Source organism: Hibiscus syriacus, unplaced genomic scaffold (genome assembly GCF_006381635.1).
Source record: "Hibiscus syriacus cultivar Baekdansim isolate YM2019G1 unplaced genomic scaffold, ASM638163v2 tig00113726_pilon, whole genome shotgun sequence".
NCBI lineage: Eukaryota > Viridiplantae > Streptophyta > Magnoliopsida > Malvales > Malvaceae > Hibiscus > Hibiscus syriacus.
Window position 1 is genome coordinate 3,509,078 of NW_024063472.1, and position 72,089 is coordinate 3,581,166.

General features: G+C 34.6%; 2 protein-coding genes, 1 long non-coding RNA gene and 1 other non-coding gene across 4 annotated transcripts; 2 read left to right on the plus strand and 2 right to left on the minus strand.

Annotated features, from left to right (window-relative positions):
• Window positions 1–8,825: 8,825 nt before the first annotated feature.
• LOC120187868 (oxygen-evolving enhancer protein 2, chloroplastic-like) lies at window positions 8,826–10,578 on the minus strand. The gene is made up of 4 exons (XM_039191472.1): window positions 10,267–10,578; window positions 9,952–10,184; window positions 9,300–9,350; window positions 8,826–9,196 (listed from the first exon to the last, which is right to left on the minus strand). The coding sequence occupies exons 1-4, from the start codon at window positions 10,514–10,516 to the stop codon at window positions 8,936–8,938; spliced, it is 795 nt and encodes a 264-aa protein (XP_039047403.1). The 5' UTR covers window positions 10,517–10,578; the 3' UTR covers window positions 8,826–8,935.
• Window positions 10,579–25,167: 14,589 nt separating this feature from the next.
• LOC120187884 (N-acetyl-D-glucosamine kinase-like) lies at window positions 25,168–41,061 on the plus strand. The gene is made up of 7 exons (XM_039191483.1): window positions 25,168–25,410; window positions 25,808–25,955; window positions 26,442–26,633; window positions 37,415–37,543; window positions 38,728–38,897; window positions 39,698–39,828; window positions 40,663–41,061. The coding sequence occupies exons 1-7, from the start codon at window positions 25,176–25,178 to the stop codon at window positions 40,741–40,743; spliced, it is 1,086 nt and encodes a 361-aa protein (XP_039047414.1). The 5' UTR covers window positions 25,168–25,175; the 3' UTR covers window positions 40,744–41,061.
• Window positions 41,062–47,120: 6,059 nt separating this feature from the next.
• Window positions 47,121–48,234, minus strand: LOC120187898. The gene is made up of 3 exons (XR_005522348.1): window positions 48,006–48,234; window positions 47,779–47,905; window positions 47,121–47,308 (listed from the first exon to the last, which is right to left on the minus strand). It is a non-coding gene; the product is annotated as an uncharacterized LOC120187898 (long non-coding RNA).
• Window positions 48,235–60,849: 12,615 nt separating this feature from the next.
• On the plus strand, window positions 60,850–61,019 carry LOC120187928. Its single transcript, XR_005522360.1, has one exon. It is a non-coding gene; the product is annotated as a U1 spliceosomal RNA (small nuclear RNA).
• The last annotated feature ends 11,070 nt before the right edge of the window (window positions 61,020–72,089 follow it).

Sequence of the window (72,089 nt, forward strand, 5' to 3'; positions counted from 1 at the left end):
TATTTTTGTCTTTATCGATGACATCTTGGTATATTCTAAGTATGGAACTAAGCATGAGGAACATTTGAGGATTGTGTTGTAAACTCTAAGGAAGAATCAGTTGTATGCAAAGTTCAGCAAGTGTGAGTTATGGCTTTCAGAAGTTACATTCTTGGTCATACAGTCTCTTCGAAGGGTATTAAGGTAGATCCAAAGAAGATTGAGACTATCATGGGTTGGAAGCAATCGAAAAACATACTTGAGGTTCAGAATTTTTTTGGGTATATCAGGTTATTATTAGAGGTTTGTGGAAGGTTTCTCTATCATCGTTGCCCCTTAACAAAGCTTCTAAAAAAGAATATACGTTTTGAATGGACTGAGGCCCAAGAGGCCATCTTTGAGAAGCTAAAAACCATGTTGACAAAAGCTCCAGTTTTGATTAAGCTTGAACCTGGTAAGACATATACTGTGTATAGTGAAGCGTCTCATACCAGATTAGGATTTTCACTTATATAGGATGGGAAGGTAGTGGCTTATGCATATTGACTATTGAAAACTCAAGAGTGTAACTACCGTACCAATGATCTCGAGTTGGCAGTTGTGATCTTTTCCCTTAAGATTTGGCAATACTATCTCTACGATGAAAAGTGTTATATTTATATTATCACAATAGTTTGAATACCACTTAACTTGTAAGGAGCTTAACTTGAGACAAAGCCGAGAGTTGGAATTGCATGAGGATTACGATTGTGAAATTGAGTATCACCCAGGCAAGGCAAATGTAGTTGTCGATGCATTGAGTCATAATGCTATTATGGATTTGATGTCATTATTAGCTTGAATGAGTTTGTATGAGGATGGTAGCCTCTTGGTTAAGTTATTTTTAGTTCCTACTCTTATTTCCAAGATTCATGCTAAACAATGTAATGATCCATTTTTGATTCATCGGATTATAGAGGTTGAGAGTGGTGTATCTCAGGGTTTTAAAATTGATTGGAATGATGTTATGTGCTTTAGAGGTCGGTACTATATTTTTGAGAAATTCTAGATTGAAACAAGTTATTCTTTAGGAGGTTCATAATAGTTCGTACTCCATGCATCCTAGTGAAGACAAGATGTATAGGAATCTTCGAGAGAGGTATTTGTGGAAATGGATTAAGCGAGATGTCATCGGTTATGTGTCTCGGTGTTTGACCTGTCAGAAAGTGAAGGCAGAGCATCAGCGTCCATAAGGGATTTTATAGCATATTGAGATTCTGCAGCGGAAATGGGAGCGTGTGACTATAGACTTTGTTTTGGGCCTCCCTCTAACTTCTTCGAAGAATGACTCTATCTAGGTCATTATTGATCGGCTTACCAAATATGCTCATTTCATTCTGATTCAGGTTGATTACTATCTAACTAAGTTGGCATGACTTTGTATTGCTAAAATTGTCTGTTTTCATGGGATACCGTTGTCTATCATTTCAGATCATGATCTGAGGTTTACCTAAAAGTTCTGGAAGTCTCTACATAGTGCTCTTGGTACTCGATTGAATTTTAATATTTCCTATCATCCATAGACTGATGGTCAATCTGAGAGGGTGATTCAAATTCTTGAGAACATGTTGAGAGGGTGTGTTTTTTGTTACAGGGGTAGGTGGGAGGAGTTCTTATCGTTGGTGGAGTTTGCTTACAATAATAGTTTTCAGGACAGTATCAAGATGGCTTTGTATGGGCGTAAGTGTTAGACACTGATTGGTTAGACTAAACTTATTGAACATAGGTTAATCTGTCCAAATTTGGTTTTAGAGGCGGAGTAGATTGTCCTATAATGATCTGAAACATCGGGATATTGAGTATGATGTGGGTAATAAGGTATTCTTGAAAGTGCCTCTGTGGAGGAAGGTACTTCGTTTCGGTCGAAAAGGCAAGTTGAGTCCTCATTTTGTTGGGCCTTATCGGATTATTCATTGTGTTGGACCAGTTGTCTATCAGCTTGAGTTACCACCTGAGCTTGCTCGGATTCATGATGTTTTTCATGTTTCTATGTTGAGACATTACAGAGCTGACCTATCTTATTTGTTGGATGTAGATAGGGTGGTGATCTAAACTAATTTGAGATTCGTAAAATAGCCGATTGAAATTCTTGAGAGGGATGATAAAGTTCTTCGGAGAAGGACCGTTAAGATGGTCAAATTCTTGTGGCGTAACTGAGGTTATGATGAGTCCACGTGGGAGACTAAGGAGGCTATGAAGGCTCACTATCTGTATCTTTTTTCTCTAGGTAAATTTTGAGGCCAAAGTTTTCTTAAAGGTTGAGGGAAATTTTCCAAATTAAAACCCCATAATTTGAAAAAATTTAACCTAAATTCCTAATTCGAGATTAGTGACCAAATTGTAAATTTGGAAAGATTAAAACCATTTTCGTGAACCCTAAAAAGTTCAATGGCCAACACTGCTATCGACCTAATTTTATTTTGAAACAAATTCTCCCCCCGCCCCCTGACTATTTTATTGTGCGGCTCCCCTCATTTTATTTTCAAAACCCTAGCAGGCAACCGTCGTTCCTCTTCAAGCGACCACTATTCTCACCGTCCAATCGATAAGGTAAGGTCGCCGATCAATGTCGAGTGCTCTCGTCGTTGTTGTCGCCATTTCAGGGATGGGATTGCTAGAAACCCATGAGCTTTTGACTCACAAATCCATCCCTACCACCGCCGTGCTCGGTTATTCACGACCGTGGTAAGGTCGGGCCTCCTCCGAAGAAGGACAAGCTGGCCTGGATCGTGGTTGGCAGTGTCAGTTGGCCGTGAGAAGCTTCTGTCGCCTCTACTCCTAACTATGAGTGTTACCGCCGGCCGTTTAAGGCTATTGCAAGGCTGACCGTAGCATTCCTGACCAATTGGGACTGTTTCCAGTGTGTTTTCATTGTCGACAGTCCCACTTTTCTGAAATGGAAGCATCCACATTCGAATGAAACTCTGCTGTCAGTTGTCCGATTCTAACCGGAAAATGTTTCCGTCACTGTAAAATTATTTTCTAAATTCTAAAATTTGATATTGGAATTTGAAATCAGACATCGTGATTTTTGCAGGAAGTTCTGAATCGGGACCGAGTTACCGCCTCCGCCACCGATACCCAAGAACTTTGAACCGATTCATATTATTCGTGTTGAATGTCAGTGATAGCTGTTAATTTAGTCGTTTGAATTTTTCATATTAATCAGATTATTTATTTATTAAATTATTTCGTAGGTTCTGATTTAGGTTGATCCATTACTTGAGCTGACTATGGTAGAGATCATTACCATTATTAGCTATCTACGAGGTGTGTCTCTAATCTATGCTACATTTATATTGTTTAGATTGATTTATTGTTTAGATTGATTGTTTGTTTGATTGATTGGAAATTTATTTGTGAGCATGTCTAATTGTGCTCTCTAATCTATGCTACATTTATATTGTTTAGATTGATTTATTGTTTAGATTGATTGTTTGTTTGATTGATTGGAAATTTATTTGTGAGCATGTCTAATTGTGGAAACGACTGGGTAACTGTATTCGAAAAAAAATGTTATGTGATATATGTCGATCTGTCGAAATTGAAATATATGTTATGCATATTAAATATGTGGTTGAGTTGAATTATCGGAATCAAAATTGGAATACATGCATCAGAATATTCGTTATGAAAAATTGTTATTCGAATCGAATTAGACATAAGATATTATGTCATTTTACATGTCATATTGGGACGGATTTTGATGGGGGAAGTTCAGTGCATTCATTCAAATGGGAGAATGTCTCTTTTTAGATTCTGTGGCCTCTGGCTTTGTGGCGAATCCCACTTCATATAGTGTGGTTTTATTATAGATAGTGTGATTTTGTGAAACCTGATCTTCGGATGTTGTGAAAAGAGTATGGGTGGGTGCATGAGCATTTGCATAACATTTAAATAGTTGGTTATCATTGTTTGATTCAAAATATGTTTAATATTGTTTGATTCGGATGGTGTTATGACTTGAGTTGTTTGCACCAGGGATTTAAATAGCGTTTGCGGTCGCGTCGCGTTTATCGCGTTTGCGGACATAACAGATGTCATCGGGGTCACTGCGGGTGCTATGGTCGTGAATTATTTTAAATTTCGCACAACTTATCATAAAACATAATAATTATAATTATAAGGAGTCATTTTTAATGATTTTTAGAATGTTTTCTAAGCTAAAATAACATATATATAATATAGTTTAACCATATAGAAGACTTTAAAATTCCGGTAATAGGATAAGGTAATTAATTCATGATAACATTGTGACACATTATTATTTAAATTACTAAAATTAGGATTAAATTAAACAAAAATTAAATTTTACATTCTAAACTATAGATTAAATTATAAATTTTAAAAAGTGGAAGGATGACAAATTAATATATTCCTTTAAAGATATATTTTATAACTTAAAAAAATAGGCCCAAAATGTTTTGTTTTAATCCTAATAAACCCTAAAATATTTTAATCATAAACTCTATCCCCTCCTCCGAACGTTCTCTCCTTTCTTCCTCATTTCTTCCTACTCTCTTCTCTCAACACTCAATATGCATGAATCAAAAACAGGTAAAAAACTCCAAAAACATATTCTAGCCTAAATCCAGAGCGTGAATTGTTTTCTCTTTTTTTTCAACAATCTTAAGCTCTCACGAAGATTCCTTTATCCGATTACAGTGAATTCTACTCCGCCGAGACCCACAAAACAGGTTCGTTCTTCCTTTTTACTTTTACTTTTCCTTTTTCTTTTTCCTTTTGAATCTCAATATGCATGTATAAAAAACGTGAATTTGAAAAGAAAAAAAAAAGAGGCTTGGTGATGATGAACAAAAAAAATCATATTTCCTTAAGTTTTTTTTTAGTAACGGTTGGAATAACGGTGATTGCGTCCTGTTATCGGCGCAATCGTCCATTTCCTGTTAAATTGCGGGCGCAATTGACCGCGATCGGTGTGAATCCGTGACCCGCCATAAAAATCATGAATAGAGGTTTCGGACGTTGGCGCAACCGCAATATCGCGTCCACTATAGCATTTTCGGAATGCTATTTGATACCCTGGTTTGCACCTAAGAGGTACACTAAGCTTATTAGCTTACACCTCTTTAGTTTCTCTCTTTCAGATACTCGGTTAGGAGAATCAGTACTTAGAGTTACGATATTACTCAAATTTTATTATATTTAGTATGACATTTTTACTTGGATTTTTTATTGCACATTTTATTAATATTTATTTTGGATAATATTTGTTATGTTTGATCATTTTGGGACATTGAACACAAATTTTGTTTTGGACTTTAATATTTGAATTTTGAATTTGATAAACATTTAATTTATATTTTTAGTTATTGTTGATTTATTTTGATTACTTAAAGTATTTGAAATCAATAAATACGAGGGTAAATTTTCAATGTATTTAAAGTAATGTTTAGGTATGATTTTGGGGAAATTAGTTAATGTGCCTTCTGGATCCGACCTATTTCATCTAAGTCGGGTAAAGGAGATTACAAGTACAGACAAAGTTTAAAGGAGTGATCAAAGAGCCTCATTTATGTGTTTTTGTGATATTGAACACAAATTTTGTTTTGGACTTTAATATTTGAATTTTGAATTTGATAAACATTTAATTTATATTTTAGTTATTGTTGATTTATTTTGATTACATAAAGAATTTGTAATCAATAAATACGAGAGTAAATTTTCAATGTATTTAAAGTAATTTTTAGGTATGATTTTGGGGAAATTAGTTAATGTGCCTTCTGGATCCGACCTATTTCATCTAAGTCGGGTAAAGGTGATTACAGATACGAACAAAGTTTGAAGGAGTGATCAAAGAGCCTCATTTATGTGTTTTTGTGCAAGATAATACACTTTTATTCCTTGTAGGGGTCATATATGTCATAAAATGTGTAATATTATAAATTAAATATGTATTTTAATATGTGCTATGATGTAATACATGAATTTGATTCTTTTTTAGATGAATTTGACGCTAAAATACTTATTATTGATGCTAAAGGATGCATGGATGAAGTTTATGGCCTTAGGAATGGTATTGGGGGCCAAAAAAGGGTGTTTAAAGTTAATGTGAATTTTTAGATCAAAATGGTCCTTTTGTATTTTGGTATTAATATTGTTTTTGTAGTATTGATACCCATTAAACATGGATAGAAATCTGGACAAAAACAACTTTGAGTATTGTTATTGTTCTTCACAATATTGATGCTGCTTATAGGCAACCAATACAAAGGGAATGATATTGATGCCAAGGGAAATATTCAAACATTGAGGTTGAATTTGGTATCGATACTCTAGGTGAGTAGTGATACCCAATAGGGTGGTATCGATACCAATGTGATAGTACGGATAACCAATTATTTTGATAAAACTTCGTAGTTGAAATGGTATTTGTACTTGGAGAAAATCTTGATACCTAAAAAATGAATATCAATACTCGTATAAAGGGTACCGATATCGACAAAAATTATTGAAATATTGAGTCTATTTTTAATATCGATGCCTTCATAGGATATCGTACTTTAAGATGAGTTTCGACTGGTTTTAAAAGATTATTTAACTACTTGAATGCTTAAGTTCAAATACTTTTTTGGGTTGAGTAAAGATGTGACTAAGCAACACGTGATTTCATATTTTGACAAATGAGAATCGAATTAAGTATGTGAACATACATGATTATAGCGACTCGTATGGAAGCGCAAAAGAAAGAATGAACTTCGTAAATAACTACCTCAACTATACATACGACTTATGTGACAACAAAATTATATGGCCATTAATGGTACCAAACAATCAATACATCCTATGGGGCAATCACTCATCATACGACCAATGTGACAATCGCTCGATATACGACTTAAAGGGCATTCATGCTTCTGGTATACTTCATATCTTGATTTAGTTAATCGTTCAAAGTGAAAGCCAGGGTTTGAAATAGATATCCCTTTTTATAAATGAAATACATGTTTAGTTGCTTGATATTTATGGTTATATAATTTATTTGAATAATTGTGTATTATTGAGCTCGGATAGTTCGTTATTCGATTGTGTATTATTTTTAGGATTATTGAGAATAAATCAAAGTAAAACCGTCATCAAGGAAATTCAGAATTCACATATTTAGAGTACAATATTAATTTCTTGTATAAGACATATGGATCTAATCGTATTCAATCTTGAGTCCAAATATTTTTAAATTATTGGATCATTTGTGTAACTCGTATATATTCAGAGCTCCATCTTTTGCTACAAATATTTTGTCACACTGTGTTTATGAATTGTGATATGTTTATATTTGTGTTTATATAGTGACGGATTCATAAATATTTTTTTAGGGTGGACACGTATGTATTAATAACAGAAAATTTTATGTGGGATAGACACAAATAATATTTCAGAGTTAGCGTCTTCAATAAATGAAGAATAACATAAATAAATTCAGATTCTAGATGGACACGTGCCCACCTTGAATTATACATACATCTGTCACTATGTTTATGGGCTTTCAAAAAAAATTAATGTCTTATTGGATCACTCAAAAGTCTAAATGTAATATCGTAAATCTATCGTTCTTTCGGATGTTATTTAAGATGTTATAGTAAGATGTAGCTCTAACAATGCAATCAAAAAGTGGGAAAGAAAGAAATACAAACTCAATCACACATTGATAAGTTCTAATAGAGAGCTTCATAGCTAACATAATAATAATTATGATTAGTATGAATATGCTATGAATATATGTAACTGACATCATACAACAGTATGAACGTTTTATTAAAGATTAGAGTGTACCTCTTGATCGCAGGATTGAAATCCCTCAACCATGCAAAATTAGTTAAATAAGTCATAAATCTGTAACCAAAGCACCAATAGGAGTGTAGTTCAATGTTTAATTTGAAGGGTAAACTACAAGAATGATCACTTATCTTTAATATTTGTACATTTTTACTCATCAAATTTAAAAAGTTAAATTTTGATCATTTATGTTATTGTTTTATTAAGTTTTGATCACTGAGACGTTGAATGAAGTTAGTTTAATGACGTGACACGTTAATATAATTTTTTTTTTTTATTTCTATTTCAACCCTAAACTTTTAGATAAAATATTAAAACAAAAGGGTACGACAAAAACACATGTACTTAAAAAAACAATGTTGCCCTCCAACTAAGAAAAAAATTCAATGTGATAATTTAACCAACGTTTTTTGTCATTGACCAATATTAGTATAAGTCATTTGCCATTAGGATGCTCTAAGCCAACCATAAGTTTATGCAAAAACCATCTCCATATTTTTTTCCTTCCTCTTCAACAATTGCCCATACAACTAGAAATTGATTATTTACGTCTCTACCAACAGTCACAAATAATATTATCTTCGTAACATATTTGAGAAAGCATCCACATTAATAGGAATTAAATGAGCCATTGATCAATGACGAAAAATATTGATCAAAATGTCACATTGAAATTTTTTTTTAATTGGATGGTTACATTTAAAAAATAATAATACAAGAGTTAGATTTTTTTTAAAGTACAAGGCTTCGCTATCTTTTACCAAATATTAATTATGAATTTTTTTAAACTCAAAATACTTTAAAGACGAAATTTTAAATTACCCCTCTTTTTAATATATTTTTCTTCATAGCTTTCCCCCACTTGCTTCTTACTGTTCATCTTCATTTTTTCCGCCACTTTATGTGTTCTTATTTTCGTTTCCAGAAATTGGTTTCTAGTTAACATATTTTTTCTAACCTTTGATTTTCTGATCCAAATGATGTACATGATTAAATAAAGAAGAGAAGCGTTGGGGAGTGGATGTTATAGCAGACAAATTAGTCCAAAATCCAACAACATCATAGCTTAAGAAGATTTACATAAAAACCTCTCTCCATTTCTTCTTCCAGAAACTTGGTTTTAAGCAACGCTGAAGGAAGTGGCAGCGCTCTCGACGAACTTTCTAGCTCCCTTAAACCACCTCTTGTCTCCGGCTTGAGCCTTGCAAATGTAAAGCTTACCGTTGTTGACGGTGGCCGTTATCAGTTGGTGCTTCCCACCTTCGTCTCCGTCGGCGGTTCTTGTCAACACCGACAAGAAGTAGTATGGCTTCCCACCCACTGTCGAGGTTGAGCTCTCTAATACGTTTGCAGTCGCAACCGCACCGGAGTCAAAACCACCCTACACGCATATTCAAACTATATATGTAAACATTTGCTTTTAAAGGAAATTAGAGATTTAAAAAAAAAAAAAAAAAGACATGAAGCCTATGATATCTAACCACCTCAGCATCGGTTTTACCGAAGTATGCTTGTTTTCCAAGCAGATAGTCCACCTGCAGAGATCAAAAGATTTAGTTGATAAATTTCTTCTCCTATTATATTTAAATAACGGTTCATTATTGAAATAACATTCTTTATACAATGATAAAAATATAATTTTAAATTGTTATTTCATAACTGTAACTAATAATAATAATATCCGTTATTATTACAATTACGATAAATAAAATACAATAAAAAAATGTAACTACAAATTAAATTTCTGATATATTCAACTACTGAATTGATTGATCATGACTACAAAGGAGACAAGACAGATTTTAAGGTAATCGAGTTTGAATAGATCAAAATTAGGTTAACACTGGAATTAAATAATCTCGACTCGAGTTATTGATGAGTCGAAATGAACTATTTGATACCTTACTCAAAAGCTCACGAACACCTTAAAAAATTATATATTGTTTTTTAAATTAAATTATTTTTAATTTCACGTTTAAATTTTTAAAAAACTTTCGAATCTAGTTCAAATTTAAGTTTTAATTTTTAATTTAAGTCAAACTTGAAATTTTAAAGTCGTGATTTTTTTAATTAAGTATGAATTTAATTTGAACTTTGTAAGTTGAGGACCCTAAGTGTGGGAGCATGGAGTGTTACCGAGCCGAGGAAATCCTCAGGGGAACGGTAGTCGGTGATGGACTTCTTGTCGGTGGGAGTGACCATGACGGTCAAATTGCTGGTTGTGTCGAAGTTGTCCTCGTATCTCAGCACTTGCCCTGGGTACTCCACCTCTTTGCTCGGGTTCCATTTCGATGGTATCGACAGCTTGAATCCATCCCCATTGTACGCCGTGAAATCCGTGTTCGTTTTCGGCTTCCCAAACACATTTGCTGCACATTTTAACTCGTTTTCATTTCCCATAGCTTCATCACTTTGAATATCAGTAACTACGACACAGAGAAAGGGCGTTACCGGCTTCACCGTAGGCAGCATCGGCAGGGGAAACCTTGGAGGAGACAGCGGCGGCACCGATGAGGACGGTGAGAGCCAACCTACGGGAGACAACGCTTCCATCATCGTCTTGTCCGGCGGCCTGTTTCTGAGCCCTGCACACTAGCTGATTGTTAGGCTTCGGAAGTAGGTGGAGCGACGGCGATAATGAGGATGATCTGCCGGCGGTGGTGAGTGCATGGTGGTGCCAGAAGCTTGTGGCGGAGGCCATGGTAATGCTAATGCTGTTTTTTCCTTTACTTGTATAGATGGAAGAGATAATGAGTGGGGAGGAATAGGATTAGGATGTTTTTGCTATGTGAAGGAAATTGGGTTTGTGTTTGGATATTGGATTAGATGTTGGATGTTGGGATAAGGGCGTTGAGGTTATTATTTGTGCCACCTGGATTTTATTAATCCTTCCTATGTCCACGTCGGATTTCATTTCGAATGCCAATAGGAATGCAATGTCAATGACCACAAAATAGGATAAATTACACATTTAATACCTAAACTATCAATTTTGATTTGTTTTACCATTTAAGCTTTCATTTTTTAAGGCAATAATACCTAATGTTTAGTTTTTATTTTATTTTCAGTACCCCACTGACAAAACTAACACTTAAAATATCAGTTTTGATTCATTTTAGTAGTTTAACTTTTAATTTTTTCAAAACTTAACGTTAAGTTTTTAGCGGGTTCTAAAATGAATCAAAAACTAAACTTTAAGTATGATTTTGAAAAAATTGAAAGTTTAGATAGTAAAACAGATCAAAATTGATAATTTAGATACTAAACTTATAATTTACCCAAAAAAATAAAATGAAAAATTAATATCAATATGAATTGGTACAATGGAATGACTTTTTTATTCTAACTTTATGAATCTAGTTATTTTAATCTTTAAGTTTGAATTACATTCATTTTAGCCCTTAAATTTTTATTTTGTGTTAAATTTACTCAAACGTGTCATACCAATAACGTTATTTTTTATTGAAATGTTTTGCATATGATCAGAAAGAAAAGGGAAAAAATAATTGGTGACAACTTAAAGGTGTCATTATTGTTTAGTTGCATTTTGATTAATTTGACAAAAACTAAAAAATCAAGAGTCCAAATGAAAGTAATAAAAAAATAAAAAATAAAATGCTAGAACTTATAAACTTAGAGGGAACAAATTTTATTATACCATTTTGATAAATTTATAAATGATTTTGATGTAACAATCGCTTTGGATCAATTTTATAAAAAAAAAATAACACGAACAAAGTGACTTCCATATTAAAGTAGTTATTGTTATTTTTTGAGGATTTGAATTCGAGTAGTATGAATATTAAGGGTGTGAGCATTCAACGTCAAATGATTTAGAGTTATCTTTGAGCATATATAGTCTTATTTTTAATCCATATTAATCAATAAAAATTTTATAAAAAGAGTTAACTACATGATAGATCATTTATATTTATGTTTTATTTATTACTTTCGTTTTTAATTAATTAAGATGTAGTCACCACGAGTTAATTTTCATTAACAGTTAACAGATTAGGTGAAGCGACAATTAAATATTTTGGTATAATCATACATTTGATCTCTGTTATTTACATATTCTCTCAATTTAGTCATACTTTTATAAATTAAAATAAATTAAATATATTTATTTTTCATCAATTAGAGAGTGACACATGTCATCCTCTAGTTGAAAAAAACAAAGTAAATATAGGCCAAAGGGATTCAAACCTAAGTCATTTCGTAAACTAAGCATGTATTCAACCATTGAGCCAAAACCGATGCTTAGTCTAAACAAACAATATAATGTATATATTTCATATTTTAGTGTATAAATACTTATTAAATATATTTTATTATTAACTTAATTTAAAAAATATTTTAACTTTAATTTTAAAAAATATATTTTATGTTAAAATTAAGATAAAAATAAAATATATTTAATAATTTAAAGTAATTATATAATATATCTAATAAATTAAGATAAAATATATACTTTGAAAAGTTAAAATAATGATAAAATATTTTTAAAAAATTACATTGAAATAAAATATATGTTTTTATATTAAATTAAAAATAAATATTTTAAATTAAGTTAATAATAAAATATATTTAATAAGTTAATATAATAAAATATATTTAATAAGTTAATATAACAAAATATTTCTTAAAGTTGTTATATATATATATAATATTATAAATTTAAATTAACTATTTATACACTAAGATATAAAATATATGCATCATATTGTCTATTTTAACCAACCATTAGTTTTGACTCAGTAGTTAATTCCATGCTCGATTTTTCAAGAGACCTAGTTTGAATCCTTTTAGCCCCTACTTTACTTTGTTTTCTTTCAACAATGGGGTGACAAAATTCTGATTAGTGAAAAATAAATATATTAAATTAAAATAAAGTTAGTTCGACGATCGAATGGTGACACATGACACAACATGTGCACTAGTGACACGTGACATCATTCAATTGGAGGACTAAATTTATTTTATGTAACCCTTTAGACCCAACTTAGGAGTTACAACTGAATCAAGGTGACCAAGTTGATCACATAAATGATTCACGAATGAAATTTGTTTAATAATCATTTTAAAAGACATTTACCAAATACGATATCAGAAATAACTCATGCCACATTTAAAGAGGTTGAAAATAAATATTAAATCTCATATACAATCGAGACCAAACTTCTGATTGCCAAACTAGTCCTATAATTGGATAATCTGAAAAAGAAAGACAGAAACGGAGTGACCTACAAAGCTCAATGTGTCCTTTAAAGTAAAACAAGTATCAATGACATATCATAAACAAATAAACATATTATAAAGATGCAATTTGAATTCAGATAACAGTAAATCAATTTACCATTATAGGAAGGTTATAACAGAAAACTCATACTATTTTACCTTACATCGCGTATAACATGATGGTGGCTTTCCTTCTAAAGAGGATCCTAGTTAGAGATATAAATCAAAATTGGGATATAGCCCTTTGACGAGGATCCCAAACAAAAACATGACGAATACATAATCTCATGTAAAGTCAGGACGAGGATATAATCCATGCAGAATCAGGATGAGAATATAATCCCATGCAGAACCAGGATGAGGATATAGTCCCATGCAGAATCAGGACGGGATATAATCCCATGCAAAATTAGGACGGAATATAATCCAATGCAGAATTAGAACGATAATATAATATAATACAGAATCAGGACGAGATTATAACCTCCGTAGAGGATCCCATGCAGATGACAAAAATATATCAATCCATTAATAAAAATGATGCAATACCAATAATAAATCAGACATCTCCGACCAACATAATCAGAATACGAAAATGCATACATATAACATCATACAGTGTAAAAGTTATAAAATTATTAAATACATCATATGAGTCAAGAGGACACATCTATACCAACTAACATATATTGACTAATCTTTACTTTTTCTACGAACAATAGTAATAGGTCATGCATAACATAAACATAATGATAATATATTATTGTAAAAGAATTGAAATAATACTTAATTAAATGGAACCAATTAGTAATTCAGTTAATAACACTCACTCGTATCTCAAATCGAACGTACGGAGTCAAGCTGAGCTGATCAAAGGTGATTCAGACTTACTGAGGAACGGTGCGGGACACATGTGACCACTTCAGAATATAATATCAGAGAGTAAGATCATAAATTTCAGAATTTACTTAATATAACTATGTTGTAAAGTATACAATAACAAATCTTTCGGGTTAGAATTTGACAAGACAGACTCAGAACGTTAAAAATGGCAGGATAAAGGTTTACAAAAAAGTCAATGGGTCAAAGTCAGGGTCAATGGTCAAAAGTCAAATTCAAAGTCAACAGTCAACATGTATGGTCAAGTTCAACAAGTAAGGTCAATGATCAATCGGTCAACTGGTTTGGTTAGCGATTTATTCAGACTGATTTAGAATCGATTTTGGATCGATTCAGGGTCATACTGGTTCAATCAGAACAGGTCACTTTCTGAACCGATAAAACAAAGCCCACTTGTGCACGACGACACGTGGGCCTCCTCTATTGGTCGAAAATCATCAAAAAAATTCCTAAAAATATTTTAAGGCACAAGGAGTCACTTACAAACGCCGATTTATCAAAAAGATAGACGAAGATTAGGTTTTAACGATGAATATTCAAAACTTCATCGGTTGCAAACTATAACCCCCTTTATCCGACCTAGCTAAAAAAGTTGAATCCAGAAGGGCCATTAACAAAACTTCCCCAAAACCTTTCCCAAACAATATTTTAAATACTTTAAAATTTACCCTCACATTTTCTGATTTCGAATACTTAAAGTAACTGAATTAAATAAAAAATAATTAAACATAAATCAAACGTTTATAAAATTCAAGTCCTAAAAATATTATTATCCAAATAAAATAATAAACAGAAAGTCCGAATAAATGTCATACTATAAAAATAATAAATACAAAATATTGTTGAACTGCAAGTATCAATTTTCCTAGCTAACTAAGGGGGAGTAAACTACACGGCTTAGTGTGTCTCTAAAGTGCAACAAACACAAGTCACAGTATAATATGAAACAAACAATAATATTTATACGTCAAATCATCAATGGTAATCAAAATGTAAATGATATGCAAATGCTCATGCACCCGCTCATACTCCTATCACACCCTGAAGAGTGGATTCCCTAGAACAGACTAATTCCAACCCATACACCGTATGAGTGAGGTTCTTCACCACTGAATCCGAAAGTAACGTTCACCACATCAAGTGAATGCACTGAACTTTCCCTATCAAAATTTGTCCCAATATAATATGCAAATGACACATTATCCGATATCTGATTCGATCCAATCCGAATAACATATACTTGAATATAATATATCTGAATTCTGATATGATTTGAATGTAATAACTACATATAAAAATAATTTGAATGCGTAACATAAACTGAATCCGATAAATAATAAATGCACATAACAACATTTCCAAATAGTGTCATATTCAATAATATCACAAAACCATCATGTTTACTTCCAATCAACCATTTTATTAGAATTATAAATAATACAACAATTTTACAAAACAATCATATTTCAAATCAATTTTTCAGTCAAACAAATAATCAATCATCATAAAATAATATGGCACTAGTCAGAGACACACTTCAACAAAATAACTAACAGGTCGTAGCACCTATCACGATTAATTTGAGCAATGATTCGACCCGAATCAGTTCCTATGGGTTAATTAACCAACAACTTACTAATCTAATTTAAAAAATCAAATCAAATCTACGTAAAGTATTAACTAATACTCACAGTCGATTCTCGTACTTCGAGTCGGTTCAAAATTAGCTGGTAAAGGCGAAGTGTGGGTAGTTCGATTCTTGGCTCGGTTTTCATGCAAAATAATTACGAAATCCATTTCAAAATCCCAATTCAACAATTCCGATTAATGAAATAATAACAACAACGCTTAATATAATTTTCCGTTCGATACGAGGGCACCGGACAACGGGGTTTTGGTTTGAACAAAGAAACTGTCGGTTCAACTACATCCACAGGAGGCAGGTAATGACACCACGGTAACACCGGCAGAAAACCTACGGTGATCGCAAAAAGGGTGCATCAACGTTAACGGCAGAACCGCCAACCAAAGGTGCAGCTCGATCCAACCCAAGCCAAATCGAGCCTCCATGCGAGGCCCCGATCACAACAAGGCCACAAACAGTTCGCAACGACGGAAGAAGGGGAGATGGGTTTCGATTTTCCCTTACAAAGCCTTAAATGGCGTCACTACGAAGCAATGGGAAGAAGAGTAAATAGCTGCAGTAGAACGTTTAACGATGACTTACCTCGGCAAGGGAACGACGACAACGGCGTGAAATGAGAGCAGCGATTGGAGTACGAAACAAAGCAAAAAAAAAAATAGAGGAAAAGAGAAAACAAAAGCGGCGATTGGAGAATTATGTTATAAAGGGAAAAGGGCTATCTCTTCATAAGTAATTGTATTTCGTAGGGTTTCCGAGATGGCCCAAAACTTTAATTTTTGTAAAAATGTCATTGTAGTTTCTGTAAATTCCAATTTAATCCCTTAACTTGGGATTTAGGATTTTTAATTTGTGGCTAATTTGGGGTGTTAAACAAATGATGAAGAAGAACGATAAGTGAAGGAAACCAGACGAACATGGTCGACGAGATAAACATAATAGTGTCGGAGGTGTTGAACAACACATCACGGTTAGCAACGAATCGAAGAAAAACCAAAAATAGGTAGAGAGGGAAAATGTTCTTGGTTTTTGGCATGAACAAGGAAAAAAGTGGGAAAGAAAGGAGATGATTTTTAAATCAACTTAAACTTTTGGTTAAATTATGCAACTAGTCCCTTAACTTTTGGAAACTTGCAAAAGTTATGAAAATATATATTTAATTTAATTAACCCTAAAAATTTAGGGTGTAAAATTTTAATTTATTAAAAGTATGACTAAATTGAGAGAATATGTAAATAATATGAACCAAATGTGTCATCATACCAAAATATTTAACTGTCACGTCACTCAATCTATTAAGTGTTAACGATAGTTATCTTATGGTGACCACATCTTAATTAAATAAAAATGAAAGTGATCATATCTTAATTAAATAAAAATGAAAATGACCATATCTTAATTAAATAAAAATGGAAGTGACCGTATATTATATATTTTTTGAAACCAATGAGGAAAAAACACTCCTCCCGGACTCTTACTGCATATTGTCTAGAGGATACTCTCAGCTTTGCACCGGCCGCTGATATGGTTGTCCCTATGCTCTATTGCCCTGATTTAGTACTACCACCTCCCACTGGCCCCCGACCTTTATGCATAAACGGTGTTGATCTCTAGGTCAATGCTAGAGTCGCTCCCTGAACCTCTTGCCAATCTCTAACAAAGAGGTCTAGGGAGCTACAATTGAAACAACCTCTAGATCCCTGTTGATATATCCCTAGGTGTCTCTTACTACATTGAGAAAAAATAGGATGAGTGAAGACCCTTTTTGAATTACTGGAACTAGCTCCGGATACTAAGGTCAGGGGTCTCTTCCTAGACTCGGATCTACCTCCACAATCTGAACTTTGCCCAGCTCTCCTCGACTATGCTACTAGATGTCTCCATGAACCTTGACTATCTTTGGCCTTCTTGGTCGGGGTCTACGATGGTATGGTAGGCTCGACGACTCCTTTAGTCTGTCTCATTGTCTCACTGGGTTGTTTGGCCCTCCTACTAAGGACCTTCTCGATCGCCTTCGCTTGGCGGGAAACTCAACAAAGACTCTAGGAGGGTTGATTGCAATATGTGAAAGAATATCAAGGTGCAGGCCCTCTCTAAACCTACAACAGCGGTGCTCCTTTATAGAGACCAACTCTGGAACATACTCACTCAAATTGAGGAACTCTCTTTCATACTCCATCAATGTGTGATCCCCCTAGGCTAGGTGTCTGAAATATTCTCTCAGATCATCGGTGTGAACCTCTTCGATATATTTCTATATGAACTCAGATAAGAACATTTCCTATGACTGCCTCTCTGGCTTCAATGCCAACTTTATCGTCTCCCATCAGTCAATGGTGTCACCCTTAAGTAAGGAGGTGATAACCTCAAGCTTACCCTCAGGGGTAAGGTACAGTTGTTGGAGAGTATGGAGTGTATCCTTAAGCCACTGATATATTATTATGGTATTGTTATCCCCTAAACCATGAAAGTCAGTGGTCTTGTATATACGAAGCCTCTCTACTAGGGACTTATGGGGTACTATTGTAGGTTGAGATGGTGGTGAAGGTGGGGGAGGTGGTATAGCTGAGGCGTTGAGAATGACTCTAACTATCTGTCTAAACACTGAGATCATCTCCATAAAGAAGGTTGACTCCTCAACCCTGCGTCTATGGGTACCTCATGCTGGTATGTATCCAGGACGAACTCATTACCGATGTCGGCTGCTAGGGATGCATGACTCTCGTCCCTATCGTCCTGACTGTATGTTGGATCGTCTGCCATAGATTTTCTATGAAATTAAAAAGTAAGGGAGGTTGTTATCGTCATTCTAGTGTTTATAGTACTCTTGACTATTTAGAGGCATGTACATGTATAGACACTGATTGACTCTAACCCGTGGGTCTTAAGAATGACTAAACCTGACGCTCTGATACCACTAAATATAAAACCTTAATCCAATCCGATCCAAAATTGATGGATTACGATGTCACATGGGACCACCGAAGTGGCTAACCCAAAATATTTCTTTTAAAACGACTGTAAAACATTATAAAATAACCATTCAAGTGATATAAAATAATAGCATAATAAATATGAGTTTTACAATGCTGAGTATCTCTTAAATCATCCAAAATAAATACACCGAGTTCAAATAAAAATAGACTTACGATTGAATACCAAAAAGTGGTCTACAATAGTACACGCCCTCTAATATAAATCAAGATGTACTCTAAAGTCTCTAGTGAGCTGGAATATCTGGTAATGATAACACTCCACGAACAGTCTCCTAAAAACCTACGCACAGAACACATTCGAACGCTGAGCTTACGAGCTCAATGCTACACTAATAATTGTATTATACTACATGTATTCACTACATGACCATGCTAGTGGCATAGGTATGAAGACATAGAATATTGAAATGTCATGTTGAGATAAGCATCATTAGGGGTGTTCAAATCTGGGTACCCGAAGTATCGGGTACCCGATTATTCTGTTAGTATATTTTTTAAACTATGACCCTGCCCTTTAAGTCTAGGTACCCAATAATTGAGTACCCTTAAAATCGAGTACCCGTATTTTCGGGTCATGGGTACTCGATTTATATATATATATATATATATATATATATATATATATATATATTAAAAAAATCACATAAGAAATACATAAAATTTAAAAGTTTATAATAAACAATCCATATACAATAATTAATGATTTGAAATTAGTTTTAAGGATAAATATTTGGATATATATATATATATAAAGTTTATTTCTAAAAAATATTAAAATTATTAATATCGATTGTGATTTTTTCCTTTGATTCTCATATTGACAAATTATTTTTTTTAAATGAAACTTAAATGTACATAATACAAACCTAAGAAAAATTTAGGGATTTTAATTTGGTTTTAAAGTAAAAATATTAAGGAGCTAAAATAAAAATATAATTTAAACTAATATATATATATATATATATTAAAACTATCGGTCAGGTTGGTACCCAATTATTAAAATTTTGGCCCAGACTCGGTCCAACTACCCGGGAAAAATCACAGGTCGAGTACCCAACCAGTTTGGGTAATATTTTTAAAAACAATAACTCGATTTTTTTAAGTTCGTGTCAGCGGGTCAACTGGCAGGTTCAACCGAGCCGAGTAGTTTTGAACACCCCAAGGCATCATGGTGTGGCTGACGCTTCTTCATCTCGGAGCTCACACACCCCTCTAGCCTTCCTATATAGCCTTGAGTATCTGGGGTGAGATCCAGAACTACATAAAAAATGTACACCATGTCAACTTACTCTGTTAAGTCTTGGGTCTTCTGCACCCAACTGGTAACTAAAATGCCTTGGCAGTGATTGAGATATGCAATTGTGCGATCACTATTTGCTAAGTAACTAGGGTGTCCTGATTGTGTCCCGAGCATCAACAAGACTAGTTTTATGTCATCCTAACTGTTATTGTTTCTAGCTAAGTAATTCATATGTCCTAATAGTGTCTCGAGAATCAAACAAGGCTAGTTTTATGTCATCCTAACCATTCGAGTAATATTTTTTTTAAAAATTACCAGATTTTTTTAAGTTCGGGTCGACGGGTCAACATGCATGGTTAACCGGGTCAAGTATTTTTTAACACCCCTAGACATCATGGTGTGTCTAAGGGCTCTTTATCTCGGATCTCACACACCTCTCTAGCCTTCCTATATACCCTTGGGTATCTGGGGTGAGATCCATAATTGCATAAAAAAATGTACATCCTACCAATTTACTCCGTTGAGTCTTGGGGCATCTGCACCCAGCTGGCAACTAAAATGCCTTGGCAGTGACTAAGATATCGTGCTATCACTATTTGCTAAGTAACTCGGGTGTCTTGATTGTGTCCCAATCATCAAATAAAACTAGTTTTATGTCATCGTAACTGTTTGTTTCTAGTTGTTCTAAGTTTACTAATGTTCTCACTTGCAGTTTTATTTCATGGTTTTCTGATATTATTGGGTCCCTCAAATCTATCCCTTAAAAACTCTTGGGTTTCTTACCCAAAACTGCTCGTGGGTACCAATACTAAGCCCTTCAGTATCAATATTGGCCTCTAGGTATCGATACTAACCTCTGGGTATCAATAATATTGACTTATTAAAGGCTGATAGAAAAAGGGTGGGTATCGTTACTCTAGTTTGAGTATCAATACTCTTGGTCTAAGGTATCGATATTAAATTTATCTTCGATGATTTGAAAAATTCTAAGTATCAATATCCCTGTTGGGGAGTATCGATACTCTAATCTTGGAATCGATACCAAAAATGACTTCTAAAATGTATTGAGTGAACTTTGATCGATACCACCTTACGAGTATTGATACCTCACCTACAGTATCGGTAGACAAAACAGGGCAACTATTTCCGACTGTTGGAAGGCCACCGGAATAGAGTTCAGCAAAAATGAATGGTATTTCTTCACCCCCACGAGATCGAAAGTATCTAAACGGAGTTCATCTGAACAGGGCATCTATTTCCGGCTATTGGAAGGCCACCGGAACTGATAAAGCTATTCACAGTGAATATAAATACGCCGGAGTGAAGAAGCTCTCGTCTTCTACAATGGCAGACCACGAATCGAATGCACAAATCAACGATGATAGCAATTGTTGAAATTCCCTAAAACATGCTCGCTTTCTTAGTTACCGGAAATGGATTACATGGGTCCAATTTCCCATCTTCTGACCAAAAATACTTACGGTTCAATCTTTGATTTTACTAACCCTATTGCTAATACCGGGATTGAAGAAGATGATAAGCTTCAGATTGGAGAATCACCTTATAATTATTACAATACTGATTCTGGGAAATTTCAAGTGAACCATTTTGGGTTTGGGGAATAAACATACGGAGAAAATCATTTGGAAAAAAAAAGGGGAATTTGATATTTATTCCTGAATTATTTTGGATTTACAAATATACCCATGATTAGTAATTTATCACTGAAACAAAAGTGATCATTTGTGTAGTTTATCCTCAAATGGGTTAACTGTAGCCTTAGTCCCTAAAGTCTCTAAAGTTTTCGTAATTAAAAATAGTTAAGTGATAAATGATGTAATTTATCCAATTTATAATAGCAGGAATTAACAGAACCGTTGGTCAATGACAGAAAAAATTGGTCAAAGAGCCAGATTGGGTTATTTTTTTCGAGTTGGAGGGCCACATTGATCCAAAAAATAAGACGAGCTACATTGGGGTTTTTTGAAAAGTTCAGGGACCTCACGTGCCTTTTTACCAATAAATAATAAAATTTTAGGAATTTATTCCCATCATTGTGTTTAATAAATATTTTAACATAATCCATTAATTCTCAAACGTGAAAGACTCACAGTTTGTTAATCAAAACGGTCAATGAACTTCAAGGACTATGATGAATATCCTAAATAACTTCGAGTACTAAACTAAGGCGGAAAAATTATAGGGATGTAAATACATATTAAATCTACTAAAAGGATAAAAATAACCCTTAAACCTATTTACTTTTATATTCATTACTAACGTTATATTTTACAACAATGTATTTCATGGCAATAATATTTTTACTAGCAAAAGCATCGAAAATTTACTAGCAACGACACAATAATATCTTCTAAGAGCGTATCAAGAATAAATCACGAGCTTTCCAAATCCCAAAATTCATCCTTCAACAACTTCAATCTCATTTAAATAAGACAGGCGTAATGTCATGACTTTACTAGTAATGTCGTCATTGGTTTTATTTTGGATTGTATATAAAGACATAAATATTAGTGGAAATAGATTTTGTCTCTATACCAAGTATTTTAGATCAATCTTTCAATGGTACAAAACCTTCTGACCAGTCATGCCAAAAGCTAGTATTCAGATCATTCACAACTTTTTATTCACAATAGGCTTAATATAAAAATAAGGGTAAAGTACAGTAATGGTCACTGAACATTTCTGAAGCTTGTATTTTGGTCCCCCAACTTTTAAAACTTGCAATACAGTCCCCCAATATTTATTCCATTTGCAATATGGTCCCATCGTTAAACCACCATTTGAAATTAGGTAAATTATATAAATGATCACTTAACTTTTTAGGTACTTGAATTTAGGTCTCTCAACTTTTAAAACTTACAAAACAGTCCTCAATTTTATTCTAAACCCAAATTCTAAAGTAATTCAATTTCATTCTAAACCCTAAATTCCAAAATAATTCAATTAAATTCTAAACTCAAAATTCTAAAATACTTCAATTTAAGGTTTAGAATGTAATCGAGTTATTTTAGAATTTGGGGTTTAAAATGAAATTGAGTTGTTACTTCAAGTAAATCTGTAAAAAAAAAGTGTACCATATTTGTCACCCTGCAAAGATTAATAGATTTTAGCCAGTTATCTCATAAACTGCCCTATCAAATATTATATCATAATTGCTTACCAAACATTATTATTGATAATTTTATGTTTAGTTAAGGAGCTCCTGCATGCTTGTATTGATTAGAAAATAATGAGTCCACTCAGTCCTCCAATAGAGTGGCATTGAAGATTCTTCCGTACAAACAAAATATATTATAGTTGTCAGTCCTGTACTGATTATGTGACTCCAAAGCCATAATGAAGAAGCTACAGCAAATGAAATTAACTATCACACCTGGATTGGTGTCCGACCGGTTCAGATAAGACCCAGTTCTTAGCCATGAATCCTTATTAGTAAATGCTAAAGTTTTAAATTGAATTACTTGAATTAACACCTCAATTTCATTTTAAACCTCAAATTCTGAAATAATTCAATTACATTCTAAACCTTAAGTTGAAGTATTTTAGAATTTTGGGTTTAGAATGTAATTGAATTATTTTGGAATTTAGGGTTTAGAATAAAATTGAATTACTTTGGAATTTGGGGTTTAGAATAAAATTGAGGACTATTTTGTAAGTTTTAAAAGTTGAGAGACTTAAATTCAAGTACCTAAAAAGTTCAATGACCATTTATATAATTTACCCTAATTTTCAAATGGTGGTTTAACGACGGGGATCATATTGCAAATGGAATAAATGTTGGGGGACTGTATTACAAGTTTTAAAAGTTGGGGACCTAAATGCAAGCTTAAAAAATGTTCAGTGATCATTACTATACTTTACCTAAAAATAAGTGTCAAAATTGTACTTAAAATTAACTTGTTGTCTAATTTTTTTTGTTAAAAATAATTGTCTAATGTTTTCTCTGTTGCACTTTTAGTTGTCTACCGTTAAAAAAAGTTAAGTGATACGTGTCATGTTCATATATTTAAAAAAAAAACATTTTTTTAAATAATATTTTATTTTAAAAAATAAAAAAAATAAAAACTTACCGCATGTCACTTAAATATTTTTTTAATGGTAGGTAGTTAAAAGTGTAACCGAGAAAACATTAAGCACCTATTTTAACAAAAAAAAATCTTTAGACTCTAAAAAATCAATTTTAAATATAATTTAAACACTTATTTCGATTTTAATAGACCTCATCAAGTAGAAGACACGTTATCTTTTTCCTCTACATTCAAAAAGATTCGTTGTCTCAAATACTTTGAAAAACTTGATACCACAAGACATCATGTTGTGTATTAAGTCTCCAGCTAGCTTTGGCCAACATCACCACATTGAGGACTTATTCTATCCATAAACTTGGAGCAACAGACTTGGTTTCAACTAACAAGGTTCTTATATGTTGAGAAAGGTAACATAGTTGTTTGAATCATGTGCACTGGGATAGCAACGGTATAAGAGTATATTATAATTGAAACAAATGAATGGAAGAGGTGTGAAAGTATAAGTTGACATTTAGCTCACTTGGATAAATATCCTCATTCTAGGAATAAGTTTAGAATTAAGATATACTATTGGGAAAATTTCTCAACTATTTAATAATGAATATTCAAATAATTGTTAAAGTCATTTGGCTCGTCCTTCTTAGGAATATTGATTATTTGGGGATTTAAATCATTGTTCGTTATTGGAATAAATGTTGTCATATAGTGGCAAAATTTTTCTCTAAAACCGCTATTTCATAATCGTGATATCTACAAATATTGTAATAACATTTACTATTGCCGTAATAGGATAAACACAATGTAACAAAAAATATGATCCTAATGGAAATTTAAATTCTTGGTTGTACTGTCCTTAGACGTAGAGGTTTGGGAGAAAGGTTATATCAAGCTTGGTGTTTAGGGATGAGGAAGGTGGTTCCTGAACATGACAGAATAGAAGCAGTGGAATTGTTGGGCAACACTCTGCTATTGTGCGTTGGATCCGGAGCAATGGGACGTGAGGATTCTACTTGTGTAGCGAGAGGGAAATGGAATGATTTGTGTAGCATTTGGACATCCTATTGGTCTTTTATGGTTTATTCAAAAACTCGAGCTGAGGTTGTATGATGATGTATGTGATGTTACTTGAGCTAGACAGGTGGAGCCAAAGCAGACGTGAAAATGGAATCCGAACATCCACATTGTAGCGCTTGGCGCATTGGCCGTCCGAATCATTTTTATTCATTTATTATATCGAATATTGACCCATTCGATATAGAAAACATCTGATATAAGTATTTCTGCAATAATAATAAATGGTGAAATCATCAATTTCTGAAATGAAGCGATACCGGAATGGTGAAATCTGGGATTTCGAGCACGAGGTGGCGGTGGCCGCCAACCGCCCTGTTATTTTAGGACTGGACGGTGGAACCACTTCCACTGTCTGCATTTGTATGCCAATTATGCCTTTCTCCGAAGCCCTTCCCGACCCTCTTCCCGTTCTCGCTCGTGCCGTTGCCGGCTGCTCCAATCATAACAGCGTTGGCGGTATTTCCTTCATTTTCTCTCCCTCTTTTTAACGGTTGTTTTCTAAGCTTAGGGTTTTAATTCTTCATTTTTTTTGTCTCGGAAATTTAAAAGCAAATAATGCAGGGTTCTCCTTTTTTGCAACACTTATTTTGATTATTTGATATATTGTATCTGTATATTCATCCTCAACGAAATGTGCTAGGAACTTCTAAAGAACTGAAGAATCAAAAAGCAAATAGCGAAAGGGGGGATTAGATAGAGCATGAATTGGATTATGATATTTGATTGTAATTACCCCATTTATCTATGAGATATGTGGGATGAGATCAAAGCAGCACTTCACTATATTTGGCGGCCACAAAACGGACATGCAGTTAGTTGATGCCAATGCTTTGGTTGTCATTTTTTTTTACAGAAACTGCTGCCCGGGAAACATTAGAGCAAGTTATGGCTGATGCTCTTTCAAAATCTGGTTCTAATAGATCTGCTGTTCGAGCTGTTTGTTTAGCGGTATCTGGTGTTAACCATCCTACAGACCAGCAAAGAATATTAACCTGGCTTAGGTTTGTTCTCTATTTGAACATCATGCAGTTTGAATATAGCAGAAGATTTTGAGATTGGCATTTTTATGAAGCTCAATATAATTAAAAAGATGCCAGAATTAATGTGAAAACTGTCATGTGATCATGTCTAACTTGGAACATGTAAAAAGAACTGTCTTTTTTATTCTGGGGAAAGACAATATGCATTTAAATTGAAGTGGAAATTCTGATTAAATCAATAGAAATTTCCGGAAAATTCATGTGATTCATTTTTATGTTCAATATCTTAGATGTTTGTTGAAATGAAGCTTCACGCTTAATGAGTTATGATTACTTTATGTGTGAACATTTCGTAAATGCTTCATCTGTATGATGTCCACCCAAAATATTCAAATGTTGGTATGATAATCATATAACCCTTTTGCTTCTCTTTTTATCTGAAGTTTGTTCTACATCTGAATATGTAAATAACACTGTTATGAATTCACGATTTGATGACTTGTTTAGAGACATATTCCCCAGCCAAGTAAAGCTCTATGTACGAAATGATGCTGTGGCAGCTTTGGCTTGTGGGACAATGGGTAAGCTCCATGGTTGTGTATTAATTGCTGGTACTGGAACCATTGCCTATGGGTTCACAGAAGATGGCAGAGAAGCTAGAGCGGCTGGTGCGGGACCTGTCCTAGGTGATTGGGGAAGGTACAATATCGTGACTTCCTTAAAAAAAGTAAAAAATTAGCCTCATTTTTTTGTTGTTTAGTTTCCTCTACTATTCAATTCAAGACATTTGGGGTTCTACATTATGAGATTGTTAGATTTTTCTTTTTATTTACTTCTTTAAAAGTTTTTTAATGATGTTTGGTTGACACAGAGCTTAATGGTTAAGGTCTTTTGGGGAACTTAAATTTGTTGCTTAAAGTTTTGAGTCTAAAATTAATTTATTTTCTCTGTATTCAGGAGTTGAATACAAAATTTCAAACAAGTTCAAGTTCATTATTTATATCATTATATGGCTTACAATTTGGATTTGAATTGGAACTGTCACATTAACTTTACTGAAATCGATTTTATGATTCTAAATCTTTTAGCAAAAGGAAACTCGCTCCTATAAAAAATATTATTCTCTTTCATTTCCTATAAAAACTGAGTTTTAGAGAAACTAAACTGACTTTAGAATTTTATTCTCTTTCTCTACTTTTACAAAGTGACGACTATTCTTACTTATAGGACTCTGCAACAGATAACTCTAACAGATTATTTCAAATTTAAAATTTAAAAAAACTAAAACTAACAGCATACTATTTAAGGATCTTTAACCGATAGAATCTATAACTACCACTCCCCTCAAGCTGGGGAGTATAGATTGTAGAGCCCCAGCTTGGATGTAAGCTCATTAAAGGTGGTTCTTGGAAGTGTCTTGGTGAGTATATCAGCTACCAGTTGGTGAGTAGAAACGTAGTTAAGTTTAACAGTTCCATTTGTAACCTTCTTTGAAATGAAATGACAATCTATCTCCACATGCTTCGTCCTATCATGATGCATCAGATTCTTTGATGTACTGATTGTTGATTGATTATCACAATTTAGGTCAAAACTGGCGCCATGATTCAACCCCAATTCTGCTAACAATCGTTGTATCCAAATTCCTTCACAAAGCCCTTGTGCCAAGGCTCGAAACTCAGCTTCTGCACTGCTCCTTGAGATCACATTTTGTTTTTTACCCCTCCATGTCACTAAATTGCCCCGAACACGAGCACAATTTCCCAGTTGTTGACCTCTTGGATGTAAGTTCACCAACCTAGCTTGCATCTGTGAAGACTAGGATTTAAATAGCGTTCGCGGTCACCTTTTAGGTGTAGAAAACAGACTGTGTAGAAAACAGACATGTCTGTTATTTTTATTCTTATGTACATTCAGTAGAACATATTACATATTTATATACAAATTATGCCTCTAAACTAGGAAACTCTAAGAAAGGAAACTAATCCTAGGAGATGTAATCCCTTGAAATAAGGGATTGAAAAACAGAAAATAATTATAGAATCTCTTAACTTAAGAGATTGACAACTCATTTCTATAATTCCTACACTCCCCCTCAATCTGGTGTATATATGTTGTATATACCCAGTTTGAATGACATCTCATCAAAAGTCACTCGTAGAAGGGCTTTGGTGAAGATATCTGCCAGCTGTTTCTTCGTCGGAATGTACTGCAGTTTTGCAACTCCATTGTTGACCTTCTCGTAAATAAAATGTCTGTCTATCTCAATGTGTTTCGTTCTATCATGTTGCACTGGGTTTTTTGCTATACTCATAGCTGATTGACTGTCACTAAAAATCTCAAAATTCTTTTTGTCATCTAAGTCCAGTTCTGTGAGCAGTCTTTTAATCCACATTCCTTCACATATTCCGAGAGCCATTGCTCTAAGCTCTGACTCAGCACTACTTCGAGAGACAACAGCTTGTTTCTTACTTCTCCAAGTCACCAAATTACCCCAAACGTAGGTACAGTAGCCACTAACTGACCTTTTATCAGTTAATTCACCTCCCCAGCTTGCATCCGTATAAACCTTCACTGTTCTGTCTTGATTTTTTCTAAATATAAGTCCAGCTCCTGGGGTAAATTTCAAGAACCTTAAAATTCTGTTAACAGCTTCCAAATGTTCTTCTCGAGGATCACTCATATGTTGGCTGACAATGCTCACTGAATATGCAATATCAGGCCTGGTCAGTGAAAGGTAGATTAACTTCCCAACTAACCTTTGGTAGGTTTCCTTGTTTACTGGATTTCCAGTCCTTTCCTTGCAAAATTTCAAGCCTGGCTCCATTGGAGTTTCAACTGGTTTGCAGTCGAGCATCCCAGTTTCTGCAAGAAGATCCAAAACATACTTACGTTGGTTTATGACCAGCCCTTCCTCGAACCTTGCAACTTCCATACCCAGGAAATACCTCATACTCCCTAAATCCTTGGTTTCAAACTCCTTTGCAAGATTCATCTTTAGCTTTTCTATTTCTTCTATATCACTGCCAGTTATAATCATATCATCTACATAGATAATTAGGAGGGTTATCTTATCACTCGGTGTAATTTTTCTGAATAATGTGTTATTCGTTTGGCTTTGTTTGAAACCATTCTGTGTCATAGCCTTAGCAAATTGATCAAACCAAGCCCTGGGAGACTGTTTTAAGCCATATAAGGATTTATTGAGCTTGCACACAGTTTTCTTAGTGACCTTTCCTTCTAATCCGGGGGGGACCTCCATGTATACCTCTTCTTCAAGGTTCCCATTCAGAAAAGCATTCTTTATGTCCAGTTGATGCAATTTTCAGTCCATGTTAACAACTACTGATAACAATATTCTGATGGTATTCAATTTTGCAACCGGTGCAAAAGTCTCCTGGTAGTCGATGCCATAGGACTGAGAAAAACCTTTAGCAACCAGCCTTGCCTTGTATCTTTCCACACTCCCATCCGAATGATATTTGACTGTGAATATCCACCTGCATCCAACAACTCTCTTCCCTTTTGGCAAATATGTCAAACTTCATGTCTTATTCTTTTGCAATGCTTTTATCTCTTCTTCCACAACCTTTTTCCACTCAGGAGATTGAAATGCTTCTGTCACATTTCTTGGGATTTTCACAGTGTTAATGCTGGCAGTGAAGGCCCTGAAATTAGACTGTAATTTCCCATATGCAACATACTTATTTATGGGATGAGCAGTGCATTTTCTTACCCCCTTCCTAATAGCAATAGGAAAGTCATCAAGATCAATAGTAGTAGCCTCTTGGTAACCATCATTACCTTCTGTTTCAGCTGCAACAGAATCCGAATCTGGTTCTTGGCAAATGCTAGGTTGACTGATTTCTTAAGCAACATCTTTCATTCTTCTTGAGTAAACACTGAGTTGTTTCGGTTGGGGAGTTATGGTTTCAGGGTCATTGTTAGGTGCATTTTTGGTAGTGGTGGAAGGTGTTTTGCACGGACTAGAGTGCTGAGATAAGGAGGAAGGTAATTCATCAGAGTTATTTAGGTTATTCTCATCACCCTCCCTAGGAACTGGGACAGTGCTAGCCGGCTTTGGAGAGACAGTAATAGGTAAGGAAAGGATAGGCTGTAAAGAAATATCGGTTTGAACATGTTGAAATTCCTTGTAACTAATAGGCTGTAAAGAAATATCGGTTTGAACAGGCTAAAATTCCTTGTAACTCTCCCCCTGAATTTCTGTTCCTGAAAAATAAGGTTGGTTTTCAAAAAATGTAACATCAAAGGAGACATAGGTCTTTTTTGTGGAAGGTGAGTAACACTTGTAACCCTTCTGACTCGAAGAATAGCCCAAGAACACACACTTTATGGACCTAGGATCTAATTTCCCTCTGTTGTGGATATGAACAAAGGCTGTACACCCAAACACCCGAGAAGAAAGACTTGAGTTTAAATGTTTAAAATGGGGATACAGCTGAAACAGAACCTTAGTAGGAATTTTGAAATCTAAGGTCTTACTTGGCATTCTATTGATGAGGTAAGTGGCTGTAAGAAGAGCTTCCCCCTAAGATACTTAGGAGCATTAGCAGCAAACATAAGAGACCTAGTAACCTCTAGAAGATGTCTATTTTTCCTTTATGCTATCCTGTTTTGTTGAGGTGTGTTGACACAAGAAGTAAGGTGAACAATGCCTTTTTCCTTAAAGAAATACCCAAGGGTTTTATTCAAATACACTCTCATTGTCACTCCTTAGAATTTTGATTTTTGTGTCAAATTGGGTTTCAACTTTTTGATAAAAACTTTTAAAGAGAGACTCAACTTCAGATTTTTCTCTCATTAAGAAAACCCATGTTGTCCTAGAGTAATCATCTATAAAAGACACAAACCACTTATACCCAGAAATACTTTTGACAGGAGAAAGCCCCAAATGTCACTATGGATGATGGAAAAAGGTGTTGTTGGTTCAAATTTGGCTGGAATATATGGTTTTCTGGTGTGTTTGGCCATTTGACAAATTTCACAGGAAAACAAAGATGGATCTTTATTAATGAATAAGTTCGGTAACATTTTGGAAAGATAGAAAAAATTAGGATGGCCTAATCTAGAGTGCCATAACATAATTTTATTGGTATTGAGATTAGAAGATAAAATTGGTTTCCTAAGAACACTGGATAAGGCATGATTATGAGATGCTTTACCTCCAAGGGTGTACAATCCCTTGCCCAGCCTAGCATTTCCAATCACCCTCTTCGAGCCCTGTGCCTGAAAAATGCAACCACCAGTACCAAACACAACATTACAACCAAAATCTTTAATTAATTTGATGTCTGACAACAGATTGCATGCAAGTCTAGGAACATAGAGGACATTATGAAGTAGTAGATTTTTGTTTAATGTAACAGAACCACTCCCTTTGACTGTAGTGAGAGAGCCATCTGCTATTTTGATAGAAGTTGGTAAGCTGCTTTCACTATATTCCTTCAAGAGATCAATATTTCCTGTCATATGATCTGATGCACCCGAGTCTATTATCCATTGTACCGAGGAAGTATATGGATTATTTCCATCAGTAGTAGTATAAGTCACATTTGTAGGCTTGGCTGTCATATTGCTCAAAATCTGCTGCAGTTCCTCTATCTGTTTCTTGTTAAAACTGCTTGAGGAATCATCTTGAGAGGCAACATGAGGCTCCTTTTGAAACCTGGACCGTGTGGGCTGCCAATCGGCTGGTTTTCCGTGCAGCTTCCAACATTGATCTATCATATGGCCTGGCTTCTTACAATGTTCACACCAAAGGCGATTTTTCCTCTGTTGCTTTGAAAATTTGAAATCTGAAATCTGAAAATCAGATTGAGAGAGGCTGGTCTGGGAAGTGATTTCGGATGCTGAGGGATCCGGATTAGCCTTGAAAAAAAATAGAGTTGAAAAGGAATTTATTTAAAGAGAAGCGAAAATCGGATTGATCGCTCTAACCTGATACCATGTAGAAAACAGACTGTGTAGAAAACAGACAAGGCTGTTATTTTTATTCTTATGTACATTCAGTAGAACATATTACATATTTATATACAAATTATGCCTCTAAACTAGGAAACTCTAAGAAAGGAAACTAATCCTAGGAGATGTAATCCCTTGAAAAACAGAAAATAATTACAGAATCTCTTAACTTAAGGGATTGACAACTCATTTCTATAATTCCTACATTAGGCAGCGTCGCATTTATCACGGTTGCGGATATAACAGATGCTATTGCGATCATTACGGATATTGCGATCGTGAATTTTTTTTTCCTGAAGGAGCTGATTTTTTTAATAAAAAAATCCTGTTTTCTTTAAAAAAAAATTAAATTGCGGCCGCGATCCGCCGCTATTGGTGTGATCCCTCTTCACACCGTTATTTTCTGTGATAGCGGTTTCAGACACTGCTGCGACCGCGATATAACGGCCGCAATACCACTACTCGGCCGCTATTTGAATCCCTGGTGAAGACTTCAACCTTTCTGCTTGAGTTTTTCGCAAAAAACATTCGATGACCAGGTGTCATTTTCAAGTATCTTCAGATCTTGATTACTGCCTGTAGATGTTCCTCCTTAGGGTCACTCATAAATTGACTTACGATGCTCACCGAGAAAGCAATATCTGACCTTGTAAGAGATAGATAAATGAGCTTACCTACTAATTGTTGATAGTGTCCCTTGTTAACTGGAAGACCGCCACCATCGGTTTTGAACTTTAGGTTGTACTCGATGGGTGTCTCAGCAGGCCTGCAGTCCATCATACCAGTTTCAGATAACAAATCCAAAACATATTTCATCACAATGCCACTACTTGTTCTAGCCACTTTCATACCCAAGAAATACCTTAAGGAACCAAGGTCTTTAGTTTTAAATTCCTTTGCCAAGGAATTCTTCAACCTCAAAATTTCAGAAGAATCGTCACCAGTGATGATTATATCATCAACATTTACTATTAGAATAGCCTTCTTGTTTTCGGAAGTTGTTTTAACAAACAAAGTATAATCAGCTTGGCACTAAAGATAGCCGAAGTGTAAAACAACTTTGGTAAACCTCTCGAACCAAGCATGTGGCGACTGCTTAAGGTTGTATAAAGACTTTAGAAGTTTGCAAACTTTTCTTTTATTAGAAGTCGAATATAAGCCAGGTGGTTTCTATATATTGTCACGGGCTAGAAACTTAGGTCTGAGACACTGGTGCAAGTGTCCGACAGGGAGGTTCAAGATCAAGTTTCGTGCTTGCCAAGACAGTGGTGCAAGTGTCCGACAAGGAGTCAAGATAGAGTATTGGGCTTGCCAAGACATTGGTGCAAGTGTCCGAAAGGGAATCTCAAGATAGATATCGAGCTTGCCAAGGCCACTAGACTTGGCCCATCACTTAGAGAATGTTGTGGAGCCCGTTCACATTGGCTGTGCAGAAAAGGAAAGTGGCATCAAATCTGAAGATAATCACAGAAGCTCGATAAATATGGCAAGAGACAACAAAATCAGGAAGATATTGTGGGAGAATCTTATCATATCCGGTGTGAACACCTATCCAAGGAAAGAATCCTACTAATGAATTTAATTAGGTAGGATTTGGTTGTAATTCCTTGATTTAGGGAATTTGTTATTAATTGGGAAAATCTTAGCCGTTGATGTAAAACGATCTGGGCCATTGATTGAGAGAGAGCTCAACTATAAATAGAGAGCTCTCCTCCTCATTTGTAATCATCCAATCCATTCATTCATTCTCTTTGAGAGAGTAATAAAATCTCTGAGGCATTTACTCTATTCTTTTAGAGTTCTTTGTTCTCTTTGTGTTGTTGCCTATCTTGGTGGGCCATACTTGCGTTTGCACTTCCACATGATAGTCTGACCTTGGTGGCTTGGAGTAGCCACGTTGGTGTTAAAGCTTCTGCAATCCTAGAAGCCTTGAGGGTTTGGTTCCAATCTTTGTGAGTTTGCATGCTCATTAGGCTTGGGTAAGGCTTACTTAGTTGCAGAGAAGACCAAGAAGCGTCAAGAAGCGTCTAAGGCCGCACGACCCGTCAGACCTTAACTCTGATATTCCGACGGTTTGGGCTTGAAGGTTCTGAGGGCGTGACAATATACACTTCCTCCTCCAAAGTACCATTGGGGAAAGTGTTTTTAACATTGAACTGATGAAGTGACCAATCTAAATTTGCAAGAAGAGACAATAAAATGCAAACGGTGTTGAGTTTTGCAACTAGTGCAAAAGTTTCTTGATAATTAATCTCGTAAGACTGAGTAAACCCTCTTGCCACCAACGTAGCCTTGAATTGTTCAATGCTTCCATCCGCATTATATTTAATTGTAAATAGCCATTTGCAACTTATAGTTTTTTTCCCGGAAGGTAAATCAGTCATAATCCATGTTTTATTTGCCTCCAATGCCTTAATCTCTTTTTCAACAGCCTTCCTCCACCTAGGATCCTTTAAGGCCTCATCAACAGTTTTAGGAATGGAGCAGGTATCAACCTTGGCTGTAAAGGCCTTGAATGCAGGCATAAGCCTTCCATATTCCACATACTTTTGAATTGGGTGCTGAGTACAACTCCTGACACCTTTCCTTTGAGCAATAGGTAAGTCAGAAGAATCAACTAAAGGAGCAATAGTCGTATCATTCAAAGCTGTCATACCTTCATCACCATTCAAGGAAACTGGAACCGGATCAAGTTCATGAGCAGTCCTAAATTGTGTAGTAGGTCATTTCTTCCTCCTCGTATAGACACTGAGTTCTCTTGCTTCAATCTGAAAAGGAGCAGTTTCGGGTAAATAGAATGATTCAATCGATTGCTGTGGTAAAACTGGTAGAGGATTGGAAAAAGAAGAGGTAACTGGTACATCAAGGGGTACAAGAACCTGTTGTGGATGAAATTCATTCAAACTCTCCCCTGAATTTCAGAATTGGAAAAATAAGGTTGAAACTCATTAAATGTAACATCCATGGAGACATAAAACTTTCGAGAACTAGGGAATAGCATTTGTATCCTTTTTTAAGAGAGGAATAGGAAAGGAAAACACACTTAACAGCCCACGGATCTAACTTACCCCGATATTGTTTATGAATATGGACAAAAACATACTATCCAAACACTCGAACAGGAAGGGATCAAACCATGGGTTTAAAAAATGGATGGGTTTGAAGTAACATCTCTTTTGCTGTTTGAAATCTCAAAATTCGGCTAGGTAAACGGTTTATGAGGTAGGTGGCAGTAAGTAAAGCCTCACCCCAAAATCGTTTAGGTACAGTGGCAGAAAAACAACAAAGAACGGGTTACCTCCAGAAGGTTCTTGTTTTTCCTCTGTGCCACCCCATTTTGTTGGGGAGTATCAACACACGAGCTAATGTGAATAACGCCTTTTTCATGAAGAAAGGAACCAAGGTGCTGGTAAAAACTCACTGCCATTGTCACTCTTAAGGATTTTGATGTGGCTATCAAACTGGGTTCGAACCATATGATAAAAGTTTTGAAAAATACTCTCAATTTCAGATTTGGTTTTCATTAAATACGTCCAAGTTATTCGAATATGATCATCAATAAAGGACACAGACCATTTACCCCCTGTTACATTAGGAACAGGCGAGAGACCCCAAATATCAGTATGAATAAGTGCGAAAGGTTGGGACGGTTGGTAAATTGAAGATGAAAAAGAGGATCGTTTATGTTTTGCAAGTTGACAGACATCACAAGTAAAAGAAGCTACTTTTTTATTGATAAATAATGAAGGGAACAACTTTTGCATGAAATGAAAGTTCGGGTGACCAAGGCGAAAATGACATAGCATAATGTTATTTGAATTTAAAGATTGTAAAGTGGAAGAGAAACAAACAGAAGAAGAAGTGGAAGCACAGTCTGATCGAGCTTGTCGTTGAGGATAAGAACAGCCTTCAAGAATGTATAGACCACTACACAGTTCAACACTGCCAATCACCCTCTCGGAGTCCATTTCCTGAAAATCACAGCCATGAGAACTGAAATTAGTGAGGCAGTTCAAATCAGTGCACAATTTACTAACAGACAAAAGGTTGCAATGTAGTTTAGGAACATATAAAACAGATTGGAGCACAATATTCTTGGTCATGGCCACTGTGCCAGTGCCTTCCACATCCGTTAAGGAGCCATCAGCAGTCTTAACAAATCGCTGAACCGTAGGCTGCATGAAATCAGTGAACAAGTTTCGGTTTCCTGTCATATGATCAGTAGCACCCGAGTCCACAATCCAAGAAATCGGAGAAGTATTGGTTAGGAAGAAAGCACTACCAGACGGATTCATGGTCGCAGGAGTTTGGTCAACACAAGACAAATTTCGTCGAATCAGCTGGTTTAATTCTTCAGGCTGCTGTTGATTGAAATTGAGAGATGAGTCTGATTGCGCAACATTGGTGGAAAGAGTCTGCCATGTCCGTTGGCGTTGGGATTTCCAATTAGCAGGTCGACCATTTAGTTTCCAGCAATTTTCCTTTAGATGGCCCACCCGGCGACAATGATCACACCACGACTTACCAGATTTTTATTTTCTGGAAGTGGCAAAATGCGTGAGCAGAGCAGAGGCTTCTATTGGGGAAGATTCAACCATCATTAGTGTCTGACGACTTTCTTCACGATGAACCTCGGGAAACACCTCACCAATGGATGGAAGAGGTTTGGAGCTAAGAATTAAGCCTTGAACAGCATCCAAACTCTTATGCAATCCATTGAGAAACTGGAAAATACGTTTCTGGTTCACTATCGTCTTGTAGAGGGCAGCATCGGTCACACAAGTCCACGCATGAGCTTCGTATAAATCGATTTGTTGCCAATACATGTTCAACGTGTTATAATAGTGGGTAACATTCAGATCTTCTTGCTTCAGGTCGGAGACTTTGCTTTCAATACCAAATAACTCAGAAATACTATCGGCGCTGGAATATGTCTCTTTGACAGCACTCCAGATTTCACGACGGTGTGATAGAGTAAAAAATCTTCGCCAATTCCAAGAGACATCATTTGATTAACCAGGACATAACCAAACTGTTTTCTTGAAGACATTTTTCATAACCAGGATCGGTTTCACCAGGTTTTGCAATGCCGCCTGTGATGTAGCCAAGTTTGCCTCTGCCTGTGATGTACATTTTCACTGATTGGGACCATTGAAGGTAATTATGGCCCAACAGTTTAAATCAGTATGGTATGTTGCAAATAAGTGCCTAAAGACTTGAAGCAAAATTGCTAGCTAAAATATGCTTAATTTGAGAAAGCTAAATTTTACATGTGTTATAAAGCCTCTTTCAGTCTTCCTTCTTTTAGTAACTGCTATAATCCAAAGTAGCTTTAAGGATTATTTGCTTCATTGTTAATAACTGGAGCTTTTACTGCTCCTACTGATAATCCATTGATGGATGATATGTTGCTAATTGTTTTTCTTTTCTTTATTTGCCTCGTAGTATGACCTGTTACAAGTGTACCTTTCTTTATGTGCTCATTGCTTTATATGCAGTGGATATGGAATAGCTGCGCAGGCGCTAACTGCTGTAATTAGAGCTCATGATGGTCGTGGTCCACATACGATGCTCACATCTACCATTTTGCAGACACTTGGTCTTTCTTCTGCAGATGAACTAATTGGGTATTTATCTAATTGTTGTAAATGGTTATTTACTTTTAGAAATTATGACCCTTCATTTTGTGGTTTGATGCTTGAATACATGGCTAATAATTGCCTCCTGGCATCGCTTTGCAATTTGTGATGAAAATTAAAGGATTTGAATAAATCTGAAAACTGGTTCACAAGGAACTTGGGAAATTGAGCTCAGTCACGTAAGCTAGATGTGTCATGCAGTATAACAATTTTTTGGCAAGAAAAAAATGTAAATTGCACTTTATCAATCAGTGATCTTTCTGTAGAATTTCATTTTCATTATTTTTATTTTCATCATATTCATTTTTCTCTTTCTTTCTCCATTTCAGTCACTTTTACTTGAATCTCTAAACTTCAAAACACATTTCTGTCATGATAAATTAGTTATTGACTTTATTGAAATACATGTTAATAATATTTTTTGTTTGGACAATTGTTTTTTAGATTGCTTGCCACAAGTGTTATTATAAGTGTTTTTCCCATGGAAACTTAACAATTTCTAATGCATTCTGTCGAGTGTGTTTCGTGGAACTGATAATGAAATGAAACTGCAACAGTCATTAATGATGAGTGTAATTTACCTCAATATTTTTCTTTAATTGGAAATGATGGATGAAATGCTACTGTAAAATGAATCATGATTGAAGGTTGTGCTGGTCTCGATACTTGCTATCCACTTTGTCACAGATCAACGTTGAACATATCCTCTCTATGCAGCAGGGGAAGGGTGCAAATATTAGGACCTTCCCCGGACCCTTCTTATAGTGGGAGATTTGTGCTTTTGGTACATCCTTTTTTCTTGCCCCACGGTTGCTTATGGGACCATTTTTTTCAACTTTGTAATGTCTAATGATAGAACGCTGATATTAGTACTATTATAGAAGGTCATTGGGTGCTAGTTCACTTAAAAGGTCATGGGTTAAATAGAACTAATTTTAAAAGGTTATGGGGGGATTCAGTTATCCTATTTAATTCTTGTATACGGATCTGTTTACGCTCTCACCACTATATTATCTTGTGTGAAACTTATTTCCTCTTCTCTCAAGTTCTGAAACTTAGGAGAAATAGTTAGTGTCACAACTTTATTACATCAACTAATGTAGGATTGGTTGACATGATTAAGTTTCATGGTTTTGTTATCAATAAATGTTGAATTTCAAATGTCATTTTAGGTGGACCTATGCTGATCCATCCTGGGCTCGCATTGCTGCACTTGTTCCAGTTGTTGTCTCTTGTGCAGAGGCTGGTGATGAAGTTGCAAATAAGATGTTGAAAGAGGCAGTTCAAGAGTTGGCTTTAAGTGTGAAAGCTGTTGTTCAGAGACTTGGACTGTGTGGTGCAGGTATGTGTATCAAGCTAAATCTACAATAGAGGAGAGCTTTTGCTATTTGGTTGAATTATTCTTATATTTAGAAGAAAAGCTTTCTTTGTAGCGTCAAATAGCGAAGTAATGATTATATTTAGCACAAGATATTTCACTCACAGAAAATCTAAATATATGGAGAATATACGATTATTTGCTATTCCTTTCAGACAATAAAATTAGATTCGACTCTTTTGGGCCTCAATGAGATATCATGCATTTATTATGAAACACATAATGAAGGGTCTAATCTATTCTATCCCCTTGAGAAAAAAAATTGATTGGTCTTTGAATAAATTATTGTTTAGTTTATAGTTTAAGGTCCATTGTCCAGTGCTCATCTTGTACTTACAACCGCTTGACTTCAACTTGAGGTTATAACCTTGTAATAACCACACTGTTTTAGGCCGCATCTTTTTTGTAAGATCTTTTTGACACGCTAAGCATCTTAAATTTCATGGGCCATTTATATAGATGATGAATCTTAATCTACTTGGCTCACTTCAATGTGATTCCAAGTATAACAATAAAAAGTAGTTTTCTGTTTCTTTTTATTTAATCCCTTCATTTCTATGGCATAAATTTTGTTTGAATATCCATTCCTATGGTCACTACTTGCTAGTATTGCGATACTCAGGGCCAATGTTCTTGCAAACCACAGATTATGGACTTTTCAAGCAATAATGTATAACTTGGAAATTGTCCCTTGATAGCTCTGCCACAGGTTGATTATATTATGGCAGCTGAAGTTCTGTATTTCTATGCATCAATCTTTGCAGATGGAAAAAATTACTTTCCTCTTGTTATGGTTGGTGGGGTTCTCGAAGCAAACCAGAGGTGGGACATAGGAAAAGAAGTCGTGAACTTTATCTCCAAAGACTACCCCGGGGCCCTTCCTATTAGGCCTAAGGTAAGAATAATTTAATATAGTCCAAGTGTTCAATACAAATGCTTTCGACCTTTCTTATCTTTGAATCGCGGCCAGTTTCCTTTTGGCCACTTCACTGACAAAATAATCACATGTTCTTGCTACGAACCTTAGCAGATGGAAATCAAAAATGAAAAAACTGATGTTTAGGAATAAATATGAGGGTTAAGATCGGAACATCAAAACATCAAAATATGTGGGTCTATTGGTTGGCATACACCATCAGACTGCTACGTTTGTCTGATAACTACTTGTCATGGTAAGTTCAGTCTTATTTGTTATGCCTTGACATGGTTTTGGGATGGGGCAAGTTTAAGCTAGTCTGCGGTCTGCATATGACTTTTCACCCTATACTGATCGACTATACCCTTCCAATCCAAGACTCCAATACCCCTATGGTCTAACGCTATGTTGCCTCGATTGTTCATTTTGCTTGAAGTATATATATCCGACACCTGTGCCTGACACATAATTGGACACGAGTATGGATATGACCCTTCAAGGACTCCAAGAACCCACCAAATTCATTGAAAAACATTTTAAAAAAATGAACATACCTGTGTAAAACGCATACCCATATTCAGCACTCACACTCAAGCCCAAGTAACATAGTTCTATTATCTTTAGAGGAGTGCCACTTACTATCGTAGATGACAGACTTGCAGATGGTACTTCTTTAGTGCAAGGATGGATAGGATGGAGGAGGTCCTCCTGGACTAATGCTGCGTGGTTGTGGTGACTAGCATTCTTTACGCAAATGCTAAGCACATTGTTTTACATATATCGCAACTTACTTTTTAGCTTGCCTTCTTGTAGGTGGAGCCTGCAGTGGGTGCAGCGTTGCTAGCGTTGAATGAGTTCATGAAAGAATGTGTTAAGGAAGCATACAGAAGATGATCATTCAGAATTCAATTGTACAGCAACATGGATAAACTCGAAGGGAAACACGTATCGCAAAATGAAAAACTATTGGTGAGTGGTCAAATTTCTTGTTTGGGTATAGTACCAAGCATTGTAGGAATCCACTGGCATACGGTGGATTTGGTTGTTGACTTAAGAATTCTGATAGCGACTCTGCTGCCAAAGGTGTACAAGTATATGAATAGATCATTATTATAATCCATGCACTGTAATGGCTAAGATGAAGCCAATGATTTGTTTTCATGGGAATTGGAATGTGCTATTTGTGTCTGGTATAAAACTACCCTTATCTCATTCCCATTTATTATAGGGTAAAATATACCACCAACCACTCAACTATTTAGCCATTTTACTTTTATCATTGATCTTTTAATTTGTCAATGACCACTAAACTATTTAATTGGATCCAATCAAACCACAAAGGCTAAAATTTAATAGAAGTGTTGACATGACAGTTAATAAATATTTGTATTAAGATTTAATCATCTAACTAAATTATGACACATCTTACCGATCTTGAAGTGCTTATGACACATCTTACCAAGTATTATCATCTGGTTGGAGTTAAAATAATAACAATTTTATCAATCAGACCACTAAATTATTTAATTGTATCCAATCAAACCACCGACGCTAAAATTTAATAGAAATATCGACATGACAGTTAATAAATATTTGTATCAAGATTTAATCATCTAACCAAATTATGACACATCTTACCGATCTTAAAGTGCTCAGGACACATCTTACCAAGTATTATCATCTGGTTGGAGTTAAAACTAATAACAATTTTGTCAATCAGACCACTAAATTATTTAATTGTATCCAATCAAACCACCAACGCTAAAATTTAACAGAAGTACTAACATAGCAGTTTCCTAATATTTGTATTAAGATTTAATAATCTAACCAAATTATGACATATATTACCGGTTTTGAATTGTTTATGACACATATTACCAAGTATTACTAGAGATGGCAAACGAGTCATTCGGATCAGATTTGGATCAGGTAATTTCAGGTCAATATTAAATTCGTTTTAATTTTATTCAGATCGGATCTGATTTAGATCTAGTTCGAGTGTATGGTGAATCAGATCGGGTCAGGTCAATTTTCAGGTCGGGTGATTATTGGATCAGTTGTTTTTCGGTTCGGGTCAATATCGGATCGGTTGATTTTTTGATCGGGTCAATATCGGGCCGGGTTAATACCAGATCGATTGATTCTTGGGTCGGGTTATACCGGATAAGTTGATTTTCAGTTTAGGTCAACCTTTAGATCAAGTTAATTACGGTTGAATTGGTTATTAGTCTAATCAAAATCAAGTATATATAGAATAATTGATATACACTTGTAAAAATGTCTTCTTATTTGTTAATTTTTATCATTTAGGTTTAATTTCAATTCTCAATCATTCAATATTTTGAATTAAACCATCGTTTAGACATGATAAATCGATAATTTGACACAAATACGATCCTATAATACGTGTTAGAATTTGTTATCAAAATTTTATATCGATCTCGTATGAAAAGTTTATAATGAGAACTATTTGATAAAAAATAATTTTTATTAATTTTTTTTCAATTATAAATTTAATATTTTATTAAAATTTAAAAATAATACATAACTTTATTTGTTAAGTTTTAGTCGTAACATAAGTAAATTTTATATTATTTTTATTATAAATCTAATATTATTTCCTTTGTTTTAGTTGCTTTCAATTATTTTTTATTATAAATCTAATATTTTCATAACAAGTAAGATAAGTAAACTTTATTTATTATTGTTTTCAATCTTAAAATTAGATTCTTACGTGGTCAGGTTAATTTCGGTTCTAGTTGATTTTGTTTCGCTAAATTTTGGATCGGATAAGGTTCGAATCGGGTATCGGATCAAAATTTTGGATCAGGTATGGGATCAAATTTGATTATCATGTTCGGGTTAATATCTTGTATTGAGCCAGGTGAATTGATTCGAATAATCGGATTCATGTCAAATTTGCGAGGTAAATTACTATCTGGTTTGAGTTAAAACTAATAACAAGGAAAGGGATATGAAGCAGAATTAAGGGGATTCGAACCAGCTTGGAGCGAGGGAAAGCTTACCACGTAATTTAACCTCGACTTTTGGTTAATGGTTAACACAATACTATATATATGTTATATTTCATTTAATGTTAGAAAAAAAAGGAAAGGAAAATGGACATGAAGACATTCGAGGATTCGAGCCTAGCCTAAATAAAATATTTGGAAATACTAAACCATTAAAGTAAATTCTACATTTATATAATAGTAGGATATATTTTTATATATTTTAAATACTGATTTATACAAGATTAAAAGAAAATTTTAATTTAAGATATATATTTTTAAACTAAAATTTTTCTTTTTTTATTCACAATTTTAATTTAATGATTATATACAATTTTAAATTAATTTTTTAATTTAATTAATAATTTAATTAAAAAAATAAATTCTATGGAAATTATAAATAATTTAATTTATATTTGAATGCAAAAATCAATTATATTTTCTGCACATTTAATTTTTACTATATAAATTAGTATTTAAAATACATTTATATTTTGATAAAAATTTAATTAAATTTAATTTAAAAATATATAAATCTTAAATTTTATTTTTATTTTTATTTTGTATAAATTAATATATATATAATCTATCCTACGTAAAATTTACTAATGGTTTAGTATTCCCAAATTTTTATTTAGCCGAGGCTCGAGTGTCTTGTTAGGAAATAACCGAGTACGAGTAATTTCCATATAACCAGGTTAGTGAGAATGCGAAATAAAAGCAGAAAAATAATACCAGAAATTGATAACAGAGTTCAGCCAATTTGCTTACGTCTCCGGACTGCTGCAGATCTTTTACTAAGAGAGAAAATTTACAGGTGTTTACAAAACACTCATTACTCACAAGAAAACTCTCTAGTATTGGGAGAAAGAAATGATTTGGGATGATTTTGAAGCTAAATGAGATAGAGTATTTATAGTTGAAACTTAGGGACTAATCTTTGAAAATACCCTAAAGTGCAATGACTAAAAAATGTAATTAACCATTGCTTAAATTAAAAAAATCAGCCCTCATTTTTTTTAAACAGCCGGCTGCTAATTCTTTAGCAGCCCATGTGCTTTTTTAATATTCAACAATCTCTCACTTGAAGACTGATTTTAATCTGTCTTCACACCTTGATCGATGCAACAACATTTCTAGTCTTGTTATTCTAGCATGCCAACTGAAGCTGAACACAACTTCAATTTGTCCGTAGTCACCGTCTTTGTCAACATGTCTGCCGGATTTTGAGCTTCACTGATCTTTTCAAGTTTCAAAATCCCATCTTCCAGAAGAGACCATATAAAATGATATCTCAATTGTATGTGATTCGTCCTGAAATGAAAAGACGGATTCTTTGCTAGATGGATAGCACTTTGACTGTCGCAATACAAGACATTGTTTTCTTATTTCTTTCCTAACTCTTCCAAGAAACTTTGGAGCCAAACCATGTCCTTGCTGGCTTCTGTAACAGCGACATATTCTGCTTCAGTTATGGAGAGAGCAACTATCTTCTGTAGTTGAGAAACCCAACTCACTGCAGTTCCTCCTAGAGTATAGACATACCCTGTAGTGCTCCTTCTGATGTCAACATTTCCGGCTAAGACAACATTTACATAACCTGTCAGTATCATATCTCCACCTTTGAAACAAAGTGCTTTGTTTATGGTACCTCGCAGATATCTGAGGATCCATTTGACTACTTCCCAGTGTACCTTGTCTGGATTATTCATGTACCTGCTAACAACTCCCACTGCATGCGCAATATCCGGTCTAGTAAAAACCATGGCATACACCAGACTTTCAATTGCTGAGGCATACGACACCTTCACCATGTGCACATTCTTTCTCCGTCTTTGGTGACTGTTCTTTGGAGAGTCTAAAATGAACACCTAAAGGTGTACTTACTGGTTTAGCATCTTGCATATTGAACCTGGAGAGTACTTTGTTGATGTACTCATCATGTGATAACATCAGTCCCTGACTTTGTGTCTCTCTTGATCCTTATCCTAATAATCTGCTTTGCAGCGCCCAGATCTTTCATTACAAACTGCTTCGACAGTTTTTGCTTCAAGTTTATAATATTTTGCATGTCTGAACCTATAATGAGCATGTCATCAAAGTACAATAATAAAATAATGAAGTTGTTGTCGAACCTCTTGATGTAGCAATAATGATCTTCTTAGCATATGGTAAAACCACTACTACTCATGAAACTATCGAACTTCTTGTACCACTGTCTAGGAGCTTGTTTTAAACCATACAAGCTCTTCTTCAACCTGCATACTAGGTTTTTCTTGCATGCCTCTATGAAGCCTTCTAGCTGCCTCATATAGATTTATTCCTCCAAATCACCATGAAGGAAAGTTGTCTTCACATCTAACTGTTCAAGATGCAAATTCTCTGCAGCTACAATTTTCAACACCAATCTGATTGTAAACAACTTTACGACAGGAGAGAAAATTTCATTATAGTCAATACCTTCTTTTTATTGAAAAACCTTTGACAACCAATCTTGCTTTGTAGCGTTTTCTCCCATCGTGCTCTTCTTTGATCCTATAAATCCACTTGTTATGGAGTGCTTTCTTGCCTGGTGGTAATTCAGCTAATTCCCACGTCTGATTTAAAATAAGCGAGTCTATCTCATTTTTAATGGAAGACTCCCACTTGACTGAATCCTCCACCTGCATTGCTTCATCATAACACTCTGGTTCACCATTGTCAGTCAGCAATAAGTAGTGCAAAGAAGGCGAATAACGTTGGGTTGGTTTAGGAATTCTGGAGGAGTGTCTCAGTTTTGATGTGCTTGGTTCTTCTTGAACTGCTTCAGCTGAACATCATTTCCAGAAATATCCCCGAACTCAGCAAATTCCTTTATTTCAACTTCGGTATTGGAGCTACTTGATTCTATGGTTGACCTATCTTTGTATATCACATTCTTATTGAAAATGACATCTCTGCTTCTGATGATCTTCATATTTTCGTAGTCCCAAAACCGGTAATCGAACTCATAACCACCATAACCAACAAAGACACATTTGTTGGACTTGGCGTCAAGTTTACTTCTTTCAGCAGAATTTATGTGTACATAAGAAATACAACCAAACACTCTTAAGTGTGAAAAGTTTATTTCTTTCTTGCTCCAAGTTTCCTCTGGTATTCCAGCATCCAAGGGAACTGAGGGCCCACGATTGATCAGGTAAGCTGCAGTGTTGATAGCTTCAACCCACAGTAATTTGGGTAATCCGGCATGTATCCTCTGCTTCTGACACGTTCATTCAGAGTTTTGTTCATGCGCTCTGCTACGCCATTATGATGCGGTGTCATGGGAACTGTTTTCATCTTGATCCCATTGTTTGCACAGAAATCTCTGAATCTATTGTTTTTGTACTCTCCTCCATTGTCAGACCTCAATTGCTTGACTTTCAAACTAGTCTCATTTTCCACCATGGCCTTCCATTTTCTGAAGGTATCAAAGACTTCTGATTTCTTCTTCAGAAAATAAACCCACACCTTCCTTGTTGAATCATCGATGAATGTGGCATAATATAGTGAGCATACATGAGATGAAACTGGATATGGTCTCCATACATCAATATAAACCAACTCTAATTTTTCAGCCTTAGATGTCTTGCCAATCTTTGCAAAACTGACTTTCTTTTGTTTGCCAAATATGCAATCTTCACATAGTCTGACATCTACATTCTTTAGATCCGACAGCTTCACTTTTGACAAAAGTGTCTTCATCCCTTTCTCGCTCATATGGCCAAGCCTTTGGTGCCATAGGTTTGATTTTCCATCAGCATCTGCAGTTGCAATGATATTCTCTAAATTTGAGGTTACATAGAGAGTACTAGTCTTCTTACCACGAGCAATGACGAGTGCTCCTTTGGTAATTTTCCATTTACAGCCTGAAAAGGTTGTGTTATATCATTCTCCATCAAATTGTCCTACATAAATCAAATTTCTTTTGAGGCCAGGAATATGTCTCACTCTTTTCAGCGTCCAGGTGGTCTGGTATGACAACTTTAATCGGATGTCTCATTTTCCGACGATCTTCAAGGTTTCATCATTAGCTAAATGAACCTTTCCAAAATCACCACTGACATAGTTCTCCATGATTTCTTGGTATGGGGTGGAGTGGAAATTTAGAGACCCGTTTTTGACCGGGAACAAGAAATATTATAAATAGTAATTATATATAATAATAATAATTATTATTATTAATTATTGTATTTTACATTTGTAGGCTTTGAGACCCATTACAAGTTACAACCCGGTTCAAGCCTAAAACAATCCCAGATCCAATAATGGGCTACAACAAACCTAACCCAAATCACTTAAGGGTTAGGGTTTCTCAACCCTAAATGATAACCAGCTAAGCCTCCTCTATCACCAAAAACAAGCCAACGTCGAATGCTTCTAGAAGTTGTCATCATCATCAAAGTTGGCCAATTCAACAAATCTCACTGAATCAAAACCAAGGTCAACACAAAAAAAATTATCAGTTCACCTAAACCTTTGAAATAAAAATAAATCCCGAAAATTACGGGATTAAACATACCTACTTCAGCACTAATCCAAGGAAAGTGGTGGATTCAAAGCAACTAAAATATGAAGGCAATCATTCGGAGAAGGGAGAAGGAAAAAAAAGAGCAAGGAAGAGAGGAGACGGAAGCCAGAAAATACCCTTCCCCGTTGTTTTTTTTAACCAAAGAAAAAATAGTGTACTGTATTTTTCCTTTTATTCGAAGAATCTCATTTCACTGAATCAAAGCAATACAAAGAGAAATTCAGTCCATACGAGGTTGTTCTTGATTGTTATTTACTTTAATATTTTTCTTAATTTGTTTTAATAATTTCTAAATTAAATGCAATTCCTAAAAATAAAATAAAAACAGAAAAAGGTAGCTTAAACGTTAACTTTAGTCTAGCTTACTGGGTTATTGTTTGTCATCGAGTGGAGATCTTCATGGCTTCCGTCTGTGCCTTTGAAGGTCTCGTTGGCAGGAGAAGAGAAATCCATATCCAGGCGTCGCCAAGAATAGGTTGTGTCCTCTGGAAACCTTGCATGTTATTTTTATTTAGTTTAGTTTGCATTTGTTGGGGGATTTTAAAGTTAAAAAAAAGAGAGCAAGAGTAATATAAGGTCTCAATTTAGTTTACCTTGTTATGTGAGTGCTCATCGTCGGAGTCGAGGTTTCCTAGGATTACCGAAAGAAAACAGTGGAATTGGGTCATTGGTCTTCGGTCTTCATCCGTTTAGGTCTCTTCGGTAATTCCTAACGGCAGATGAGGCTATAAAAAATGAATGAAAACAAAGAAAAGAGAAGGAAAGTGAGAGTGAGAGAAGGCGGCAGCAACTAAAGAAAGGAGTTTAGGTTTCCCAACACTTTGTCTTCTTATTATATTTTATTATTATTATTTTTGTTTTAATATTCACGCATATGTGTAGAACCATTTTAGGGACAAATTTCCTTGTTTTAGGTAAATGGGATATGCACATAGAGCGTCCTTCTATCCTTTGAAATCTTCAACTTTGTTCATCAAGTGAAGTGGGGATTATTTCATTTTGCGCCTTTAATTTTCATGTAATTTATTTTAATCCTTTTATATTTATCTGTTTCTGTTATTTATTTATTATTTATTTTTACTGTTGATATCTTGTTTTAGTATTATTTATTTTGGTCTAGATAATATTATGGTTTTACTGTGATTCCAGTGTTCAGATAGTGTGATTATTTGTGTTTGTGGCCTTGATTCTTGTTGGTTTATAGTTTAACCTTTAAAGTTATCATCTTTTTACTTCGGTCATCCATTCACATATTTGTTTAACTTTATTTTATTTGCATTCGAGCCTGTTTTGTTTGTGTTATTCTTTTTAAGCCCTCATTGGGTTTCTCTTTAATATATCAGTATCATATATATATATATATATATATATTTACGTTTTGTAATATTATTATCATTATATATATATATATGTACGTGTTTTTATACGGTTTGCTTCCCTTTCTCATGTTTTGTAACTTATTATGTAATGTAAATCTATTTACGTGTTTATCCAAAAAAAAATCTATTTACGTGTATATAGATATATATTAATATATTTTGTATCACATATAGCATATTATAGTTTTATTTATATATATATATATATATATGCTTGATGGCTTTCACTTTTTTTATATATCATGTTAAATATCAATTTCAAAGTATATACAATATTTATTAAAATAATATTATTTTTGTAAGTATTATACGTGAAAAAGTGTTTAAATTTACAAGGAATGTGCTTCAGTTAATTGTTCAAACAAAATAATACATTTTATATTCGAATGAATTAATTTTTGTTTGAATATATTTTATCTAAAAACTGGGGTAATAATATTTTGTATGGAGAATCAATTGAAATGCTCCCTTAACTGACAAGGAAGGTATTTCGATAATTGTTCGTGCAAAATAATACTCCTAATATTTTCTAAAAAAGATCATAATTTAAATTTAAATTCTAATTTGTAAATCTCATTGCAAAGACATTAATTAATCGACTAGGTACCGATTTAGGGCATTGTGGAGTGTTAATCGTTTCCCACACGTAACCGACTCCCGAACTCAGATTTTGATAACGCAAACCTCAATTTGTCATTTTAATTAAAATTAATTTTTTTATTTAAATGACAACATTTTTGGGTGTCCAATCATACCCTAATCAAAGATTGGTGGTGACTCCTCGAACCGTATATTTTTATTGTAAAGGAATTTCTAAATTTTCGAAATGAGAGGTTTTCAAAAATTGCATTGTTTTTAATTAAAATTAATCCAAAGAGAATAATTAAAAAATGAACAGTTTTCAAAATCTCGCCCCACTTTAAAAATCGTTTCGACAGCTTGACGACTCCACTAGGGATGGATCATTTAGAGAGTCAGGCCGATAGTCGATTAATTAATTGTCTTTGCAAATGAAAGTTATAAGTTCGTTTTAATTTGGTTTTTGATCCCTTGTTTGATTTAAATTTCATGTTTGCATTCTAGTTTGTGATTTGTATAACGAATAAATAGTTGTACTAACGTGTGATTTCTTTGTTTCAGTTTTCTGACCTTCATTTTAGTTTGTTGATTGTCTTGGATTGAGGTAAAAGATTATGAGTTTCTCCTCACTGTCGCTATAACATTTCGATATTTAGAGCATTCCAATTGTGCTCTATCCCATTAGGTAGAGGTAAACGTTACGCTTACGTGAGAAAAATTACTTTTCTCCGCATGGGCTTTAGCAAGTAACCTCTGAGGTACATGCATTATGTTTACGAGCGAAACATTGAGTTTCCTCGTATGGATATAGGGAAATGTATCCTCTCGAATTGAACTTGACCTGTTTAAGCCTATAATGGGAGAGGGTCGAGGGTCTGGCAAGCCTAAGGGGGCACCAGCAAAGGATAATTCGAGGACCCTGTTAGTGATACCAAAACTCTGCCTGTCTTATATTGAATCCCTGTCCATGATTATTTAAAAATCACAAGGGGGAAACTCATTCTAGCATTTTTCTCGAATTTATTTATTTTTGCAATAAGTATGCGAACTAGAGATCATGCGGTTAGGTTTATTTTTCTCAAACAAGCATGTGAATTAGATACCCTACGGTTAGGATTTTTTGTGATTAACAAAGCATGTGGGTAGATATCATGTTGGGTAGGATCTACTAAAACATGATTGGGTAGCTAGCATGTGAGGTTAGGTTTTATTTGATGCTTACTGTACTTACTATCTTGTTGTTTATCTTATGTGTACTAACCTATTTTTGTTTTGTGTCTATTTTATTGTGATTTTATTGCATTTGCATCTTCATGTCATCCAAAGGTGTTAATTCGCAAGTGATTGACTAATAAGAAGGCTGGTCATATTGAGACAAGAAATTCTCCACCATGTAGTCAAAACCGGGAGATCCAAAGATGTTCAGACGATCCATTGAGAATGACATCCGATGAATGAAGAAATCTGGAGCTATTGAAGAATTCCTTTAAAGGTGCAAAGGCCAAGATGTTGACTCAAGATATAGATACTGTCATACCAAGGAGGAGAAGTCCCTTCACAGAGACATGAAGATCGCTTCGCATTGGAGGTGCAAAGGCTAAGATGTTGACTCAAGAGATAGATACAGTAATACCAAGGATGAGAAGACCCTTTATAAAGACACGAAGACCACTTCACATTGGAGGTAAGAATGGAGATATCAAGATTCAATATAAGGACATTTGTCATCATCAAAGGTTACAAGATATGCCGATAACTTTGGGTGCAATGTTAGATTTCATGAAGAGTACGACCCAAGGAAATGAAGAATCACAATTGTATTTTGACTACATGGTGTACTTACTGAATTCTTTTTGTCTAAATGAAGATTGTTCTATAAGTGGTCACTTTTGGAATTAACACCTTTTGCATTTGCATTTGGCATCCACATTTGCATTCGCATTGCTTAATTTAAGCATTTTTACATGCATCACTCGTGGAAACCTGAGAGTAACTCATGAAAGATACTGTGATAGAAGCTTTGAAAGAAAATTAAAGTTACTCATGGTGTGAGAGAATTCATGAGTAAAAGTTGTAAAAGTGTTTGGAAGTCAATTGCAATGACTGGTGAATCCAATATGCCCTATTACTAAAAACGATCAATTTGGTTTGGGGTACTTTGAGGGAAAAACTGAAGGGCATCAAGAAGAGTCAGGATTTGAGAAAGACAAGATTGACTGGTGAGGACCCGAGCTGGGAACCCATGACTTTCCCGCTATTAAGCAACACTTTCATATCAGGAGGTCATATGCTTCAAGGGAATTCGAGGAGAAATGCCTTGCGAGATTTAGGCATTAATGTTATAATCAATGCCTTTATTTTTGTAAGTATTATACGTGAAAAAGTGTTTAAATTTACAAGGAGTGTGTTTCCGTTAATTGTTCAAACAAAATAATACATTTTATATTCAAATGAATTAATTTTTGTTTGAATATATTTTATCTAAAAACTGGGGTAATAATATTTTTTATGGAGAATCCATTGAAATGCTCCCTTAACTGACAAGGAAGGTATTTCGATAATTGTTCGTGCAAAATAATACTCCTAATATTTTTCTAAAAAAAGATAATAATTTAAATTTAAATTCGAATTTGTAAATCTCATTGCAAAGACATTAATTAATCGACTAGGTATCGATTTAGGGTGTTGTGGGGTGTTAATCCTTCCCCACGCGTAACCGACTCTCGAACTCAGATTTTGATAACGCATACCTCAATTTGTCATTTTAATTAAAATTAATTTTTTATTTAAATGACAAAACATTTTTGGGTGTCCAATCACACCCTAATCAAATATTGGTTGCGACTCCTCGAACCATATGTTTTTATTGTAAAGAAATTTCTAAATTTTCGAAATTAGAGGTTTTCAAAAATTACATTGTTTTTAATTAAAATTAATCTGAATATAATAATTAAAAAATGATGTTGTTTTCAAAATCTCGCCCCACTTTAAAAATCTTTTCAACAGGAAAGATGCCTCTGAATCCAAGATCCATGATTCAATCGGACTGTTGACACTTAGAATCATGACATCACATGTCTCCTCTGTCATATTGACTTCCTGTGCGTCAGTATTTTTCTTCAGTGCTCGTCAATCTCTTTTAAATTGACCATTCTTGCCACAATTATAACATGTAATATCTTTCTTTCCCGTTCTTGATTTTCCCCTTCTGGATTTGGATCTGCCACGATTTGAATTTCTTTCTAAAGTTCTCCCTCTAGACTCCGTGTACAAGGCTAAGGAGGTTGATGCTTCACCCGATTCTCTTCGTCGAATTTCTTTGCTCAATACCAGATCCCGAACATCTTCGAATTTCAATTTACTGTTTCGCGACGAGCTGCTAACTGCTGTAACAGTAGCATTCCAGCTGTCTGGTAGAGATGATAAGAGAATTAAAGCTCGAACTTCATCATCGAATTCAATTTCCACGAAACTCAACTGGGTTGTGATAGTGTTGAGTTCATTTAGGTGTTGAGCCACTGATGCCCCTTCCGCCATCTACAAATTGAATAATCGCCTCATCAAGTGAACTTTGTTTGAGGCCGATGACTTCTTATACATACTGGAGAGAGCCGCTATAAGAATCGCCATGGTCTTTTCCTTTGCTATGTTAAAAGCAACATTTCGGGACAACGTCGTTGGATGACTTCGAGGACTTGTTTGTCGAGAAGAGCCTAATCTTCATTCTTCATTCTTCATGCCCTCTGGTTTCTTTCCTGAGAGAGGTTGATATAGATTTTTCTGGTATAAAAGATATTCAATCTGCATCTTCCAAAAGCCAAAGTCCGCACCATCGAACTTTTCAATTTTCACCTTCCTTTGTCTGCAACCATCGCTCCCACTCGAATCTGGCTTCGTTTGGATCGTTTCTGACAATTCTTGCGAACCACCGTGTATTAGAACACCTCCGTCGAAAAATTCGTATCGCCGAATTTTTTTATTATTCACGAAATTCACTATTTATATGAATAGTAATAAATAGTAACCTCACAAAAAATTGACAAAATTCACAACTAAAAGCTCTGATTACCTGTTGTTAAGAAATAACAAAGAACGAATAATTTCCCTATAACCAAATGAGTGAGAATGCGAAATAAAAGCGGAAAAATAATACTCGAAATTGATAACGGAGTTCAACCAATTTGCTTACGTCTCCAGACTGCTGCAAATCTTTTACTAAAAGAGAAAATTTACAGGTTTTTACAAAACACTCACTATTTACAAGAAAACTCTCTAGTATTGAGAGAAAGAAATGATTTGGGATGATTTTGAAGCTAAATGAGATAGGGTATTTATAGTTGAAGCTTAGAGACTAATCTTTGAAAATACCCTAAAGTGCAATGACTAAAAAATTTAATCAATCTCAAAACTCAATTGAGTCCGCAATAATTCAAGGTTCTCTAAACTGAATCCTAATGGGCAAAGTTTTGAAAACTATTTGAAAATAATGTTTGTAAAATTTTAATATGTATAGTTTTTCATGAAAACAACATAATTAAATCAAAAACATCAAATTTAGAAATTAAATTTAGATTTTCAAATTTTTTTATTTCGAAAATTCACAAATTCATTGAAATTTTGTGAGTCTTTGATGAAATTAGTTGTAAAAACTAGTTTGTAATCATCAAACTATCAATGCCCGATATAATGTTCATCCTAGAACTAATTAAAACTAGTCCTAAGATCATAAATCAATAAAATAGAGTTTTTGAAATATTACCTTGAAATTTTCGGATTTGAGAGGAATGTGATGTTGTTTTGCACGATTTGATGATAAATGCAGGATTAGGAGTTGAAAAACTCGAAGATTTTGACAAATTTTCGTTGATTTAGAGCAAGAGGAAAGTTTAGAGAAGAAGAGAGGTGTACGACTAGAGAGGGTTTAGTTTTAGGGTTTGAAGCAAATGAGAAAAATAAGCCTTTTAAACCCAAAACCCAACGGATGCATCGATGCGTGACCTATGCATCGATGCACATTCAAGGCGTGCATCGGTGCATCAACATGATGAATCGATGCACATTCAAAGGGATGCATCGATGCACTGTTAAGTGTATCGATGCATGAAGCACAAAATGTCAAAAATCCATTTAAACACTTAAAATGCTAAATTAATTAGCTCTAGTGGTATTGTCAACTCATATATTGAAAATTAATCATGTTCAATCAATCAAATTAATATTTAAACAACATTTGAACATAAAATTAATTTTCACCAAATAACATGAACTCCCCCTAACTAATAGCAATGAATGCAATAAAAAATTATCATTATAATTATTTTTCATTTATTCTTAAAAGTGCTAAAATTATTTTAAACACTAAGTGAAGATAGGTCAGTTAAACCTAATTCTCTCCTAAGTGTACAAAATCTTTCCTTTTCTAAAGGTTTTGTAAAGATATCCGCTAATTGATGCAAAGTATCAACAAATTCTAGAACTACATATTCCTTAGTGACATGGTCTCTAATGAAGTGATGTCTTATTTCAATATGCTTAGTTCTAGAGTGTTGGATGGGATTTTTAGTGAGACAAATAGCACTAGTATTGTCAAACTTGATAGGAATGGTACCTACTTCAATTCTATAATAAAAAAGTTGTTGTTTCATCCATAAAACTTGTGCACAACAACTACCGGCTGAAATGTATTCCGCTTCAGTGGTAGATAATACACACAATTTTGTTTATTTGAAAATCAAGAAATCAGCATATTTCCAAGGAATTGGCAAGTACCGGAGGTGCTTTTCCTATCTAATTTGCATCCTCCATAATCTGCATCAGAAAAGGCATGCAAGCTAAAGCTAGAGTCTCTAGGATACTAAAGTCCTAAACTAGGAGTGTCCTTAAGGTATCTAAAGATTCTCTTAACAACTAGTAAATGTGATTCCTTATGACAAGATTGAAATCTAGCACATAAGCAAACACTAAACATAATGTTCGGTCTACTTTCAGTTAGATAAAGCAAATAGCCAATCATTGACATATATAATTTAACATTCACACATTTACCTCCTTCATCTAAGTCAAGTTTTGTTGATGAGCTCATTGGAGTGTCATGTGGTTTGCCATTTTCCAGTCCAAACTTCTTGAGCATATCTTTGACGTACTTGGCTTGATTGATGAAGATGTCATCTTTTCTTTGCTTGATTTGGAGTCCAAAGAAAAATGAGAGCTCCCCCATCATGTTCATCTCAAACTCACTTTGCATTAGCTTAGAAAATTCTTGGCAAAGAACATCATTAGTAGAACCAAATATTATATCATCAACATAAATTTGAACAACTAATAAATCTTTACCTTTATGCTTTAAAAACAACGCAGTGTCAACCTTCCCTTTTGAAAAACCTTTTTCAATTAAAAAATTTGACAATCTTTCATACCAAGCTCTAAGAGCTTGTTTTAAACCATAAAGTGCTTTGTCAATTTAAGGACATGATCCGGAAATTTTGAATCTTCAAAACCTGGAGGTTGTTCCACGTACACTTCTTATTTTATAAAACCATTTAAAAATACACTTTTAACATCCATTTGATATAATTTAAATTCATGAAAACATGCAAATGCTAATAACATTCTAATTGCTTCCATCATAGCTATGGAAGCGTATGTGTCATCATAGTCTATGCCCTCTTCTTGAGTATACCCTTGAGCAACAAGTCTAGCAATGTTTCTCACTATATTACCACTCTCATCAAACTTATTCCTAAACACCCATCTAGTACCCACAATAGATTTATTACTAGGTCTTTCAACTAATGTCCATACTTTACTTTTCTCAAATTGATTTAACTCTTCTTGCATAACCATAATCCAATGTTCATCTTTTAATGCTTCTTTAATATTCTTAGGCTCTATGCATGAGATAAATGCAACATAATTACAAATATTTCTAAGAGAAGATCGAGTTGTTACCCCTTTTGATGGATCACCTATAATCTCACCATCCTTGACATAGTTGTATTCTCTTGGGTAAGATACTTCCCTTTCTTCAATGGTTAGATTCTCGAGAGGATCTTGAGTTTCCTCATCTTTCGTTTCTTTCTTTGATGATGGTTCTCCAACGTCATGTTCAATGTCATTTATATTTACAATACCTACATCATCATTCAAACAAGAATCCTTCCTCGGAAGGGGATTATCGTCGAAAACAACATATATAAACTCTTCTACAACTAAATTTCTTTTATTAAATACTCGATAAGCTTTAAAATTTAAGGAATATCCCAAAAAAATTCCTTTATCACTTTAGCATCAAATTTGCCAAGATTGTCTTTACCATTGTTTAAAACAAACATTTACATCCAAATGGATGAAAATAGCTAATGTTAGGCTTTTTATTTTTGAAAAGTTCATATGGAGTTTTCTTTAAAATAGGCCTAATCATTACTCGATTAATAATATAACAAGTGGTATTTGTGGCTTTCGCCCAAAAGTATTTTGGCAAATTGTTTTCACAAAGCATGGTTCTAGTCATTTCTTCTAAAGTTCGATTTTTCCTCTCAACAACTCCATTTTGTTGAGGGGTTCTAGGTGTTGAAAAATTAGGGCTAATACCGTTAGAATCACAAAATTCAGTAAATCCAAGATTTTCAAATTCAGTTCCATGATCACTCCTAACACTATTTATAGAGTAACCTTTTTCATTTTGGATTACTTTTGAAAACGTGATGAATTTTTATAATGATTCATCTTTAGTACTTAAAAATAGAACCCAAGTATATCTAGAATAGTCATCTACCAAGACAAATGCATATTGTTTTCCACCCAAGCTAGTAGTCCTAGTTGACCCAAAAAGATCTATATGGATCAATTGTAATACTCTACTAGTTGATACATCATTAATGGATTTAAAAGAAACTCGCTTTTGTTTTCCTTTAGCATAAGCATCACATTTTTATCATTATCAAATTTTAGTTTAGGCAACCCTCGAACTAAATCACCTTGAATTAGCAGTTGCAAAACACTCATACTAGCATGTCCTAGTCTCCTATGGCATAACCAACTATCATGCTCATCCTTAGAAACTAGGCATAAATTAGTCATTACGATAGAGTCTAAATGCACCATGTAAATGTTTCCTATTCTATGACCAACAAGCATAATCCGATTAGATGCAATGTCAATAACTTTACAACCATTAGTTTCAAACATGACATTGAATCCCTTGTCACAAAATTGACTAATACTCAAGAGATTATGTTTTAATCCATTCACATATAAAATATTTTTAATTTGTATGAAACATGTATTACCTATAGTACCTATACCTTCAATGTGACCTTTTGAATCATCACCAAAAGTCACTTCTCCTCCATTTTTGGCGTTAAGCTCAATGAACCGGCTTTTGTCTCCGGTCATGTGTCTCGAGCATCCACTATCAAGGTACCATGAATTTGAATTTGTTTCTCGTGCCTTGTAGCAATGCTCCTTTTCCTATAAACATAGATTAATTTCTAATTTTTGGTACCCAAATTCTTTTGGGTCCATATTCATTAGTTTCCAAAATCATAGTCCCCTTAGGTATCCATTTGTGTAGGATATCCTTATCTTTAGTAGTAATGAGCTCTTTAGGAACCCATATACTTCTAACGATTTTTCCATTAGAGGTTCTCCGGGGACCTCAATGATTGTAGTTTTTAAAACTTTTCTAATAAAGTTGGATTTTGAATTTTCTCCATTTTCAAAACGTTTTGTTCCAACTTTATCAAAAGAAGTTTTAAGATCATCAATTTTCTTTTGATGATCATCATTGACCTTTGAAAGTAAATTTTGCAAATCCAAAATTTTCTTTTCAAACTCTTCTAGTTTGATTTGCAAATCTTTGATTTTACTTTCAAGATCGTTGTTGGTTTTGGATATGAGTTTATTTTCATTTTTCAATTTTGAAACATCATTTTTATATTTTAAAAACAATTTCTCATAATCCGAAGCCAACCCATTATATTCCTCTAATAGTTCATCATAAGATAAATCATCAAATTCAGATGAGTTAGAGGTTACCTTAGAATCTTCCCCGAATGCCATCAAGCACAAGTTTGCTACTTCTTGTTCCTCTTCATCGGAACCCTCTTCATCACTCCATGTAGCCACATGAGCCTTGTGCTTATTTTTTGATTGACCCTTTCTTTTTAATTATGGGCAATTATATTTGACATGCCCAGGATTTTTGCATTCATAGCAAATGATAGGGTCATTCTTTTTTGGTTCATTTTTGAGGCCTTTATTTCATTTGAATTTTCTTCCTCGGTAAGGTCTTATCATTTTTCTGAACCGTTTGGCAAACAATGCCATTTCCTCGTCATCGTCATCGTCATCTTCATCCGAATCACTCTCATCTTTTATGGATTTGAGAGCAACTCCAATGTTTTTTTTCTTCTCCTTCTCCTTTGGTGTCTCGTCAATCTTATTGAGGTCCACCTCATCTTCAAGCATCATTTCATGAGTGAGGAGGAACCGATTAGCTCTTCAAGAGTTAAGGACTTTAGGTTCTTAGCCTCGATGATTGTAGTCTTCTTGGATTGCCATGATTTTGGAAGTGAGTAAACTAACTTCCTCACAAGCTTTTCGTTTGGTATGATATCTCCATATGATTTGAGACCATTGACAATCGTTGAGAATCTATCCTTCATAGCTTTGATATCTTCATTTGGTTTCATCCTGAAATTTTCATAGCTATGTGTTAGAAGACTAATTTTAGATTTTTTTACCTCGTCGGTGTCTTCATGAGTGACTTGTAGTTTATCCCATATTTCTTTGGCGGTTGTACAAGATTAAACTCTTCCATATTCATCTGGTCCAAGAGCACAAAATATGATATGGATGTCTTTGGAGTTGAGCTGGAACAATCTTGTCTCTCCTTCACTCCACAATCTTGGATGAGTGATAGGCTTGATATATCCATATTCTACAATATTCCATGCTCCTATGTCACTAGCTTGAATGAAATACATCATCCTATTCTTCCAATAGGCATAGTTAGCCCCATTGAAGAAAGGAGGCTTGTTGACGGGCATCGAATCGAGACCAGAGTCGACGTTTGAAGTGGAGGCCATTGATGACTTTGATTATCGATGTAACGCTTCCCGAATAGACTCAAGAGGTGATTAAACCTTCAAATGAGTTAGGCTCTGATACCAATTATTGTGTTAATCGATCGACGGAATTTGCCAAGAGGGGGTGAATTGGCAATTAAAAAATCTGGTGGAAGCATTTGCAGAAAATTGAAAAGATTTACACAACGATTTACAGTGGTTCGACTTTCTCAACCAAAGTCTACGTCCACTACCTTAGCTATCCACACTAAGGATTTTCCAATAAATTCACTAATTTGTTCTTTCTTTTGAGGCCAAAGAGATAACCTTACAACACCCTCAAGAATACCCCAATTCTTGAGAACACTCTTTCTCAAAGAGAAGATTATAAATTTGCAAACTTACAAGGAAATCCTCACAAGGTAGATTGTTTGCACAATTCTAGAACAAAGAAAAAAACACTCAAAAATGAATACAATTGAGTACAAGTAGTGTTCTTGAAAGCAAAATGAATATTGAATGAAAAATAGGCTTGAAATGCTCAAACTTGAGGTTTGATGTTTTCTCTTTGATTCTCTCTTGATTCTTGTTGATTTTTATTTCTTGTTGTTGATCAATGGATTCTAAGCTTGTTTAAATACACCTTCAAATGATTCTGAATGTTGGGGATGATTAGTGGAGTCAATAAAGCCGTTTAAGTGTGAAAACAATTAATTAAAGTAGTTGGGAGCGTGAGTGCATCGATGCATACCCTAGGTGCATCAGTGTAAAATTCAAATATTTTGACCGTTAGACTCTCAGTGCATCGGTACACTAAGAGTGCATTGATGCATGGTCTTGTGCATTGATGCATCAAATGCACTGAGTGCATCAATGCATGGTATGTGCATCGATACACAAAATGCATTCGATGTTTGAAAAATTAATTGGTGCATCGATGCATAGATTGGTGTATCGGTGCATCACTTTGAAAAATTGGTTTTAGGCTTGATTTTGGTTCAAAATACTTTGTGAAAATTGTTTCAAAAATAGTTTTTTAAGTATAAAACACAATTTTACACATTTAGTAAGGTTTGAAATTGATCTTGAAAGACTTGGAGTAATAATTTGATATTCGAGTAATTAAATCGAATATACTTAGAAAATCATTTGTGAAATCTTAAAATTCATTTAATTTAATTTGTTATATTGAAACATCAAAATGTTTTCAACAGTTATTATAGCGCACAGATAAAACCTCCAACATTTTTATCTTCCCAACTGCTTCAGGAAGGGCTTTGAGCCGGTTATAATCTACACGAAGCTCTTTAAGTGAAGCTACTATACCCTGAAGCAATATCCCACATTGGGGAAGTACATGAGTGGACCACTTATTTGGCATTATAAATAAAAGACAACTACCTCCTTTCAACATACTTACCTAGACGGGGTCAATGGACGATCATCAAGGTTCATGGCCTAGGTAAGTGACTTTCATTACACTTGGGAGGGGCACTCGCCTAAGGTCTCCCCAGTCCCCACTATAGGAGAGCTTATGTCATAATTTGTGGTAGTGGGTGAGTTCAAGCTTGAATCGAGCTCAAAATCGAGCTTTAATCGAGCTCAAAATTGAGCTTTAATCGAGCTTCAATTGAGCTCCTGATTTTTTTTGAGTTTGAGCCTTTTCGAGTTTGAGTCAGTTTTAATATTAATGTTCGAGTTCGAGCTGCGTTTGATAATTTTTAGCTCGCGAGTTTTCGAGTCAAGCCTATGTTTAAATTTTTGAGTTCGAGTCGAGCTCAGCAATACTCGAGCTCGCATCGACTCATTTACACCCTTAATTGTGTAAACGCTCCCCCTCTCTCTCTCTCTCTCATCCTCTCTTCATTTCCTTTCATTGCTTTTATCACGGAATCAATCGGCACTGTCTAGGCCAGCAATGGTGTCGAGATGTAATTGTGTAATGATTATCGATCTTTACTCTGCAGTATCTGGAATATAATAATGGTGATGATCGGTATTTTAATTTTGTCAATCAAACCACAAAATTATTTGATTGAATTCAATCATGTTACCTGACATTAAAATTTAAAGGAAGTGTTGATGTGTCAGTTAATAAAACTGATATAATTATATATTTGATCCTAAATATTTGTGCATTCTATCAATTTTATCATTATTTTAATTTAATTTAATAAATTTTATTTTCTAATCAAATTACGACACATGTCACCATTTTATTAGAGGTTTTTTTTTATATTTTAAATTTATTTAATTTTTTTTTTCTTCCACTCAAATATTTAGGACCAAATTTATAATTATCAGTTCTATTAACTGTCACGCCAGCACTTCCGTTAAATTTTAACTTCAGGTGACTTGACTTAATACATTAAATAATTTGTGGCCTGATTGACAAAATTAAAATATTGATTATCACCATTATTATTTTCCGGATACTGCATAGTAATGATTGATTATCATTAAACAATTACGCCTCGACACCATTGCTGGCCAGAACAGTGTCGGTTGATACAGTCGTAAAAGCAGGGGCGGAGGTAGGCATGTGCCTACCTAGGACCTGACCCCCTATGCCCAAGAGAATTTATTTATATACTTTCATTATATTTAATTTTATTTAGTTAAAATTAAGTTAATTAGAGTACTATTTTAATTTTAAATTTAACTATAATTTTCCTCTTTAAAATCTTAAATTAAAAGTTGTTTGTTTCTAATTTATATGATATGATGCTATCTTTCTCTTATTTATTTATTTTCACTATGTGTTTTTTAAATTCAAAGAAATTTTTTAAAAGTATGAAAACAATCAAATATCTTTACTAAGATTTTGATTTTTTTAAAAAAAATTCTACAGTTTTTTCTATAAAATTTTTGCTTTATTTATTTATTTTGTTCTTTAATTACTTATGAACTTCTGATTTTATTAATTGTTTGTTTAACAATTTTTCAATATTTCCTACAAGACTATAATAAAATTTAAAAGATAAATCTCATATCGTATTTTATTCAATTAAAATTATTTAATATATTTTATCTTGATCATAGATAAATTTGGTTATATGAAAATGAGAGTCCATCTTAATTGATGAAAATGTTAAATTTTGAACTAGGTAATTTTTACATAAATTTTAAAGTTTTTCTAGAACTTTTAGTTATACTAGTTTTAATCGTTATTAAATTTTTAAATTAAAAGATTATATATGTAACTGGCCCAATCAATAATACTTTTTATGGGCAAAATCAATGCATTAAGTAGTTCATTAGTTGTTCCATACAAATTGTGATGTCAGCTTCACCTACTCGTACCATCAAGTAGTTTTCATGGTTTGGGTCTGACCCATGTTTTTCCCCCAATTAGCAGATTCGGTTTATTGAGTCATGTTTTTCTTTTCAAATGACATCATACTGTGTAGCTTCCTGGACTACTATACCTCTAACCGATGTGGAGGGATATCAACGAATATTTCGCCTAATGGTTGACCTCGACACAGTTTTGTTAAAGTATTTGTGATTTGGTTTTGTTCTCGTGACACATGATGAGTCTATTTTTTAATCACTTCGTATCAGTATTTTGATTAAGTTGACTACAGCATGATCGTATAAAGGTTTGATTTACCAAGAGCCATTCCAACTGCTTTGTCGTTGTCTATCTCAACTACGATCTTCCAAAATTTAATCTCCTAGCATAATTTAGTGCATCGTGGAGTGTCCAAACAGTTTCTGAAGCTATTAAGAAATCAATGAGCAAGCTGTTGGTCAAAGAAAAGCCAGCAGCCGGTGGCTGCTTGAATTTAAAACATGAATTGCTAAATATTTTATTATTTAGTAATAGGGATAATTATAAAATTGAGTCATTAAATTTTAGAGTATTTTCAAAGATTGGTCCCTAAGTTTCAACTATAAATACCCTAGCTCATTTAGCTTGAAAATCATCCCAAAATCTTCCAGTTCTCTCTCAAGTGTGTTTTGTAAATACCTGTAATTTTTTTCTCTTTAGTAAAAGATCTGCAGCAGTCCAGAGACGTAAGCAAAATTGGCTGAACTCCGTTATCAATTTCGGGTATTATTTTTCCGCTTTTATTTCGCATTCGCACTAATCTGGTTATAAGGAAATTACTCGTACTCGGTTTATTTCCTAACAACTGGTATCAGAGCTTTTGGTTGTGAATTCTGTCCATTTTTACGAGGTTACTATTCGGGTTACTATTCATGTGAATAGTAAATTTCATGAATAGTGAAATTCGATCGGCGATACGAGTTTGTCGACGGAGGTGTTCTAATACACGGCGGTTCGCAGAAATTGTCAGAAACGATCCAAACGAAGCCAGATTCGAGTGGGAGCGATGGCTGCAGACGAAGGAATGTGAAAATTGAAAAGTTCGATGGTGCGGACTTTGGATTTTGGAATATGCAAATTGAAGATTTTCTATACCAGAAAAATCTATATCAACCCCTCTCAGGAAAACAACCAGAGGGCATGAAGAATGAAGATTGGGCTATTCTCGACAGACAAGCCCTCGGAGTTATCCGACTGACGTTATCCCGCAATGTTGCTTTCAACATAGCAAAGGAAAAGACCATGGCGGGTCTTATGACGGCTCTCTCCAGTATGTATGAGAAGCCTTCAGCCTCAAACAAAGTTCATTTGATGAGGCGATTATTCAATTTGCGGATGACGGAAGGGGCATCGGTGGCACAACACCTGAATGAACTCAACACAATCACAACCCAGTTGAGTTCAGTGGAAATTGAATTCAATGATAAAATTCGAGCTTTAATTCTCTTATCATCTTTACCAGATAGTTGGAATGCTACTGTTACAGTAGTCAGTAGCTCGTCGGGAAACAATAAATTAAAATTTGACGATGTTCGGGATCTGGTATTGAGTGAAGAAATTCGACGAAGAGAATCGGGTGAAGCATCAACCTCCTCAGCCTTGCACACGGAGTCTAGAGGGAGAACTTCAGAAAGAAATTCAAATCGTGGCAGATCAAAATCCAGAAGGGGAAAATCAATAACAGGAAAGAAAGATTTTACCTGTTATAACTGCGGCAAGAAGGGTCACTTTAAAAGAGATTGCCGAGTACTGAAGAAAAATACCGGCGCACAGGATTCTGCCAACGTGACAGAGGAGACAGGTGATGCCATGATTCTAAGCGTCAACAGTCCGATTGAATCATAGATCTTGGATTCAGGGGCATCTTTCCACTCCACCCCATGCCAAGAAATCATGGAGAACTATGTCAGTGGTGATTTTGGAAAGGTTCATCTAGCTGATGATGAAACTTTGAAGACCGTCGGAAAAGGAGACATCCGAATAAAGTTGTCAGACCAGACCACCTGGACGCTGAAAGGAGTGAGACATATTCCTAGCCTCAAAAGGAATCTGATTTCTGTTGGACAGCTTGATGGAGAAGGATACAGTACAACCTTTTCAGGTTGTGAATGGAAGATTACAAAAGGAGCACTCGTCATTGCTCGTGGTAAGAAGACTGGTACTCTCTATGTAACCTCAAACTTAGAGAATATCATTGCTGTAGCAGATGCTGATGGAAAATCAAACCTATGGCACCAAAGGCTTGGCCATATAAGCGAGAAAGGAATGAAGATACTTCTGTCAAAAGGGAAGCTGTCGGATCTAAAGAATGTAGATGTCGGACTATGCGAGGATTGCATCTTTGGCAAACAAAAGAATGTCAGTTTTGCAAAGATTGGCAAGGCACCCAAGGCAGAAAGGTTAGAATTGGTTCATACTGATGTATGGGGACCATCCCCAGTTCCATCTCTTGCAGGCTCACTATATTATGTCACCTTCATCGATGATTCAACAAGGAAGGTGTGGGTTTATTTTCTGAAGAAGAAATCAGAAGTCTTGATACCTTCAGAAAATTGAAGGCCATGGTGGAAAATGAGACTAGTTTGAAAGTCAAGCGGTTGAGGTCTGACAATGGAGGAGAGTACAGAGACAGTAGATTCAGAGATTTTTGCGCAAACAATGGGATCAAGATGGAGACAACAATTCCCATAACACCGCAGCAGAATAGCATAGCAGAGCGAATGAACAGAACTCTGAATGAACGTGCTAGAAGCATGAGGATACATGCCGGATTGCCCAAATTTCTATGGGCTGAAGCTATCAACACTGCAGCTTACCTGATCAACCGTGGGCCCTCAGTTCCTTTGGATGGCGGAATACCAGAGGAAGCTTGGAGTAAGAAAGAAATAGACCTTTCACACTTAAGAGTGTTTGGTTGTATTTCTTATGTACACATAGTCTCTGCTGAAAGAAGTAAACTTGATGCTAAGTCCAACAAATGTGCCTTTTTTGGTTATGGTGGTGATGAGTTCGGTTACTGGTTTTGGGACTACGAAAATTGAAAGATCATCAGAAGCATAGACGTCATTTTCAATGAAAATGTGATGTACAAAGACAGGTCAACCGTAGAATCAAGTAATACCGAGGATGAAATAAAGGAATTTGCTGAGTTTGAGGAGATTTCTAGAAATGATGTTCAGATCAATCCTGAAGCAGTTCAAGAAGAACCGCGCACACCAGAACTGAGACGCTCCTCCATAATTCCTAAACCAACCCAACGTTATTCGCCTTCTTTGCACTACTTGTTGCTGACTGATAATGGTGAACCAGAGTGCTATGATGAAGCAATGCAGGTGGATGATTCAGTCAAGTGGGAGTCTTCCATGAAAGATGAGATGGGCTCGCTTATGTCAAATCAGACGTGGGAATTAGCTGAATTACCACCAGGCAAGAAAGCGCTCCACAACAAGTGGATTTACAGGATCAAAGAAGAGCACGATGGGAGCAAACGCTACAAAGCAAGATTGGTTGTCAAAGGCTTTCAGCAAAAAGAAGGTATTGACTACAATGAAATTTTCTCTCCAGTCGTGAAACTGTCTACAATCAGACTGGTGTTGAAAATTGTAGCTGCAGAGAATTTACATCTTGAGCAGTTAGATGTAAAGACAGCTTTCCTTCATGGTGATTTGGAGGAAGAAATCTATATGAGGCAGCCAGAAGGCTTCATAGAGGCAGACAAGAAAAACCTGGTATGCAGGTTGAAGAAGAGCTTGTATGGTTTAAAACAAGCTCGTAGACAGTGGTACAAGAAGTTCGATAGTTTCATGGGTAGCAATGGTTTTACCAGATGCCAAGCAGATCATTGTTGCTACATCAAGAGGTTCGACAATAGCTTCATTATTTTATTGTTGTACGTTGATGACATGCTCGTTGCAGGCTCAGACATGCAAGAGATTATAAACTTGAAGCAAAAATTGTCGAAGCAGTTTGCTATGAAAGATCTGGGCGCTGCAAAGCAGATTCTTGGGATGAGGATCAAGAGAGACACAAAGTCGGGGACTTTGATGTTATCACAGGCTGAGTACATCAACAAAGTACTCTCCAGGTTCAACATGCAAGATGTTAAACCAATAAGTACACCTTTAGGTGTTCATTTCAGACTCTCCAAAGAACAATCACCAAAGACGGAGGAAGAACGTGCACACATGGTGAAGGTGTCGTATGCCTCAGCAATTGGAAGTCTAATGTATGACATAGTTTGTACCAGACCAGATATTGCTCATGCAGTGGGAGCTGTTAGCAGGTACATGAATAATCCAGGCAAGGTACACTGGGAAGCAGTCAAATGGATCCTCAGATATCTGCGGGGTACCACAAATAAAGCACTTTGTTTCAAAGGTGGAGATACGATACTGACATGCTATGTAGATGCTGACTTAGCCGGAAATGTCGACATCAGAAGGAGCACTACAGGGTATGTCTATACTCTAGGAGGAACTGCAGTGAGTTGGTTTTCTCAACTACAGAAGATAGTTGCTCTCTCCACACCTGAAGCAGAATATGTCGCTGTTACGGAAGCCAGCAAGGAGATGCTTTGGCTCCAAAGTTTCTTGGAAGAGTTAGGCAAGAAACAAGAAAACAATGTCTTGTATTGCGATAGTCAAAGTGCTATCCATCTAGCAAAGAATCCGTCTTTTCATTCCAGGACGAAACACATACAACTGCGATATCATTTTATCTGGTCTCTTCTGGAAGATGGGATTTTAAAACTTGAAAAGATTAGTGGAGCTCAAAATTCGGCAGACATGTTGACAAAGACGGTGACTACGGACAAACTGAAGTTGTGTTCAGCTTCAGTTGGCATGCTAGAATAACAAGACCAGAAATACTGCTGCATTGATCGAGGTGTGAAGACAGATTGAAATCAATCTTCAAGTGGGAGATTGTTGGTCAAAGAAAAGCTAGTAGCCGGTGGCTGCTTGAATTTAAAACATGGGCTGCTAAATATTTTATTAGTAATAGGGATAATTACAAAATTGAGTCATTGAACTTTAGGGTATTTTCAAAGATTGGTCCCTAAGTTTCAACTATAAATACCCTAGCTCATTTAGCTTGAAAATCATCCCAAAATCTTCCAGTTCTCTCTCAAGTGTGTTTTGTAAACACTTGTAATTTTTTTCTTTTTAGTAAAAGATCTGCAGCAATCCAGAGACGTAAGCAAAATTGGTTGAACTCCGTTATCAATTTCGGGTATTATTTTTCTGCTTTTATTTCGCATTCGCACTAATCTGGTTATAAGGAAATTACTCATACTCGGTTTATTTCCTAACACAAGCGTCCTTCATTGAGCCGAATACTACAACTGTTGCATCACCTCAGTACCTGATATCGTCTGACCTAATTGTAATTGTAACCTAATTGTTAATTATTATTGCTAATAATAAGAAAACAACCACTCTTCGCTACCAAGGGGATGAGCATTTTACCGAACCTCGTTAAATTTTGTGTTCTTTGTTTTCTTTAGTGTTCGTTTATTTCATGGTTACTTATAGCTTGATTACCCAACATTTTTCTTTTGACACATATAAGGCCATATGTTTTGTCCCTAAAAACATGTTAAACTCAATTAAAGGCTCAATATCTTAGAGATAGTAGTATCAGGGTAAAATTATAGTAGGGGACTAATTATTTAATAATAGTTTTTTGAGAACTACAAAGTTTGTTACAGTAATTTGAACTCATCACGTATGTATGACGAGTTTTAATATAATACATTTTTTATTGGAACTGATCCCTCTAATGTAACAAAATTCTAATAAAAAATATATATACTTTTAAATTTATCATCTTGACTTGATGAGTTTGAATAAAAAAAATTATTTTAACAATTTATTATATGGACGTGACGAGTTTACCCCATATTATAATGTAACATTTACCGTAAATCATAAATTAATTTTAGAGACCTAATAAATCAATTTTTTAGCTGTCTATTGGATAATTTTACCGTCGTGTCAAAATTGTCTAAACTTAATACGGTCTAAATAAATTTTTCGTTTTCTGCTAATTCAATTTTTTTACTCAACTCCCCCGCATTAAATTCTCACTCCTATTAATATAATATCTTTTAATTATATTTTCGTACCACAATTTATATTGTGCAATCATACTACATATCTCTCTCCTCGGGAAATTTAAAAAAATAAAATAGGAAAATGATTAATGAAGTGTCATTTTCCAGTGTTATAACTCAACAGAGCAGACGAAAGGTACACTTTGGTTGCCAGACTTTCGATTTTTTTAATGTGAAACGAAAAGGCAGGATCTAAGCTCCATGATCCCCTGCTTAGAAAATGGCGGTTCCCTTTTCTTTATGTTGGTTTTATTTTAAGTTCAGAAGCTCCTTTTGGAGAAATAAGGCCCCCCCCGGGGGGGGGGGTAGGCATGCTGTTCTCTTCATTTTTCCCTTTAATATGGCTGTTAATGCAATTCAATGGCAAGGGTAATTATGTTTTCCATTTCAAAAACTCTTTTTTTTCATTTTCATTCGAGAGTAAACAACCCCATTTCGTTTCTTGAATTTGAAGAATGAGACTTTCTTCATCAGGTTTAATCAGCAAACTCAGGAAGGTAACACTGGCTCAGCTCTTTCCTTTTTCTTAGCATTATTTTTTACTTTTAATTTTGCAATCTTCTGAAGTTAAGAAAGGTCTTTGAATAGGGGAGAAGAAATGTTGAATTCTGAACTTTGGCATGCATGTGCTGGTCCTTTGGTGCCTCTGCCGCCTGCTGGAAGCCGTGTTGTTTACTTTCCCCAAGGTCACAGTGAACAGGTGACTATGCCCGCGTCATTTCTCATGCTTTTTTTTCATATATGCTAAAGAAAACAGTTCACAAGCAGAAGTCTCGAGGATAATATAGAGTTTCAAGATTCTATGTAAGGATGTAGGTTGTTTCTTTTTCCCAGTGATATGTAGGCATAGAACTTCCTTAAATCAGCCGTTTCTGTATTTCTGAACTTCTTACTAGTTTAGTTGTTAATGCATGAATTGCAGATTGACCAACTGAACCATGTCACAGCTAAGAGCAGTCTATAATGAACTGTATGTTTTGTTTCAAATATTTCAGTGGGATGTTGGTGTTTATGATTCCTCTACAGGTTTCTGCTTCGACCAACAAGGAAGTTGATGCTTGTATCCCAAACTATCCGAGCTTTCCCCCTCAGCTCATCTGTCAGCTGCACAATGTGAGTATGCATGTAAGTTAATGCAGTCTAGATTGCTTTCTTTTTATGGAATTTTAGTTGTTTGCTTATCAAGGTGTATATTCTTTCAAGTACGGGCGGATGTAGAAACATATGAAGTATATGCTCAACTGACTTCTCATAATATACTTGTTGAGTTGAAAGCATTATTGTAGCAAGAGAAAAAGGATGTGTGCCTACTGCCAGGAGAACTGGGTATTCCTAGCCAATAACCAGCCAATTACTTTTGTAAAATACTGACAGCAAGCATGACACAAGCACTCATGGTGGATTCCTGTTCCTCGCCGGGATGCTGAAAGTCTTTCCTCTTGTATGTTTTAGTCAGTTACAAGCAATTTAATTAACTAGGTTTAGGGTTTAATTCAATTGGTTTACATCTCTTATTATTATTTTTAAATTTTTGTTGCACCTCCAGGATTACTCCCAGCAACCTCCGACTCAAGAGTTAATTGCCCGGGATCTTCATGATAATGAGTGGAAATTTAGACACATTTTCCGAGGAAATTGTAGAAAAGTAATTTACCGGAGAAAACAATAAGTTGTATTCACGTTGGTTAACCTCCAATAGTTGCAGATACGGAAGAACATTCGATCGAGTCGAGTAAAAAATTTTCGAGTTATTTGAGTTGATGAGTAGTATTTTACAACTTGAAATTTTTCCTAGTCGAATTGAGTTTAAGAAATTCGAGTCCAATTGTTCGAGTTGAGTTATTGGAGTTTCTATACAAATTTAATTATAATTGTTTATAGTATTATAGTATGAATTTATTCTAATTTTTTGACTTTCTTTAACAATATAAGGTATATATTTCTTTATATTCTTTTTACATTATAATGTTATTTAATATGTCATATACAACCTAAAATTATAAAATATATTTACAATATTATATTTCAAAGAATGTATTATGAGGATATAAGATTAATAGGAGTATGAAGGAGTCAAAGAATTCATGTGAAGAAATAATTTGAAAACAATTGTAGTTAAAAGACTAAATTGAGTAAAATCTAAAGTTAAAATATTAAATTAAAAAAGAGTATATTTTAGTAAAAAAGTAATAACTGAATTTACATAGGTATTCTTTAGTGGTAGGGGAGTATGTGGTTTAAATTTGGTCAAAACGTACATAAAGTGAATAATGAATTGAAGAAATATGTAAGTTATACAAAATTGAGAGACTAAATTGAAAATATAGAAAATTTGTTATCAAAAAGTGGAATTCAAAGTACATATGTATCCTATGATTGTTTAGCAGCATGTAGTTCAATTTTAGTAAAAAATAATTGACTTATAAATGAAGGTGGAATTGAATGAATAAGAAATCAATGACCAAATCACAAATTTGTCAAAATACTCATCCAAAATTTTTATTTTTTTTGAGTTACTTGAAATTTTGAAATTTCAACTCGAATGACTCAAAAACTGAATTGATAATTTGAGTTGACTCGAATAACTCAAAATTAAAAAAAATTGATTTCTTGAATCGAGACGAGTTTTACTTGCCCTAGCTACAACATAATTTTATACAAGAGATGATCAAGAGTCCTAGCTAAGGTAAGAGTTCAGTCTTAGTTAAAATTATCCTTATCTACAAAGAAGGCTAGAATTAGTGATAAAATAAAACATTATTATTTTCAAGATGATAACTCCTAAATATAATACAACTCACACTCATCCACAAGATGGGGAGAGTATTATAAAGATCCAGCTTGGAAGTGATCTCGTCAAAAGCGACCCTTGAAAGTGTTTCGATCAAGACATCTGCTAGTTGATTTTTTTAAAAGACTTAGTTTAATCTTACTGTTCCACCATTCACCTTCTCGATAATAAAATATATGTCGATCTTTAAATGTTTCGTTCTATTGTGATGTACTGGATTTTTAACAATGCTTATGGTTAATTTACTGTCACTCTAAAGTTCAAAATAGTTTCTATGACATACCTCCTATTGACACCATTTTTTGTCCAGTGCTTTTATTAATTATTATTATTATTTATTAAATTAATATTACTTATACTTTTGCAAGCCAAAATACAAGCCCAAACTAATTACAAAACCAAGACCCAACAAGCT

What these genes read in the sequence shown, in the direction of transcription:
- LOC120187868 (XM_039191472.1), bottom strand. Translation starts at nt 10,516, where the DNA reads ATGGCCTCCGCCACAAGCTTCTGGCACCACCATGCACTCACCACCGCC. An exon ending in TGCTGCCTACGGTGAAGCCG is followed by an intron (nt 10,185 to 10,266) that starts GTAACGCCCTTT and finishes TAAAATGTGCAG; the next exon opens with CAAATGTGTTTGGGAAGCCG. An exon ending in TCGGTAAAACCGATGCTGAG is followed by an intron (nt 9,197 to 9,299) that starts GTGGTTAGATAT and finishes ATATGCGTGTAG; the next exon opens with GGTGGTTTTGACTCCGGTGC.
- LOC120187884 (XM_039191483.1), top strand. Translation starts at nt 25,176, where the DNA reads ATGGTGAAATCATCAATTTCTGAAATGAAGCGATACCGGAATGGTGAA. An exon ending in AGAATATTAACCTGGCTTAG is followed by an intron (nt 25,956 to 26,441) that starts GTTTGTTCTCTA and finishes TGACTTGTTTAG; the next exon opens with AGACATATTCCCCAGCCAAG. An exon ending in ACTTGGACTGTGTGGTGCAG is followed by an intron (nt 38,898 to 39,697) that starts GTATGTGTATCA and finishes CAATCTTTGCAG; the next exon opens with ATGGAAAAAATTACTTTCCT.